Here is a 70,752-nt window from a genome sequence, read left to right as displayed (position 1 = left end):
AAGGTGAGTTAGGCTACCCATACATTCCTTCTTTCTCTAGAGCTCAGTGAACTGGTAGCCACACAAACTCAGCACTGAGAGCTTCCCTCAATCTTTCTAAAGTGCTGTGTGCAGAGCTAGAGAGATTTAAAATCAAAACCTCATACCAGGGTATGGAAGAAGAAATGGAGAAACTATAGTTGGAGCTACAAGAGCCAGAGTAAACCCAAAGTCTCAGCAAATATTCATATTTGTTTCTTCCTACTATGCTGAACAGCCCAAGGCAGACTCATCACTCTTTCATGGCCTTGCTGCATCCTTTGTACAAATAAAGGCAAGACATAACATTAGGGCTGGAGAGATAGCACAGCAGTAGAGCATTTGCCTTGCATGCGGTCAACCCAGGAGGGACCCGGTTCTATTCCTGGCATCCCATATGGTCCCCCAGCCTGCCAAGGGGTAATTTCTGAGTGTAAAGCCAGGAGTGACCCCTCAGCGCCACTGGGTATGGCACAAAAAACAATGAATTAATCAATCAATAAATAAAGTTTAAAAGAGACATAACATTCATTCATCAACAATATTTGGGGGGGAGGTTGGGGTCACATCCGGCAGCACTCAGGGATTACTCCTGGCTCTGTGCTCAGAAATCGCTCTTGGCATGCTCAGAGGACCATATGGGAAGCCGGAATTCAAACCACTATCTTTCTGCTACAAGGCAAACGCCCTACCTCCATGCTATCTCTCTGGCCCCTTCAACAATAACATTTTGAGCGCTTAATTCAGTGACAGTATATAGGTGCTTGGTCTATATAAACAAAATAGATAGAAATTTTAGCCACCACTCCTAGGAGGAAAACATACACAGTAAGAGCATTAAATTACAAAGTGTGTTATAACTAAGAACACAGCACATAATGAAGTAACTGGCAAAGGCTGGGACAGGAGAGGATTACTTTGAACATCTCACAGATTAAAGGTTTGAGATCTCTGTAAATTTTAACCCTTTATTTTTCAGAGCTACAAGATAAAAACTACTTGGTGGCTGATCTAAAAGATGCTGGTAAGTCCCAAGTTGATACTTTTGTTTGCTTAGTGATGATAAAAAAAAAAAAAAAACATGGTCTAAGTCAATAAGTTCTCCATCTGAGACACAAATATTGCCTAGACCAATGGTCGGCAATCTGTGGCTCGTGCGGTTTTGGCGAGATTTGGCTCAGTTGACAAAAAAAGGTTGCCGACCACTGGCCCTAGACAATATTAGACCCAAATCCTTCCTGCAACACTAGTTGTTAAGATATGGTGTCCATTTGAAATATTGTTTTTGCTTGATTTGATTTGCTTGTGTTCTGTTGCGTAATTTGGATCATACTTGGAAGGTGATCGTGAGCTATTCATAGCACTTTGCTGCAGGGTTATTCCTGGCAGTGCTAAGAGGTTCTGGTTCTGGACTTCAATCCTGAACTTCCTGCTTTACCAGGAAGTCTTCGCATATGTTCAGCTCGTTTAGCTATCTCTCTACTCCTCGATTCCACTTTATGCTGGTAGTCAGTCATAGAAGATAGGAATGGGACAATGATTTCTTGTAGGGAAAGACTTTCAACACACCATGAGAAGAGAATGCTGTGACACTCATCTGCTCCAGACCTCCCAATGCACACCCCCAGCCCAAACCCATGAGCATGGCAGAATACTGCTTTGTCAGTTACCTCTGTCTGTTTAATCTCAAGTAGCTTTCTCCCCTGTCCCCCAGTTTACCATGGAGAAGCCAGAGAAGGTCAAATTTATCAATACCCAGAAAGCCAATAGTTATTTGATACTCACCTATCACCAAATAATTGGACAGGCCTGTACATGGTTAATATGGGTTTTTTACTTTGAAATACAAGATGAATCATTTTATTTTTTTTAATTTTTATTGTGACCAAGATGAATTACAAATCTTTCACAGTAATATTTAAGATACATAGTGACAATAAATCAGGGTCATTCCCACCACCAATGTTGTCCTCCCTCTACCCCCCATTCCTAGCATGTGTCCCATATCTTCCTTACTTGCTCCCCAGATTACTAGTATAACTGCTGCCCTCTGTGTATAGTTTGTTGTAGATTGGGTATTGATTCTGTTGTCATTGATTTGGGGTTTGGTGTTTGAGTCTGATCATTTTTTATTTCCACTCAATATTCATATGACTGTTTGGTCCTGTACCCTCCATTTTTCCCCCTAATTAATGAGGCAGAACAAGATGATTCCAGTTATGTGGTTTTGTTGGAGGATTCCTTCTAGAGGTTATAAATATCAATTTAAAAGAAGAAAAAAATTTAAAAATAAAAATAAATAAAATAAAAATAAAAGAAGAAAAACATGGGGCCAGCGAGGTGGCGCTAGAGGTAAGGTGTCTGCCTTGCAAGCGCTAGCCAAGGAAGGACCGTGGTTCGATCCCCCAGTGTCCCATATGGTCCCCCAAAGCCAGGAGCAATTTCTGAGCACTTAGCCAGGAGCATGAAACAGGTGTGTCCTGAAAAACCAAAAGAAAAAAAATAATAAAAAAAAATAAAAGAAGAAAAACAAAATATGTTTTAAATCGGAAAGTAAATTTGCAGGAAATATAATTTTTTTGTCAACAGTAGTATAAACTAGAAATGTAGAGGCCAGAGAGATAGCTCAAATGTTGGGGCACATGCTTTGTACAGAGGAAACCCAGTTCAGTCCCCAGGTCCATCTGGTTCCCCTAACCACCAACAAGAACAACTCCAAAAGCACCAAGTAGGGAATGACCCTGGCCCCTGAGTACACCTTGTGTGTGTATCTCTCTTTCTTTCTCTGTATCTCTCTCACTCTCTCACTCTCTCACACGCACACACTCTCTCAGACACACACACACACACACACACACAAACACACAAACACACCAGAAAACGAAAAATAGACACATAAGAAATATGGCTTAAAATTCAGTTCAGTAGCCAGATTGTAGACATGAATCTGGGAGTTTGATCTTCCCCACACCTCCCCATATCCCAGATGTGATTGCCTCTCTGTAATTCCCATCACCCTGAACAAAGTGTGGTCATCACAACCAAAAATAAAGGGAAGGGGAGAAGTGCACTTTTAGGTGCACTTAAATCTGGACCCAGAATGAAGTGGGAGAAATAATACAGTAGGCAGCATGCTTGCCTTGCATACAGCTGACCCCAGTTTGACATCCTCCCAGTATCCCATATTGTCCTACAGGTCCTGCCAGGAGTGATCTCTGAGCAATGAGCCAAAAACACAGTAAGGTATGGCCCATAAACCAAAATAAAGTAATATTTGAACTCTAATTTTAAATTAATGTGGCAACGATTTCCACTATGATCACCTCCACCTGTTAATGAAAAGGACTGGCTAGCTGCTTTTCATAAGCTCTTTCTTTGTTCTTAGTGCTACCTGCTGAATTTGCCAGCAACAACCACCCTGAAGAAAACCCTGAAAACAACCTAGTCCACACTGAGAAACTTTTGGCAGAGTTTTTCAACTCTGTATCCAGTGAAGATGCTGAGATCGAATCTGTCAACAAAGCAAAAAATGCCGAGGCCAACCAGCTTCAAGTTAGCCAGCCTTTAAGCAAAATTGACCAGTCAGAAGAGAAAAACAAATACATTCCTGCAGCTGGTAAGGACCTGGAGAGTGGTGAGGGAGGCATTAAATAGAAAGGGGCAGTTAAACGTTTTAAATATATATATAGTTAAATTGTATTAAAGAAAAAAAAGTAAGTTCAATGAGATCCAAGCAATGCATTGTTTTCCTATCCTAGTACTGAACTGGATATAATGGAGAGGATAGAGACGGATGAGGATGGATCCTCACTGGAGAGGATGATGTCATTAACTTTACTCTGATGTTTCCCTCTTAATATTTCCCAGCAAACAACGTAAAGAAAAATCTGCTTGATTTAATCCAGAATATCAAGAAGGATTTGGAGGAAGTATTTGAAAAATTCACTAATATCATGAACAACATTGTCACTTCTGTCCCTAAAGTCATAAAACCTTGAAGAGGAGTGTGACTGCACCTCAGCTTGGGACACGAGAGGCACCTACAGAAACCATTCTCTGTTTACCCAACCACCCTCTCTTGAACCCACAAAATTCCTTATTAAAGTACTTCACCCCAAGCCAGGCTCTTTGTGAATTTGTTGGACTAGGATGGAAGATAGGAGGCCCCACTCCACTAGATTCTTCTCTAGTTACCCCGATCTTTTGGTTTTAAATCTTTCCACTTAGCTCTCCACTTAGATGCCCATTCAAGTCTCCACATCCAAAAGAGACATTATGAAGTATTGGTCCTATTCATGCCATCTTTCTGACCTTCTCCAACAGGTGTCCCTACTCTCCAGTGTTCCCCACCCCTCCAGGCTTTCTCATATGACAAGCCAACTGTTCTCCCCCATCCTGCTGCAACTCCTCTCCCTAAAAAACTCTGACTACCAAGTTCTGTGGCTCTTACTTATATCCAACTCTTCACCCTTCCTATGGAATTGTCCACAAGTCCCCTTTCTAGAAACTTAATCCTCAGTCTCATATGTTGGTGTGCTCTGATCCTCTAAGTTCCATGATCTAATTCCTGTTGTCTTTGGTGACCCCTTCCTCTAATCCATTGTCCTTTCTAACCCTTCTTGTATGCCTTCATCTACCAAGACTTTAGCTTTGCCACAGAATGCACTATTCCCATTCCCTATCAATAGGCATACACTGAAGGTTTACTGTGTGCAAGGCTTTCCTGCCTTTGTAACTTGCTAAGTTTATATATATATATATATGCCAAGTTTATCAGTCATTTCTCAGAAAGTCAGTTGCTGGAAAGAGTCTTAAAACAGAGCAAAGTAAAAAAAAAAAAAAAAAAAAAAGAGCAAAGTTATATTTTGGAAGCTAACAACAACAACAAAAAAAAAATAAGCCCTCCTCTCTCTCCATCTCTCTCCATCTCTCCCTCTTTCCTTCCCTCTCCTGTCCCCTCCCCCTCTGCCCATCTCTCTCCTCTCTCTCCCCTCTCCATCTCCATCTCCATCTCTCTCTCTCTCTCTCTCTCCATCTCTCCCCCTCCCCTCTCTCTCTCTCTCTCCCTCCATCCCCTCTCTCCCCTCTCTTCTCTCTCCATCTCTTCTCGGCCTCCCCTCCTCCCCTCTCCCCAGCCTCCTCTCTCTCTCTCCCTCCTCTCCCTCTCTCTCTCTCTCTCTTCCCCATCTCTCTCCCCCTCCCCTCCTCCTCCCCACTCCTTCCTGCCCATTTCGGGGGAGCTGCCCGAGGCTCCCCGCCTGCCTGCCCCCCCCCAAAAGAAGAAAAAAAAAAGAAGAAAGAAAGAAAGAAAAAAAAAGAAAAAAAAAGAAAACAACAGAAAAGCCTATAGATGTGTTTTGTTTTGTTTTGTTTTAAAAAAAGAAAAGAAAGGAAACTTCTTGGACTGGAGAGAGAGTTTGAAAGATTTGTGTACATACTTTATATGCACAAGAATCTGAGTTCAATCCCCTACATCACTGCCTGGTGTGCCATGACTCTACTACCCTCAGTGTAGTTGAGCCCCCAAACCCGCTCCCTTGTGGTTCTGGAAGTTTGCAACAGCACTGGGTTTAAGGGGCCTGAAGATTCCACAGTAAAATCCATGTATGGCTCTAAAAACTTCTTTTATAGTCAGTTGATTGCTAGACCCATTCTGACTTACTTAGCTCATCTGAGTACAGTAAGATCCATGCTGTTAACAGCTTTCAATTCTAGAGTACATGTCAGACCATTTGGGTCACTAAATTGATACAGCAAGGGTTTGTATTCAGCATACTCCAAATCAGCCTAGGAGAAATGAGGGAATCAACCTTCCCCACATTAGAGCAAGGGGCAAAAAATGGGTACCTAACCCCCCAGCACTACCTTTTAAGATTTTCTCAATACCTGGGGGCTAGAGAGATAGTACAGAGGATAAGGTGCTTGCTTTGCATGTGCCTGACCCAGCTTTGATTCCTGGCACTGCTAATGTTCTCCTGAGCCCACCAAGAGTGATCCTCGAGCTCAGCAGGTGTGGCCCAGAACCAGCCCCACCTTCCAAAAAAAGGAAAGAAAAAGGTTGAAGCTAGAGTTTTCTGTGTTGTAGCAAATAACATGAGGATCACTAATGGAATCAAATAAAAGTATCATCTTATGAATGGCTGGACAATTGTGTTTTAAACCCCAATCCAGGGCTCTTTGTTAAAACTGGATAGGAGAATTTAGGGCAAAAAAAGGCCTCTCTGTTCACTCTCCATCTTCACTGTGTCTGACTCACTGACATTTACCAAGACATTTGTTTAAAAAAAAATAAAAAGAAAAAGATGACGGGGCTGGAGAGAGAGCACAGCAGTAGGGCATTTGCCTTGCAAGCAGCAGACCCAGGACCTAGGGTGGTTCGAATCCCGGCATCCCATATGGTCTTCTGTGCCTGCCAGGAGCAATTTCTAAGTGCAGAACCAGGAGTAACTCTTGATGTGACTCAAAAATCAAAACAAAACAAAAAAAGATGAATAATATATTTTTTATTATTTTGTATGAATTTATAGATAAGTATAAATATGAAAATGTAACACAACACGTTCATATGCTAACATAAATATAAAAATCAAAATTTATATGACAATATATTTAAAATCATGGAATAATAAAATAGCTTGCTATTACATTTGAATTATAATATGTAGCTTTAGTAAATCGAAGTAAATTGCTTATGACATATTTGTGATACTTACACTTCAGTAATATTCCAAAATATGATGATTTTATACTTATAATAACATTTTTGTTTAATAATATCTTTATTTAAGCATCATGATTACAAATGTTTGTAGTTGGGTTTCAGTTATAAAAAAAATAATACCCCTTCACCATGGCAACCTTCCCACCACCAATGCCCCCATTTCCTTCATCCCCCACCCCCTGCCTGTATTCCAGACAGGCATTTTATTTCTCTCACTCACTACCATTGTCATGATAGTTGTTAGTGTAGTTATTTCTTTAACTGCACTTACCACTCTGTGGTAAGCTTTATATTGTGACCAGTCCTTCCAGCCCTCATCTGTATTGTCTCTGGGCATTATTTAAAGATAATAATGTCTTTTATTTTTCTTAAATCCCATAGATGACTGAGACTATTCTGTGTCTATTTCTCTCCCTCTGACTCATTTCACTCAGCATCCACGTATAGGAAATTTTCATGACTTCATTTTCCTGATGGATGCATAGTATTCCATTGTGTATATATACCACAGTTTCTTTAGCCACTCATCTGTTGCTTGGTACCTGGTTTGTTTCCAGATTCTAGCTATTATAAAGAATGCTGCAACGAATATAGGTGTGCAGAAGCCAGTTTGTATTGTGTGGTCCTAAGATATATTTGCCTAGGAGTGGTATAGCTGGATCATATGGGAGCTCAATTTCCAGTTTTTGAGGACTCTCCATACTGTTTTCCATAAAGGCTGGACTAGACGGCATTCCTACTGGCAGTGAATAAGATTTCCTTTCTCCCCAAGTCCCTGCCAGCACTGATTATTCTTTTTCTTTGTGATGTGTGATGTGTGCCAGTTTCTGTGGTGTGAGATGGTACCTCATTGTTGTTTTGATTTGTATCTCCCTGATAATTAGTGATGTGGAGCATTTTTCCATGTGCCTTCTGGCCATTTTATTTCTTCTTTGAGGAAGTGTCTGTTCATTTCTTCTCCCCATTTTTTTGATGGAGTTAGATGTCTTTTTCTGGTTAAGTTCTGTAAGTACCTTGTATGTCTTGGATATTAACCCCTTATCTGATGGGTATGGGGTGAATAATTTCTTTCATTCTGTGGGTGGCCTTTGTATTCTAGACACTATTTCCTTTGAGGGTGTACCGAGATATCCTGAAGATGTCTTTGCCAGGCAAGATGGTCTACTTTTCCCAGAGTGAATACAGAAGGCAGGAATAGAAAAGTAGTCCCTCTAACCTTGGCCTCCTGTGGGGTGGGGACATCTAAACTGGAAAGCCATCAACCCAATATCACTTTCTCTGCTGAACCCTTTGATCTTAGTAGGTGGGTCTTTGATCTGCCATCATGTCCAGGTGTTACTGGGTGGGAAGGGGGGCGGTAAGGAAAGGCCTAGCAAGGCATCTGCACCATCTAACATTTTGCAAGTCTATTGGTGATTCACAAAAGTGACATAATGATAGGACCCCTGGCCTGAGAAGAAAAAACAGAATCAATATTTTACCCATTCATTTAATTCTCACAAAAGATACAAGTGCTTCTTTTCTGGTAATTATTTTCTGCTATTGCAGCTTTGTATTCTCACCTCTATTATTTGTATGTTTTCATGAATTGAGTATGGGGTGGTTTATTGTTGACCCCAAGACAAGGCACCCTCAGATGGATCCAAACAGGCCTTGAATTCACTCTCATGCTGCACCTTTCTCCAATCTACTCAATGATGAGGTTCAGCCTGCAGATTACCAAGTCAGCATTCATTTGGCTGCACAAAGTGTCAAATAACACAGTATCCACTGGCAACAAGAAAAGTGCCCCCAATTGAACTTAAGCCACTCCTAATTTCAAAAATAACAAAGAACAAACATTAAGTACACTGTAAAATCACCCCATGTGCTGTATCTTCAAGCCCAGGTGAACAAGTCTGAATCAGGTCACGCATAAAATAATCCAGGCCAGGCTGAGAATGAAATACAGATAGTCTGGCCGTCTTCTACCTAGAATGGAGCGCCTGCTGCCTGCTAGAACTACTATTTTTATTGAATATAGAGACCACCACAAGGTGGGGCAGCTATCCTGAGCCTTTCCCAACCAGGTTTACATACAAGACAATCTTTGTTTTGGGTGAAACCAAGTTGTAAACAAAAAGAGACAAAGAAACCAGGAATAAATTTTGTTTTAGGTAAAATAAGGTGTGTAACCCAACAGAACACTTTTTTTTCAGTTACAAGAACTGAAAGTCCAAATTGCTTCCTTTCCTAGTTTTTTATTCTTTTAATTCATAGTTAAAGGAATCTAGCTTTAAAGGGGGGAGATATCAGATGCATGCTGGAAACAGGGGTGGAGGGAGGACAACACTGGTGGTGGGAATAGCCTTGATTCACTGACACTATGTGCCTTAAATATAATGTGAAAGACTTGTAATTCACATTGGTCACAATAAAAAAGTATTTAAAAAAAAAAAAGGAATCTAGCTTTGTCAAGATACCTACGGCATCCCCTTCTGAATCTTCTCCCAGGGTCAGTTCTCTATTACCACTAATTAGCTGCCCAGGAACAAGCTGGGTCTCTGCACCTGTAAAAAACTTTGTGAGGTCTTAGCCAGACCTTGGAGCAAGTTCTTTCTATTTATCCAGCTGTTGCAGTGACTATTGCTGTGAAGGCACACACCTCCCTTTTAAGTTCTCCCATGTGCAGGGAAGACAGGTCAACATACCTGTTCTCCTTCCTCACCCTGAATTGGGGAAATCTCTTCTACCTCTATAACTCTAGTGAAGATTGAGAGTGGAAAAAGGGGGAGCTCCCTGAACAAGAATGGTCTGAGGCAGAAGTGAGGGAAGTAGTTATGCCTGGAGTGAAGAAATGCTTCACACAACACACACACACACACACACACACACACACACACACACCACAACACCATCCCTGAGAAAATGTGACTATGTAAAAATCCCAGAGCATGGGATAGCAGTTAAGGCATTTGCCTCCATTGTGGCTGACTCAGTTTCAATCCTCAGCACCAGCTACTACACCATATAGTCATCCATCAAGAGGGACCTCAAGGACTGGAGAGAAAGCATGGAGGTAAGGTGTTTGCCTTTCATGCAGAAGGTCATCGGTTCGAATCCTGGCATCCCATATGGTCCCCTGTGGTTAGCCAGGAGCAATTTCTGAGCATGGAGCCAGGAGTAACCCCTGAGCACTGCCGGGTGTGACCCAAAACCCCCACACACAAAAAAAAAGAACAAGAGGGACCTCAAAATGCAGAGCCAAGAGTAAGCTCTGAGCACTGGCAAGAGAGGATCAAAAACAAATAAAACGGAATGTGACATTCCTCCAATACCTCCAAAGTTGATTTGATTCATTCAAGTGAAATTATGGTCCCTGGGTTTTTAAAGTCAAAATTAATGGGATATTACAGTACAGCTCCACAGCAATTCCAGGAACAGTCCTCAAAAGAAGGATTGCAATTATCCTTGTGTCAATAAATTGATATCTACTTGGTGCCCCAGAGAATATGCTTAGAAACATAAGGTGATTTTGCATCCAGAAACCTAGTAGCTGCTTTTGAATTGGGAGTGGAGGTGGAGGAGTGGGAGAGTAGGGTGAAGGAATCCCTGTGGCAGTCAACTTTAGGAAGTCATTGAAATCAAGAAATGTTTGGTTGAGACCAGGAAAGAATCTGAGCAAAAGTTATCCTGCCTGTCACTTCAAAATATAAATTGAAGAACCATCACTAGAGACAATTGACACACAGAAAATAAGGATCTGAGAAAACTCCAAGAATGGAAGTGAGTGCGATTGTTCAATGGGTAAGGCACTTGCCTTGCACCTCAGCCCACCCTGGTTTCCTGTGCCTACTTGGCATGACCCCTAAGCACAGTGGTTGGAATAAGCCGAGCACACCCAAAAAAAAAAAAGAGAACAAGAATGGAGGATCTTTTCCTACATTACTGTATTTGCCCCAGCAGCAGACTGGCACCAGCCTTAAAAGGAGGTATGCCCTAAATCAACTATTGATGAAGGAAGGCTATAAAACCCATCCACTGCCCACCCCACACCCAAACCCACACCCCCCACACCCCAGGCTCAGGATGGGAGAGTCCATGTGGAAAGTCTGTGACAGTTTGAAAAAGGCAGGTTGGAACAACAATCTGACCAAACTTTCTATTCCTGGCTACAGCCTTTTCCTCCCTGATTCTGACAGACCCTTTTGGTTTTTTCTTTTTGGACTGTTTATCCTTTACCTTGTTTACCCTGTTTCTTTTACCTGGCCCTCAACCTGACCTTATCCTGGTTCCAAACCAGCTCTCTCTCCTGCTTTCTCCCTCATCCTGGCCTAATAGTTTGTCTCAAGCCCCTGGATTCTCTATTTTAAAAAAAAGCTTAAAGTGGGCCAGAGCGGTGGCACAAGTGGTTAGGGTGTCCTACCTTGCATGCGCTAACCTAGGACGGACCGCGGTTTGATCCCCTGGCGTCCCATTTGGTCCCCAAGCTAGGAGTGATTTCTGAGCTCATAGCCAGGGGTAACTCCTGAGCGTCACCAGGTGTGGTCCAAAAAAAAATGGGGGGGGTCTTGAAGTATCTTGTCAGCAGTCTCACCCTGCTTGGCCCCCCAACAAAACTGAAGGCTCCTGCAGACTCTGGCAGAGAGACCCCAGCATTCAAAGACCTTTTCTTCACTAATGCCCCTTAAAACAACTCTGTTCTGTACCAGAGAATCCAAGCAAAAACAGATTGGAAAAGATGCAAACTCCCCTGCATCTAGGGCTCTCCGTTCACAGAGGTGATTGAGTGTGGCCTAGCGTCATCTCCTTTACAATGCTCGGCCTCCTAAAGAAGCCTGAGCCTTCTTGAGTAAGAATGATCCTGCAATAAACTTTTAAGCTTCATTGTCTTTTCCTGAAAATCTGAGACAAAAGAGAAAGGACCTGGACTCCACCACGCAGAAATTGATGCTCACTCCTTTTTTCTATGAAAAGTTTAACTTTGCCTTAACCTAAGAACTCTCAGCTTCCCCCAAAATCCAGGTGGTAGGGAAAGTTTCCAACCCATGCAGATGTAAAGGGCCTCAGGTGCAAGCTTGGTGCCCACACTGTGCCTAAGGGCATCACATAGATTTTTGGTGGTACTGGCCCCCACCCTGGCATCAACCAGCAACATTAAACACCAGGAGTAAGGTCACTCTTAAATGCAGCTCTTTTCTCTTGCTCTATGGACTCCCCATTTCACACTCCCTGAACATTCAACTGATAGTAGATTTCTAATGAGGTTTTTGAGAGTTGGGGCAAAGAAATGTTTATAGGATTCAAGATACAAGAGAAAACTGTGGCAGGCTGGTTCTCAGCCACATGCCTTGAGTGTACCGTGGCATGTGGGGGAACTATGAGCAGTGTGGCTGGTGAGAATAGTCTTTTCTCATTTGCACTTACCCTAACCATCTTGTCTCTCTGCACAAGAAGCCCAGAATGTGTGTAGCTTCGCCACTGCAGAATATGGCCAGAAGAGAAGTACTGGCAAGTCATCATACTAGCAGGCTCCTCCTGACATCATGGGGCCCTGGACAGCCAGAATCCAAGTTCTTAATGTCAGCAACACACTTAGAGGTCTCCCAAGGAAAGACAGCAAGAAAACCTTATCTCACCTCAGCAGAATGATCCTCTGTCTATGCCAGCTCTTCAGAGTTCCCAACATGAATTTAAAACACATTTGAGGGAGCCTCCCCAGGAGAATAAAAAAAAGTTTGAGGCACTAAGTTTTACCATTTGAGGTTATTGTCATACCTACTATTTGTTGAAGGTGATTTTGTCCCCTTGTTGGATATTGGAGTTTTGAAAACAATCCTCCAGCATTCTCTGTTTAACTCAGTATGTGACAGGATCTGGTTCTTCTTCCTCGAATGAGTTCCCTTGAAAGTCTGTTTTCATCAGAAATACATGCGAGGCGTCTGACTCCACACACATGTGAGTTTATCCCAGTAAGGCAGGGACAACTCTCCCCTGAGTCCTACCCTAACTACCCACCCACTCTCAGAACTTGTCCCAAACCTACTGGGAATTCTTCCCATAAAACTTAATTTTTTCCCATAAATAGAAAAACAACTTTGTACTTTCTAGTAGTATCTAGCTTCCAGGCTCCCTCTAGTGGTTTATTAGGCTTTGAACCATTATTAAATCTAAACTCCAATGTACTCCGTGATATAGAAAACCAGCAGGTTTTGGGAGCTGTTTGGAGCTGGGACTTAAATTCAGGACCTTATGTGTGTTTTCTACACTTCAGCTATATATAGGTGCAATAAAGAGTCTGTGTTTTCTAGTTCTTTCCTTTAAGACATTTAAATGTGGAAAACGTTTTCTTTAATAAATCTCAAGGTTTTCTTCTTAAGGACACAAGATTTTCTCCAAGAAAATCTATTTTTTCCGTAATTCGGTCAACCAGAATTTACTTTCCTTTTTTACTGTTTCTTTATGACTTTTCTCACTGCAAAACCAAGACATATCTCAAATGAATGCCTTTGTCTCTCTAATTCTCTGAAGTTCGATTTCTAGAAACAGTCCTTCCAGGTATAAGACTTAGTCATTTCTCCTCTGATGCTTTGGCTTTGTAATAATAACCATTGATTTTTTTTTCTCCACCTTCACTCATATTCAAATCCTTTCTATATCAGGGACACTGGAAAGCTGTGTGAAATCCACCCCAACTCTGCAGTTAATCCCCACAGTGGGCCTCTTGCAATCACAACCCTAGCCAGAGTTTAATAAATGTGCAGCTTTGAGCCAACATGAGGCCATGTGCTAGGAAATAATTCTGGGAATCTGTGGAACAAGTCATAAATAAAATACCTTCATGACTCCCTTTGTGACCCTAAGTGTAATTCCAAAACAAAGCAATCAATTAAGATCTGACAAGACTTACTAAAGATGAACTCAAATAATCTGAAGTCAAAAATTCACTCCTGGAGACACTAAAAAGAAAAAAGAAAAAAGAAATTCACTCCTGTACTCTGTCCCATATGGAACTGAGGGTTAAGTCCATTCTGACCTTGGTTACACGAGAAAGCTGTTTGTCAGAATTATACTCAGGCCTTTGCATGTTGAAATTCGGGCATCAGTTCCCCAAGGCTAGTCCTTTGACTTTACCATCAGACTTTGGGAGGCCCACCAGCTCATCATTTTCTCCTGTCCATTTGAATCCAACCTTTGGAAAAAGGTGCAGAGAACAAAGGACTATAAGAAAACCTAAGTGTCCATTTTATTAATGGTCAGACAAGTGCCTGCCCAACCACAGTACTGTGACCTCTTTAGAAAAGCTGAGAAAAAGAATGCAATTGAGATAGAAACCCCCAGGAATCCCTCTCCCTTTCTTCTCTGCCTGAACCTCTGAAAAAATGGGAGTGACTAAGCATCCCTTCAGGGAAGTGTGGAGAGTATCTGCCATCAGAAAAGGCAGCAGAGAGGCAAAGCAATTCACTGTTCTAGATATTCTTGTTTATGCCTTCAATCCATGCTTAGTGAGACATGTTCTGCTTGCCAGCTGCCACAGCATCCCCCCCTGCAGGAAGGAGCAGGCACCCGGAAGGGGCGATCCTTTCATCTTGTATCAGTTTTCTAATTGTAATTGCAAATTATAAATTATACAAACACCTACTAACTTAAAACAACACAAATGGTTATCTCCGAGTCCGGAAGGTCAGAAGTCCGCTGTTTCTCTCACTGAGGGGGTCTCACTGAGCTAAAAATAAGGTGTCAGCAGGGCTGCTTCACTCTCTGGAGGAGCTGGAGGAGAATCGTTTTCTGTCCTTCCCAGATTCAGGGGCCACACACATACCTCTGTTTGTGGGCCTGTTCTCCCATTTCCAAAGTCCTTCGCCCTCCAACCACATTCTTCCACTGGACCATCAATCTAGTTTCTATTCTGATTCCCTCCTCCACATGTAATGAGAATGTGATTACATTAATCCTGCCTTGATAATATAAAGATAACCTCCCCTCTTTGGGGTTGATTTTGATTTTTCTTTTTTCAGTTTTGAGGTCACACTCAGCAGTGCTATGTCTTACTCCTGGCTGCATTCAGGGGATGAATATATAGTGCCAGAGATCAAAACCCAGGTCAACTGTGTGCAAGGCAAGTAATCTCCCTATCCACTGTACTATTGCTCTGGCTTCTTCCCCTTTTTCAGTGAAGGGGATCACACCCCAGCAGTGCTTAGGGGGTTACTCCTGGCTCTGCACTCAGAAATCACTCCTGGCAGGCTCAGGAACCATAGAGGATAGCCAGACATCAAACCCTGGTCAACCACATGCAAAGCAAACATCCTACCTGCTATACTATTGCTTCAATCCAACCTCTTCCTTTTAAACTAGATGACAAGTAGTTTTAGTTTTCCTTTGTTATGTAAGCTAACATAGGCACAGGCACTGAGATTAGAACCAGACATTTTTGAGTGTCACTATTTTACCTGCTTCTAAGGATCAGCTGCCACCCACAATCTTGGCACCACAAGAATCAGGTGATTCTAATTCTAATTTAACCAGTCAATTAATACTGAAGGATATACTCAGTCCTGGCTGCTCTTAGAGGAAGTTCCTCTGGTCACAACTGTTCAAAGCCTCTAGGTCTTCTTTATCCAAACTCACCATGCCATTTAACTATGTCTTCCCCTAATCCAAACCAATCCTCAAAAACCTTCAACTTTGAGAGTTGCTTCTATTCACAACGTTCAGGGGATCATATACAAGCCAGGGATGAAACCCAGGCTGCCCACATGCAAGACAAGCATCTTAACCCCTATACTATCTCTCCAGCCCTTGTAGTGCCTAATCTTAAATTTGGGATTTCCTAAGAATCCCATCTTCTCTAGAAACCTCCCACATAAAAGCTCTACCATCAACTATCTTAGGGCTGGAAGGTGGGAGGAAAGGGAATCTTCCTTGTTTCCTGTTGTTGCTGTTATAACAAATCAGGGTTCTCTGGCACTCATGAAAATAGATATTAATTAGACAATAAAACTCTTTATCCCAGACAAAGTTTTCTTGTGAAAGGGAAGGGAAGGGAAGACAGTTTTGTTTTTTTTTATGTTCATCTCCCTGAAAGGAGCCTAGTCAGGGGAGTTTATAAGCTCCTCAAATAGGGTTCAAAAGCATCTGTAAGTCAAAAGCTTCTAGATGGTGGGACAGCTTTTCTGTCCTGTTGTCAGAAATGTTACACTCAGCTCCCAAGAACTGTACATGAACCACCAGGCCCACACTGGCTAAGGCAACACTCCTGCATATGGTTCTGAAAAGTGACACACAGGACTTCAGGGTATGTGTGCCCAGAGAGCAGAGATACATGACCCAAATGGCAGAGCAGCTCAAGAAGATCAGAATTTTCCAAGTGCCAGTGCTAGGACTAAACCCCCTTAGTGAGCAGACAGAAATTTACCCTGGAAAAGCCTGATAACTTGCCCTGAAGAATTTGTAGTCCTGGGGATTTTCTCTTCCTTGCGGCAAGTTCTCAGAGATTAATTTTTGCAATTTCTCAGAGGTTTGGTTTATTGCAATGACTGGGGAATCACACAGACCTGGGTAGCAATGCTAGACTCAGGCTCAAGAGGCAGGGGTCACACACTGAGGTGCAGCATGCCCCAACAATCACACAACTCTGTGGTGCTACCAATGGATGCATATGGACCAGTGTTGAAATGGAAACACATGGCCTCATATTTGTAAAGCAGATATTTGGCCAATGAGCTATTCTGGAGCTGAGATTGGACCTTCTTGATAAGCAGCCAAATTCAGAAACCTATTCTTTTCATTGATCCTAAACTACTGCTTCTCCTTCCATTCTTAGAGGTCCAGGGCACTAGGCCTATACCTACCCCACTCCAGCTCCCCTGCCCATCTCAGTCCATTCTCCAGCTCAGTACAGTGTGACCATACTAGCTTTCTTCAGGACTCCTTGTCCTAGTCTTAATGGTGAAAATGGTTGCCCAAGTCTCAGTTCAAATTTTTTATCTTTTCAAAAAGAGTTTCTGAGAAACCCCTGACTTCCCCCATTTAATGCCCACTACCATTTGTCACTTCCCTTTCTCAATTGTTAACATATATCTACTCTCTAGCACCTTCAAGAGTAATTACTATGCAAATAGATGACATATAATAAATTAATCTGGAATGAATCCCTGAATGAAATTAAATAGATGAATAAATTTTACCAGTTTCATTGGTAAAAATCTATCTTTCTTTCCTGAAAGGAACAAGTGAAGAAACCTCAAAATTTGTTGAACATTCTGCCTGTATGAGGAGGGGAGCAGAGCCCTTTCCTGTCATGGAGTGTGAGGGCAGGTGAGGTATATCCCTGTGTCCCAAGTGATTGGCATGGAATGATGCTGGAAAGTGCTAAGTTTTGTACCTAAAGACCCAGCTATCCCCTTCCAAGCTCTACAAGATTTTTGTAGGAGAGGAAAAAGAAGACTGTTCTCTGGTACAATCCCAGGACACCTAACACTGCCCTGAGAAGTCTAACACTCGAATCTCAGAAGAGTTTCTCAACATACCCTAAACCCCAGAAGAGGGATCTTACATTCACTGAGAGTAGGAAATGGTCTTCTGTTTGTTTTGTGTATTGTTTGACACCTGGCAATGCTCCTGGCTCTGCACTCAGAAATCACTTCTGGTGGTGTGTTCAGGGTACCAATGGATGTCGAGAATCAAACTCAGGTCAGCCACATACAAAGCAAGCACCTCAACCAGTAGTACTATCTCTACAGCCCATGAAATAATCTTCAGAAAGAATATTCCTGGGGCCAGAGCATTCAGCACGGCTATCATATAAGGCTATTTGCCTTGCACGCAACCAATCCAGGACAGACCTTGGTTCGATCCCCGGCATTCCCATATGGCCCCCCAAGCCAGGATCAATTTCCTGTGTGCACAGCCAGAGTAACCTCTGAGTGTCACATGGGTGTTGACCCAAAAAGAAAAAAAAATATTCCTACTTCCTACACGGACTTCAGCTAGGTAAGCTGGGCAGCGGTCATAGAAGCCAGAGCTCTTCCAGACCCCTCCCCTCAGATAAAGCCACCTACACCAGAGAGACCCTTTGAAAGGGATACTTCCTTCACTTGGTTCTATTACCATGGGAACAGGGCACCTTCTTCAGAGAAACCAAAGAGTCTTTTGAATTCAGTTTAAGAACATCCCAGGATCGGGGGCCAGGAGATGATATCATGAAGGTAAGGCGGTTGCCGTCCCATATGTGTCCCCCGTGCTGCCCAGGAGCAATTTCTGAGCCTGGAGCCAGGAATAACCCCTGAGCACTGCCGGGTGTGACCCAAAAACCACAAAAAAAAAAAAAGGAACATCCCAGGATCACTAAGAATCAAGTAAGAGAGAACCTTCATGGGCACAACTTTGTCTACCAGGAAAGATACCCACTTCAGCCTCTGCTGGATACCTGGAACAACAGAGGACCTTGATTATATTGCAGCCGCTCCCAGGCTTGGGTACCCTGAGCAACCAACTCTAATCTATCTCCCCTCTCATTTGCATAACTGGTGGAACAGTACAAATAATTGTGTTTCCATGTGACTTTTTGAAACATTTGAAGGTAATTATCCTTTTAAATATTAAATGCTACTATTGAGCAAACTCTTAGCAGGCACTCTGATAAGCAGTTTATGTATATTATCCAACTCAATATTTAAAATATCCCTTACATATAGGAATTATTACTCCCACCTGTAGATTAAAAAATAATCTCAGAGGGACCGAACTATAGTACAATGGGTAAAGTGTTTACTTTGCACATGGCTGACCCAGGTTCAATCCTAAGCACCCAGCTCACCAGGAATGATCCCTGAGAGCAGAGGCAGGTGTAAGCTCTGAATATAATCAGGTGTGGCCCCAAATCACCCCCACACACAACAAACTAGGACACACAGCCACACACACACACACACAACACACACACACAAGAAGTACAAAGAAAAAAAGGTCGAGAAGAATAACAGTCAATCCGGATTATTCATGTGCTGGAAGAATGAGGAATTTACCCTGAACCTTCTGACTGTCCAGCAGCCCTTGCCCCTGAGCTTCCCAGTAATGATCTTTTCAAATTTTATATATAGGATCTAATATATCCTATATACATGTATATATCTTTTTTCAATTCTATTATAACTGCGAAGTCTATCCCTCAAAGCTTTGAAGGTGGAAAAGTAAGTTCTGCTTTCCAAGTGGAATCTTTCCAAAGTTTTCCACACTCAAACCCTTATCCTCAAACAGTACTAACAGCCCCATGATGAAAGTTTCTCATCCCCAATATTTGTATATCTACCTCCCTCTTGTTCTGTCCCCAAGATTTCTTAATAACTCTTTCCTTTAACTTCAGCTTCTTCTTCCCCCCCAATTTCTATTCCTAAAAAAAAATCTAATCTGTACCCAATACCCTTTTCTAGGAAGACTTACCCAGTTTCCTGCTTCCTTTCTCAATGTTCCCAAAGCCATTGTTTCTTTTTTCAAGCAATAGAAAGGAGATACCTGATGTATAATACTATATACATTCAAAGCTCACAAAATATAATATGCATATCTATCACAAAATGATAGTCCCAGTGGGTTTCGTTAACATCTCACACAGTTACAATTGTGATTAACCAAAACTTTTAAGATTAACTCTCAGCAACTTTCAAGTCTACAATACACTATTGTTAATAATCATCCATGCAAATAAGTTAACCTGGAAGTTTGTATCTTTGATCACTTTCGTCCATTTCCCCCTATCCTAGCCACTAATCTAAGCATCAATCTAGTATCATTTCTATTATTTCAATATGAAGCCCTTCTCTTCTGCCTCTACAATGAAGCTTCCTATTTATAAGGCAGTTTATCAAACCTCTTTCATCCCTGACCAGACTATTCCTGTCAGAGAATGGGTTTTTTAATCTCCAAGCTTGTTATCATGAAGGTGTTTGTTTAATACTGCAACTGCATTCTGCAGACTAACATGGATACTTCAGTTAGGAGAATGGGAATTAAACTCTGGGGATTCAGAAAAAAGGGGACAGCATTGGGGAACAAACTGAAATATTACAAGTTCACCCGTATCAGACAGAAATTGAGTGAAACATCAAAAAGGAAACGTGGTTTAAAGCAGAATCTGCTGTCCTCTAGTGGCCACTGACCTCCAGCTCCTTTATTCAATGTCCAAGTGTTTCTAGATTTACAAGAGTTGTCAGAGAGATCCTTATGACTTTCTCTCTGGTCATAACCCCAATGTCCCACTGGAGCTTTCACAATAGAACATAAATTCATCATTTTCAAGTGGACAATCAAGACACAAGAAATGAAATATCAATGAAGTGCCAAATTGTCTTATGAAGAACTTCAAAAAGAGGGCCCAGAGAGATAGTACAGTTGGTAGAATTCATTTCACTTGCACATAGCCAACCACTGTTGAATCTTTGGCGACCATATATGGTTCCCCCAAGCCTACTAGGAGTGATCCCTAGGCGCAGGGCCAGGAGAAAGCCCTAACACCATCACCAGGTATGGGCCACAAAAAAGAATAAAGGGAAAAAGAATTGCAAAAGGAGATATTTTAGGAACTTTCAAGAACTAGTTACTGATCCCCAGCTAAAGGATATCAAGAGGCATGATAGGGAAACTAAAGCAATAGTACAGCTGGTAGGGCACTGGCTTTGTATGCTATTCGTCCTCCAAACTTGATCCTAGCATTCCATATGGTCCCTAGAAGCCCACCAAGAGTGATTCCTGAACTCAGAGTCAGGAGTAAGTCCTGAATACTGTCAGGTATGGCAAAAGGGAAGGGTGCATCATAGTAAAGGACAAAGGAAGATTTTGCAAGGAGGAAAGTACATGGACAGATCTGGGCCCATTCCCTCTCACATGAGGAAATGGCAAGTTTGTGTACTCCTCCTGGATGTATGTTTGGCACCATGGTGTGTGGCCAAAAGTCCTAGGGCCTGAAGTCTAAATGAAAAACAAAGGTCTGAGGAACTGGCCTTGAGAGGAGGCTAATAGAAACTGGAGCCTTAAGTCAGCCCGGGGCTATCCAGAGGTTTACATAGCAAAAAAAAAAAAAAAAAAAAAAAAGACAGTTGTAGGCCTTGAGAGGGACAAAGATGTCCTGTACACACATTCTAGGGGCCCTGTCCCAACAGAGCCACCTCAACAAGCAAAAATATCACAGTCACTGAGGGAGGACTCTCAAGCTCCTTCCAAAAAGAAAGGCATCTGATGAGGGAGGCTGGAAAACAGGCTCTGAGGATCCAGAAAAGCCAGAACCCATATAAGACTCATCCCTAGAGAACAAGGGATGAGGACAATGGCAGGGGGCATTGCCAGTTACTTCAGGAGACTAAGTCTCTCCTGACAGATTCAGAAGCTTATCAAGCTACCTTCATATCTATACCTCTTATCTCCATCTGAGCCCTGACAGAGCTCTCCAGGAAACAGCACTTGAGAGGTGAGGTGCAGACGTGAGTCTAAGGGAGGGGAAGGGACCAATGGCAGATACACCACAACTAAGTAAAGCTCACCCCTCCTCTGTCTCCAACAGAAATACAACCACACACACACACACACAACCCACACACACACACACACCACACTGTAGTAAGAGAAGCAGATATTTCAGGATTTGCTTCATACATTAGCTTGGACATTCAAAATTCCCTAACTGAACCTGGTTCTCACCTGGACAGTGAGCATAAAGTTCAAAGGATTTTCCTTTAGTTTTTCACCCCAGGAACAAAATAGAAGAAAAAACTATCCACTGGGTCCCCTAAAGTATAAATGATTATTTTCTGAAATCAAACTCACATGACCAAAATGCAACTTTGTTTACTATAGATAAGTTGTGGCCTGTAATATAACAGACCATGGGTGATATGATATAATATATATATTGTTATAATTGTAATATAACAGACCATGGGGTGTTAAATTCAAGACTCATAATTTGTAATATATGGTTTGTCGAGGGATACAGTGACCCCTCCCAACACGGACTCTCCCCATGAGCCACAATAATTGAAATTTAGGACCTCTGCATGGTCCCCTCAAACCTTCTTTCCTCCAACTTAGAATATCCCTGCTCTATTCTATCCCCTTTTTCCTCACACATAACCTCCTATTCCAGACCTCTGGAGCTTAGTCCAGCCCCACTCTCAAGTTCCTGAGTATTCTCCTCCACTCCCTGTAAGGAGAAGCAAGATGCCAGCTGCAGATTGATCCCTTCTCCTTGTCCTGCTCTGTACTCTTACCTATCTGCAGTGAGTTGAATAGTTACCACTGTCCATCACTGTTCTTTCAAAAATTTTTAAAATATAACCTTATACGGAAAGCAAATCTTGAAAGATGACGTTAATGAGGGGGGTCTAATCATTCTGAAATATAGGGTATCAATGAGTCCCCTGAAGGATATCCTTAGGAGAGAAGAGGACACAGAGACAGAAGTAAAGAACAGCAGAGATTAGAGTGATGATTCCAACAAATCTAAGGCTGGGGCAAATCCCAGAGAAGGTGCAGGGTCCTACAATGCCATCATTTTCCACTTCCAGAAATAGCAATAAACTAAATTATTATTGTCCTTAAGCCACCCAGTGGGGGCATTTAGTTTCAGCAGCCCAAGAAAATGAACACCCAGGCTCAGCTCACCGCATTCTTTTCTGCTGCCTACAGCAATCAATGGCCTACCCCCTGGCAAGGAGAATGCCAAAGTCTGTGCTGAGACCCAGTACCCTCAGCCAAGCCTATGGCAGAAACGAGTAGGAGAGTAGACCTGTAACTTTCCAGTGACCCCTCTAACCATGCTCCCCTACTGAGCGGACTGTATCCCCACCCCCCTCTGGGGCCACCTGCCCACTAACACGTCCAGAGCCCATAGTGGCGTTGTCCCCTTCCTAATTCTAATAACTTGCCCTCACACTGTCCAGTGGTTGGGGATATTTTCATCCACCCCAAGTCAAAGTCATAGATTTAATCATTAACAAAGCAAGTGTTAATTGGCTGGGAAGGGTGATCATCCGTGTTGATGAGGACACAGCTGGGCATCAAGAAACCGCTGATCAGACAAGGGTAGTGAGGAGCGAATGGGACTGCAAGATGGAATCAAAAGATGGGCTCCTGTGATTACCCCCTCCCCCCAATTCTGGAAGCTGTAAGATGCCCATTTCTTCTTCCTTGCTTTTTTTTTTCCAGAAGAAAACATGGGCCAAGATAAACTCACTACTTATCCCCTTTCTCATGCTGATGAGTACGAACCACAAAACTAGGCACTCTCAGCCAACCTCTCAGCTCCAATGAAGAATTTTTTATCAGCGAGGAAAGTGTGGTTCAGAGGGGTTTAAGCAAGTTGCCCCAATGTTGCAGAGCTACTCCATGGTACAACTGGATTTGGACGCAGGCCAATGGCCCCAACGGACTAGGCGTTTCCTCACTGCATTGAGAGGGGGCCAGTAAGTGTGAAGTGACAAAGTGGGGGTCTGAGTACTGGGAGGTTCATTGCTGACCCTTCATCCCTTCCACTTCTACAATATTCTCCACTTTTAAAGGTCATAGTTCCACTGCCTGCTAGGCTCTAGATGCCAGAGTATGGAGAGGGTCCTGGGATTGTGGGCTGCTGTTTGCCCGTATTTTGCAAAGTACCTGGCCAATATGGTTGGAAGGATAGCTGGGGTGGGTCGTCTTACAAAATATTCGCTAGGAGTTGGATCTTTGGACTGTATTGGGCTTAAAGTGAAGAAGGGGCCCTGCCCCTGCCTCAGGTTCAGCCACCACCCATGTGTAGCCTCAAAAACTGATTTATGAAGAAATTATGGGTGTGGATCCTGATCTTTAGAAGAATAGTTTCCTTTCTTTTGGCCTCTATTTCCCCTCTCCAGCTCAAGAGATTCAGACTAGCCGACCTTTAATGCCTTCCATCTCTAGCTTTGTGTAGTTGGAGAAGTTGCAAAGCATGCTGGAAATGAGCATTGCCTCATTTGGCTCATCGGTCTGGCCCCATTCCCAAGAGTACCAGCTGCAATGGGGTATGCACAGTGAAGTTGGAGGAATGAAGATGATGTGATTTTCACAGACAAACCAGAACTTCGACAGCTGGAGGAGCTCTGGGCCTTCCAAGTCATTCCCTGTGAGGCCACACAGCTACTCTAAACATGTTCCTGGAATTCCAAAAAAACACTCTAGAAGCATCCCCTGGGACAAGTCTACCATGTGGGTTTTGGTGCCCCAGGGAACGTATGACCCCCACTGCAGAGTCTCCACACCTCTGCTTTGGATCGGATCTGCTCTGATTAGGCCGCCTTCCTAACTTCACAAGGTCTAACCCCTTACCCCCTTCATTATGTCTTACAACGAGCAAAGTCATGGTGAAAGACAAAGTTTCACTTTCCTGTGAGGCTTTTCCAGAGTGTAACACCTTAAGCTATGAGACAATTCCAAAAGTCCTCCAGAAATGTTTGAGGAATTGCAGGCAGCAAGTTGATAGGAGAATATGGCTTCCTGGGGGACCACTTGAATGTGGTCGTTTGCTTCCTTTGAGTATAGCCTTCGCATACCTAGAACTATGTGAGTGGAGAAAGCCGTGTGTCTCTAGAAGATCCTAATTTCCAAATGACAGAATAGCAAGACTGGATAGCAACCTGTGCCATCCATCACCTCTTCCACATTTCATTTGGATGTCACCCTCCTCATTTCACAAATGAGAAAATTGGGGGGGAAGGCAATGTATCCTAGAGACTGATTGCCCCAGATTGGTCTATAAAAATTGGTAGTCAAGGGAAGACTAGAACTCTCAACCTCCCAAATACAAACCCACTATCCTCTCTGCAAGACTTTGATATTAAAAAGTAAAAGCAGGGGCGCAGAATGTGGTGTGAGCAGTAGGGCGTTTACCTTGCACATGGCTGGACCTAGGACAGATAGTGGTTCGGTCCCCCAGTGTCCCATATGGTCCCCCAAGCCAGGAGCTATTTCTGAGTGCATAGCCAGGAGTAACCAAGGCCTGAGCCTTCACCGGGTATGGCCCAAGAAAATAAAAAAAAAAGTAAAATCAAGATCAAAATACTCCCTCCTTGTTACTCATTGAGGGTTCATGAATTTATACTAAGAATGTAATCAGAGATGAGGAGAGAGAAATAAACACAGGAAATGCTAAGAACAACATAGGACAGCCCTACTAAAAATCATTCTAGTTCCTTGAACCAGTGCATGTGGGAGCTGTTAGCAAATGCATCACCACATTTCCTCCTGGAACCCTCAATATTTCATGGAGCTGGAAGTGCAAAGCATGCCCTTTGGAGACTGCACTTCCATCACTGCTGCTTTGCACAGGTCCATGCCATTAGGAAAGGGGCAGGGCCTGGGGCAGATTCTTGCTCTTATTTCATTCCACCAAAGGTTTCTCTGGAGCAGTCATCTGGCACCCCCAACTCCCCAGCTCCTGTGTGTGAGCAGTCTAGGTCACCTTCTCCCCACAAGTTATTCACTGAGCCAAATTCAGGCATAATAAAGGGCAAAATATCATCACACTTTAGCAGCAGGCCCCTGGATTCGAGCTCACTAGACCTCAGTACCAAGGTGCAGCCCCTGACCCCTCCATCTCCCTACTCTCTGCCCAGCTCTCTCCTCCACCTCATTCTCCCCTCCCCCTGTGCCACTCCAGCACCAGCTGCTACCCAGAACCTTCCTCTCCCTCCATCTTCTTCCCCCCACCCCACCCCAAGCCATCTCTGCAAAGCAGAGCTCAGAGCTCTAGGTCCTTTCTCAGTTTTCTGGCCTGAGGCTCTGAGCTGAAGAACCTGAGAAGATGGGTGTAAGACAGGGGAGGGATTTCCAGACAGATTGAGCAGACTGAGGCCAAGACCAGACATGAGAGGGGCCTCTGCACTGATGACTGGGGTGCAGAAAGAGGGTCTCTTCTTGGAACCCTGGATGAAACACCCCAAATTTTGCTTTTCTGCCTCAGAGATAACAAGACACAGGAGCAGTTCAGTGACTGTGGCCTTTGCGCCACCAGGCTTCTCACCTCCACTTGCTAACCAGTGAATTCGAGACCACTTTGCCCACTAACAAATGATGAAGTTAAAACAGGAAGGAGCAGGGGCAGTGGCGCTAGAGGTAAGGTGCCTGCCTTGCCTGCGCTAGCCTTGGATGGACCGCAGTGTCGATCCCCCGGTGTCCCATATGGTCCCCCAGGCCAGGAGCGACTTCTGAGTGCATAGCCAGGAGTAACCCCTGAGCATCACCGGGTGTGGCCAAAAAAAAAAAAAAAAAACAAAAACAAAAACAAAAAAAAAAAACAGGAAAGGGGCAGGGGGAAACTGCGGGTCCAGAAACAAGTGTGGGTACTCTGGGTTCATATTGGAAGTTCCTCTAGTGGGTGAGGGAGTGACAAGTCATCTATTTAAAGACTTTGGACCCTGCTCTAAGTTTGTATGCATAGGGGTGGGGTGAGCAGAGACCAGATCAAGTACCTGTCCCATAAAGCCCTAGTGACCTCCACCCACTCTCATTCCTTGATTCTATTGACTCCACATTCCCTCCCTCCACTGTCACTTGAGGAGGAACTTGCTCTTAATTTGGGGGAAAGGAGTGTTAGGGAGCCCAAGGCTGGCCCTACCACCTGAGAAGTGGAACATTGTGTAGGGTCCTTCCTGCTGTCCATGTGACAGCAGAACAGGGGCTAGTTAGATGCAAACAGAGGCAGAGGTCAGGAAAGCAAACAGTGCCTTCAGGGTTCAAGGAACTCCAGCCCATGACTGAAAAAACCCTGAACCAGGCCTTGACATATGTAAAGAGATATAATTGTGTTTGGATGGGGAGACCTTAATTTGGGAATGTGGGCCATATGCAATTCAGGGTAAAGAAAGGCATCTTTTAGGAAGAAGCACTTAAGGGCTCTCCTTAGGGGAGACAATGAGACAGGGAATTTGCAGTGAATTGTATTTTTTTTTGTTTTTGTTTTTGTTTTTTTGGTTTTTAGGCCACACCTGGCAGTGCTCAAGGGTTACTCCTGGCTGTCTGCTCAGAAATAGCTCCTGGCAGGCACGGGGGACCATATGGGACACCGGGATTCGAACCAACCACCTTTGGTCTTGGACTGGCTGCTTGCAAGGCAAACGCTGCTGTGCTATCTCTCCGGGCCCATTTGCAGTGAATTGTATGGAATTTGGGGTCTTGAGAAACGGAACTCCCAGGACCCTCTCCACACTCCAGTCCTGTCTCCCACAAAGATCACCCCATATCAGCCCTACTTCACCCCTGGACCCCAGTCCCTCTAACCAGGGGGTTCAGCCTCTAGCATAGGGCCCAGGAGCTACAGTGAACATCCTGTCCCCCTCCTACCAATACTGGTTGACATCTGAGCCCCGCAGCTTTGACTCTTACCTCCACCCCCTCATGTGCAACAGCACATCCTCCTCATTGTTCAGCCGAGAAAAGGCAACCAAATCCCATCCGTGTAACCCCACCCAAGGAGTTTCCATCTCCATCCCCCACCCTGGCCCCCCGCTTGGAAGCCTGTCATCTGCTGGTCTCTGTAATTCAGCGAGCAGAACCAGAAATCTTTCCCAGCCTCGTTGGCTCCCCGCCCCCCTTTGCTCCTGCTGCCGAACCCCAGATGGCCCTGTCTCCCAAAGCCCTCCAGACTCACTCTCATCAGCACCCTCTGACCTCGGCAGACACCCAGTCTGGGTTCAGCCCCAGACACACACTCATTCGGGGCTACCAGGAGGACGGCGGGGCCTATGCCCAGAGCCCGCACTCCGCCCCAAGTTTTCACCTCTGGCCTAGGACTCGCCCTGGAGCCCCTCTCCGCTGCAGACCTGAATTCCTCCCGCAGTGTACCCGTCGTTTTCCCACCTTCTCCCTCTGCCACCACTCCTACCTGCCAGGACCCTAGAAAAACGAACCTGGGGTGCCCCTCCGCCCCAGCTCCCCCTGCACCCACGCCCCTCCAGCTTGCTTGGAGAAGTTCCAGGGGTTCGCTTCCCACCCCACCCACTCCCTGCCTGCAACTCCTGGATGGATACCTGGGTGCCCGCCCCGGTGGTGGTGGTGATGGTGGTGGACGACCTCTGGGGACCCAGCCACGCCCGGTGGGGCGGTGACCCCTCGCAGCCCGCGGCGCAGCGACGAGGGGGTTAAGGTTCTGGGCTGGGGACAGGAGGGGGCCGGCAGAGGGAGGTGGGGAGCCAATCGGCGGCCGCAGAGTCCCCGGGGCCGCGAGCGGGGAGCGCCCTCCGAGAGCTGGGAGCCGCGGAGCGCGCCGGGCTGGGGCCGGCGCCCGAGCGCAGTGGAGAGGCAGCGCGCGCGCCCCAGCCCGAGTCCCGCCGGGGGCGCCGCCCCGACTATGGAGCCGGACCACAGCCCCCGAAAGATCCAGTTCACCGTCCCGCTGCTGGAGCCGCACCTTGACCCCGAGGCAGCGGAGCAGGTGCGGGGCAGGGCAGGGCAGGGTAGGGCAGGGCAGGGCAGGGCGGGGAGCAAGGGGAGCACCCCCAGAGCCCCGCAGCAGAGAGACGCGGGATCGGAGCACCTGGCGCAGCCCTTCCCTCTCTTGGGGCGCCGGATTCGGGTTGGGGGCTCCCCTCCTTTCTCTTCCCGTCCCTTCCCCCGCCACCGCAGCCTCCGCGCCCTCCTGGGGAACCCCGCGGGAGAGCCAGCATCTCCTCCCGCTCAAGTCCCGCTCTAGGGGACTCGGCCCCTTCCTGTCCAGCGGTCAGCAAGCGTCTCCCCGACTCGCGATCAGCCCCCCGCGGTTCTGGAGGGTGTGCGGAGAAGTCATCCTGGGCACCGCGCTCAGTGGGAGTTGGGAGAGAATTCGCCCTCCCAGGCCCTCTGCTGTCAGTGGGGGGCGCGCCCTGCCCGGTCTGGGGAGCTCTGGCCCCGACCCGACTGAGCAACCCAAGAGAGCTGGAGATGAGGGGTGACAGGGGTGGGTGGGTGGGTGGGTGGTGGGTAAGGCCGCCTTCCTTGCAGGTCGGGCACGTGGGTCTCTGCCCAACTCCTGCCCTTTGAGCGGGGAGCGGGCGTGGGTAGCCCGGGCAGGTTAAGTGAGGGGCGTTGGAGCGGGGACGCTGTGCTCTGGGGGTGACCGTGATTCTGGGGGTGGGTGTCGGGGCCCAGGCCCAGCCTCCTGGCCTGGCCTATTTTTAGCTCCGAGCAGCCTGGCAGAGGCGGTTGTGTGTGAGCTCGAAAGAGTGCGGCATCTCAGCGAGCGTGAGAATGTGCGGGAAGCCGCTCTGCCTACTCCCAAATATTTGCTCCTTAGCGTATTGCTCCATCTTCCTGTTCTCTGTCCACTGGCACAAAGAGCCCCTTCCCTTCAGATGACCTGAATTCCACGAGCTCGAGTCTCTCCCCACCCCTGTCAGCCCCCAGGAAACTTTGTGACCTCTTAAGGGTGGAGAGAGAAGCATGATCTTGCCATTTTCTCAGGTAGAATGGAGCCATCATCATTCACTCACTCACTCATACCTGTCTCTTTTTACCAAGCCTAACCCAGACTGAGAGAGTTGCCCTATAAGAGGGACAAGTGGGTGAGACCCACTCGATGGAGGGTGGTACCTGGGAGACAGGGGAAAGGCTGCTGTGTCTTGGAGGCAGCTACTTCACTCATGTTGGGGAAAAAAATACTCGACAGAGTGTGGGCTTGTGGGTGGGAGGTGGTTAGGGCTGAGGTTCCTAGCAGAAATGGCACCAACAGTCTCACCAGCTGACACCTGCCTCTGTTTGGTGTTAGAGGACATTGGCAGAGATGTGTGTTGGGGACTGGAAAGGGCAGGTGGTGAGGGTCTGGGAGAAGAGGAAACACTTGAAAGTCAGAGGCAGGGAGGGCTAAGACTTACTTCAGCCTGCCTCTCCCCAATCTTTGGAAATCTGTCTCCTCAGGGCCTAAAAAGTTCTTGAAGTGTAGCTGCCACTCTCTTCTATGTTAGGGAAGCTTGTAGGCAGAAATGCTCAGATCTTGACACCATCATGGGGGGTGGAAAGGGTTGGAAGCTAGTTATGGAGCACAGGTGACCCAGGAAGCTAAGCAGGTCCGCAATGACTTACTCCTTGGCTTAACTAGTTTGGGAATAAATCAGCAGCAAAGGTGTCCTTGAGCTCTGGAACCAAGAGTTGCAGAGTTGCGAGAAGGAAAAAAGCCATCTACTCTCTTCCTGGTGATTGCAGTGCCAGAAAGCTGACTGATGGCCCTTACTGAGCACCCCACAGGTCCCAAATGGCACGGTCCTGGAAGTCATGTCTGAGACAGGGAAAGGGAAACTGAGGCCCACCCTCACATCTGTCAGTGCCACTGCTCAGGCTCCCAAAATCCCACTGTACCCACCCCACCTTCTCTCTAACTCTTTCACTGCTGTATCTCCAAGCCAGGAAAGGAACAGGAAATCCACCCCTAGAAAAATAATTCCACTCAACCTCCATTGGGGGGGGCGACACCCAGCAGTTCTCAGAGGTTACTTTGGATTGTGCACAGGATCACTCCTAGCAGGCTCAAAAGAAATGTGGGATGCAGGGATCAAACTTGGGTTGTCTGCATGTGGCAAGCGCCTATCCACTGTGCTATCCTGTTGGCCCACCTTTATGAAGCACATATGCCTGCTCACTGGCCCCTGGCACATTGGTGTAAGAGACTGGTGCAGACCTGCTGTTCCTGTGGCCCATGTGTATATGTGCATGTACATATATGCGCACATATTCACACATGTACAAACATGCATACACATATGCAGATTATTTGTACTGCCAGGGTCCTTGAAATGTCACCAAAGCCAAATGCCACTGGATTCCGTTCTGTTCTTTTTCTTTTCTGAGGAAGTAGGGTAGTCTTTGACACTTACAAACCATATTCAAGACCTATTTCAGGCCCAGTGCTCAGAGGTCATTTCTGGTGGTCATTCTTTGGGAAACCATATGCATGTGGTGCTGGACATGGAACCTGGGCCTCCTGTGTGCAAAGCCTGCACTGCCCTTTGAGCTATCTCACTAGAAAGCAGAGCCCTACCCAAACAGCCCTTCCTGTCGACTCCCATTTCTTCACTGTGCAAAGCCATAGCTAACATTGGTTCTCTGGGTATCTAGCTGGTGTATTTTCTGGGTGTTTAGAAGGGCCTTTGTTTTACCACTTGTGGCTTCCCCCTCTCTCCCACTCCTTCATAATAATGATACTAATAATGGACATTCAAAGATGACAATTAAATTACTCAGTGGCCTCACCCTGCCCCCTCAGTCTTAGATAATTTTAGCTCTGTTCAAAGCTCTATTAGCTTTCCTCCCCACTGCCATCCTGGAGGGACCTGCAGGGAGACCCCGCTGCCTTGGAAAGAGCTGCAAGGACTTGCCCTCAAATCCTCTGGAGAGAAGGGAAACCACGTGTCCCAAGAGTCCTTGGACTGACTTCAACAAAAACCAACTTTATTGGCAGCATGACAAAAGAACAGCAGCAGGAAAGAAATTCTAATGCCTACAGCCAATCAGCAATTAAATGTTACTTATTTTTAATAGGGTCTCAGAACCCAGGACAGTTTTCAGCTTCCTACCCCCCATACCCATCGGATTCTGGCTAGAGTCCTGCCAAGGTCTCTTCCTCATGTTCTAGTGATTGTAACAAGGATGTCCCAAACTAACTCCCAACCGAAGGCAGGAGGGATCTTAGGGAATAAGGGCCACTTACACATCCCCACCTGCCCTCTATGGTCTCTGGGTGGGTACAGAGGGGCAGTATTTGCAAGGGTTGGCCCACAAATGGTTAATGCCCATGGAGGCAGTAGGTTGGGAGACAAGATGGAGGGGAGGCCTGGAGCCCTCTTGGATTATTTCTGACCATTGATCCAGAATAGACGGAAGGCTGTAGACCAGAAATCGATGTAATAGAGCATATATAGCTGCTATGATGGAAAATTGTACCCAGGTCCAGGGAAGAGGGAGAGAAAGAAAGGGGGAAGTGAAGTGAGAGTAAAGGTGGTCTTTTGGGTCATTGGGGAAGAGGGATAGCCAAGGAGAGCTGCCCAGGACAGTGGGTTCTGTAGTTGGCACGTGGCACTAGATTCATGGGGCGGGGGTTGATGCACCCCCATGCACGTGATCTCTTCCAGATTCGGAGGCGCCGGCCCACCCCTGCCACTCTTGTGCTGACGAGTGACCAGTCATCCCCAGGTAACCCCAGACATGGGTGCTGATGGGAGTGGGGACAGCTGGAGCCGTGGAGAGGAGCAGGTGCCCAGAGAAGGGTGGGGAGGGCCCTGGCTCAGGCCCAGAAGCAGGAAACTAACTGGTGGCTAGATGAGCAGAAAAGACTGGCTGGGCAGGTGCTGGCAAGGGCAGAGAGACCACCTGGTTCTAGGCCCCCCCAGGAATTGAGGTGGTCAAGTGAGTGCCGGTTGCTGCGGCAACAGCCTTTCAGGTTTCTCCAGCAACTGCGGCAGCCCCCACCCCAGAGGCAGTGACAGCTGTGAGGGGGAGGGCCGGCCTCCATCAGCCTCCTCATAGTCCCCCGAGGGGAAGGGGGGCTAGAAACAGCTTGGGAGCAGCTAGGATTTGGGTCACCAGCATCACAACAAGGTTTGGGGACAGAACAAGGTCAACAAGCATGTCAGAGGTGGTGGAAAGAGCATGGATGGAGTTGACCAATAAGCCAGATTGGAGTCCAGGGACCAGGGCGGCCAATCTCCTATGTACCCCAAAGGGCTGTGTCAGTGTGCCTGCCCCTTCACCTCCAGGGGTCTACTCCACTCTAGGCTTGCTCTCATGTGGCTGTGATTCCAATCTAGACCAGGAGGGGTAGGATTGGAAGCACTCAGCAGATGGATGCTTCAGAAGAAGGAAAAGAGCAAAAGGACCACATGTGCTGCCTCAGGAACCGGCATCCCCAGAGCAGATGGACCAGTGGGGAGGAGGGGAAAAGGGGCAGAAGCAGAGCAGGAACCTGCAGTAGGAAATAGCCCTACAGTCACCAGGGCCCATCAAGGGCAGATCAGGTGACAGCAAGGAGGTGCTAATAGAACCTCTGCCCCTTGTGAAGTCTGCTTTGAGGGACACCACCTTGCCCTTTGTCCTAACTTTCTTTCTCCCCCCATTGTTCTCTCAGAAATTGATGAAGACAGGATCCCCAATCCACTTCTCAAGGTAAGCTGGCCTCCCTTTTCTACAGAGAACCCCCAGACTCCAGGATTCCCAACCCCCATCTCGAGAACCTTTCTGTCCCTGGTCCCCTTCCTCTTCTTGTTGTTTTGTGGTGGTTGCAACAAAGTAGGTCACACGCCTGCTTAGGGCTTGCACACTCAGCCATGAAGCTCATCGGGGATTGCATCCCCCCTCTTTTTCTATTTTGTTTTCTTCTTAGTTGTTCGATTTAGGGCCACACCTGGGGTTACTCCAGGCTTTGCGCTCAGAAATTATTGCTGGCAGGATCAAATGGGGATCAGACCCCATTTGACTGCTGCATGTAAGACAAGCACCTCATACTATCTTCATCTGGGGTTGCACCCCTTTGCTTGTGATGCACTCTTGGGTCACAGGTCTCTTTAGTTGTGGGGTTCAGGCACACCTGGCTCCTGTGCTAGCTAGCACTTCCTTCTGTTGTAGCCCCAGGGGGACCCCAACAGCAGAACTGCCTGGACTATGCTTAGTGTATATGAAGTCAAACTCTCAGTCAGGCATTTTTACCACTGCGCCCCTACACCCCACCCACGCTCATTAAAGTACATTTAACTTCCTCTTCCTGCATCCCTGCCGATGGGTATGCATGGATATGCACCACATCTCCTCCCTTCCTTTGGGCAGGAGAGGATTAGGGGAGCAGACTTTTCTGCCTGACCATTTGAAACGGGCATCCACCCCCCAATCTCCAGTCCAAAAGCCTGGCCAGGCTAAGGAGGGGGCAAGAAGGTATGATCCCCGCCCTCATCTGGCACTCTGTGTCCTTTACAGTCCACTTTGTCCATGTCTCCACGGCAACGGAAGAAGGTGACGAGGATCACACCCACTATGAAAGGTTTGGAAAATCCTCCCCATCCTTTTCTTCCCCTCCCAGTCTGAGGCTGATTTGGAGTCCTTGACTCACAGGAAGGGATTCAGAGAAGGTCACTCAGTCCACCTTTATCATATGGGGGTCTTTCCTAGAGAAACTCAGACAGATTCCAGCTGGGTGGTGATGAAAACTTACTCAAACAATCTGAGCTTTGTCCTTCACCAGGGCAGTCCAATAGAATAAAAATGTGTCAACTCATCTAGCACAGTACAGAGCCCACCATGGCATCCTGGTATTTTTGTTGTTGTTGTTGTTGTTGTTATGATGGCATTTCTTGAATGAAAACTGAGTCTTTTTTCACCCTCACTCATGGGAGTCTATGTATCCCTGCTAGTTAGAGGTTTTGCTGTTGGAGGAGAGGGGGTTGTTTTTGCAATGCCAGGGATCAAACTCTGGGTCTTGTGCCTACCAGGCAAGGGCTTTGCTACTAAGCACCTCCCTGGCCCTGATCTTTAAGCCTCTGTTCCCAGCACCAGTTTTCTATTCCAGCCCAGAGCCCCTCCCTGTTGCCTAGGAAAAGATTCTCCCTGTTCAGATCTCAGAGGCTGGGAATGTCAAAGTACACGTACCATGTGGCAGGGCCCTTGGGTGGAATTGGAGAGTCCCCAGAGGACTCTGGGCAGTTGTGTCAAATGTTCCTCCTTTCCTCTGTGCCCCCAGAGCTGCAGATGATGGTTGAACATCACCTGGGGCAACAGCAGCAAGGAGAGGAACCAGAGGGTGCCACTGGGAGCACTGAGACCCAAGAGCCCTGCCCAACTGGGATCACAGACGTGGAATCAAAGCTGGGCACCTCTGGGAAAGTGCACGGTATGTTCCACTGGGGAGGTACCAGGCCCAGAAGAACGCATCACCTGACCCGGAGCAGGAAGCTAGTGGCAGGAGCTGGAAACTGGGGAACCGAAGGAGTCCTGAGTGCCTGTGTGTGTGCTCCGATTGCCCCGTATTTGCTTCCTTTTGCCTTTCCTTCCTAAATGATACGTCCTCCCATTTTAGGCTTTAGAGTGCCCCCTTGTGGTTCAATGTGGAATACCCACCAGAACCACTCAGGCTAGAATTCTGGCTGGTAGGTTTTGCCAGTCCTTTGCCAAGCAAGCTCTGAGTAGCACAATCTAAGTCTCTAAGATAATGGCGCTCATTTAATTGGCTTGTCTTCAAAAATTAAATAAGACTTTCTTAACCCAACAGTTGACACATACAGAGCGCGCAGTAAGTGGAAGCTGCGCTAGTCAGGTTACTGCACCAATGTCTGCAGTCTGCAGTGCCCTCTCCCAGCTGCAATGCAGAATTGAGACTTTTCCCAATTTGATAAAGGTGACACCACATATATATTGTATGCATACCTGCGCCCTGAAATCAAACACAATACTTTGCCAAGAAGTTAAATTGTACGTGTATACCTTTGGTTAATTTTGGGGGGGATTTTTGTTTTAAAATTTTGGGTGGCAGAGGAGATATGACTGCATGTAAGGTGCTTACCTTGCATGTAGTCAACCCAGATTCCAATAAGGTTCCCTGAGCCCTGCCAGAAGTGATCCCTCAATGCAGCACCAGATTAAGCCCTGAGTACCAGGTCGGAAAGGAAAAGAAGGAAAGGGAAGGGGAGGGGAGGGAAGGAAGGGGAAAAGAGGGAAAGGAAGGAAGGAAGGAAGGAAGGAAGGAAGGAAGGAAGGAAGGAAGGAAGGAAGGAAGGAAGGAAGGAAGGAAGGAAGGAAGGAAGGAAGGAAGGAAAGAAAGAAAACTGACCAGAGGAAACCCACTGGGTCTTATCCAGTTGCTCCCAGTTTAGTATTGGGCTCCTCTCTGGAATCATCATAGTATTGTGGTTTGAGGTGCACACCCTCTTTCCAGCCCTCATGAATGCCAACCCTCATTTTTTTTTCTCCATAGAGCCTGCTGAATCCATCCCTAAAATTCTGGAGCAGGACAGTGAGGAACAAAGCACAGAGGAACCCTCAGCCCATACCCCACCATTGGGTTCCCAGGGAGCCAAGTAGGTAAGAGCTGGGCTGGGCTCCCTGTCCACAGAAGAGCAGGTGGCGTGGGTAGGACAGATGACTTGATGTCAAAAAAAGGGACCTAACCCAACTTCAGTTGCTGCAAAGTTATTTTCTATGGTTGGAAGAGTCAGTCGATAGATGAATGAGGAGAAATGGGATTAAGTAGCAGCAGGAGGGGTAGGGGGACTCCACTGTGCTAGAGCTTCTGAATTTCCATCTCCCTGAGTAGGCCTGGCAATAGGCAGATTGTCTAATAAATGGCATTTGAAACCCAAAGGAAAACCCTCACCTGTCAGGCCCTGGGGGAGGCTTGACCATGCAAAAGAGGCATTTGTGAAATAAGCTCATGCATGAGCTCTGGTTTTACTCTCCTGTCTTCCTGCTATAGACAGACAAGAGGCAGGGCTGGTATTGAGCATCTGAAGTTGGAGAGGCTTGCCAAGCAGGGGTAGGGTGGGGGGACAGCCCAAGGAGGAGGAGACACTCCCACTCACCCTCCCACTCACCCTCTCTTTCTGCCCCCTTTCACCACAACAGGTTTGAGAGAAAGAGGAAACCTGTAACCAAGACTGCTATTGGGAATGCATGGACATTTTGATCTGTTTCTTATTTCTTCACTTTTGGGGGGAAAAAAATCTCATTTTTAAAAAGTGATAAATTTGGTGTTAGGTATACTTGGCATTGTTCTTCTTTCCCAACTTATCTTGATTCCTCCTTTCTTGCCCAGTTCTCTGCAGCCCCCTACTTCCTCCCTTTCTTCCCTGCACCCCTGGAAAGAAGGAAATAAATCGGGAGGTGGGCAGGAGAGGACTCCTTATCCCCCCCTCCCATAGCCCTGCCCAAACTCACTCCAGGAAGATGTGGGAGTCAAACCGGTGGGAGAACTAATTTCCAAGGTGCAAAGTAAAAAGAGTGGCCGGAGCTCTCTTTTTTCATTCAGAACAAGGTCAGAGACCACCGGCAGGGTTGACCAGGCAGCTACAAAACTTCTTCCCCGAGTTCCCGAGCCTTGTCTAGCAGTGGCTGTGCTGTGGGTGCCGCCTGCTGGACACAAGAGGAACTGCATCCTGGCCCTCTGCCCAAGAGGAGGAAATAGGGAACTCCGGGGTATTCCCAGACTTGCCATCCAAGCCTCAGCCTGCCTTCCTTAACAGTAAGAACGTCACCTCCCCTATTCTGAACCATGAGCTGTAAAAACATGTTGTAAACACAGTGGCTATGAAATGGCCTTGCTAGGAACAGAAAGAGCCATTTTGTCCTAGAGGGGCCCAGGGTAGAAATCCAAGGCTGAGCAGGTGAAGAGGCTTCCCACAACCCCAGAGCAGACAGACCCAATTCTTCTCACTGTTTAGATTTTTCCAGGTTGTAGAGCAGAGAAAGGAAGAGGGAAAGCCAGATTTGTCATCCCACCCACCCCCCACTCCCGCTATTGATAAAGCAAGTGATAGAGACAAAAGAACCTCAGGACAACGTCCTACTATGCTGTCCCACTGTGTGTGCTCTCAGCTCCTGGCCTCAGCATGCCAGAGCCATGCCCCAGAAAAACACTGCAAAAGGTGTTATCAGCAGATGCCCAGCAAACAGCAAACACAGACGGGCCTAGTCTCCCTTCTTTATTGATCTCTGGCTATAGAAGGGTTCTGGGAGACCAAAGTGGGGGGTGGGGGTCATCACATGCGTCTCTACCACCCACTAAGTTGGGTCAGGAGGGAGAAGTTTCAAGGTGGCAGGTCTTAGAGACCATGGATATGGAGTCACACCACCAGGGCCCACTGTACAATGCATGGTTGGTATTTACAAGGATGGAGGCAGTCACCAGATGCCAGCCTCCTCCACCAGGCAGGGCTGGGGACACTCCAGAAAACACAGGGCATCAGCCCTATGGGTCCCCGTGCTGGAAGGGACAGGGGAAGAGAGCCTCCATCAGCCACACAGGTTCTCTCAGTTCACTGCCCCCCATACACCTTGAACCCCACCCAGTGGCTCTCCTGCCTGCCACCAAAGAGGAACCCTCCAGCTGAGAGAACTTCTCCACGCACTTTACAGACATTGGTCGGATGGGACCTCCCTCCCCAGGGGGGAAGAGGAAGGAGGCTAAGGACTTGCACAAAGCAGGTAGACCCCAAGATTCAGACCCCAGTTCTTGGGGACCCCAGGAAAGGTCTACTCAGCTCTGCTCCCACAGCTTCTTGCCTCATCCCCCACCCCAATGCCCTTTCAAAACATGAAAGAAGGAAGGTGGCTGGGGATGGGTGAAGATAGGGCTGAAGTAGTGTGGGGTGAAGAGGTTACCCCTCTATGTTCCTGGACCCTGGCAAGGTCCCCAGTCCTGAAGGCTCCCTCTTCCCTACCACTCGAAGGATTCAAACACTCACACCCCACTTGCGAACCTATTCCAGACCTATTTCCTTCCAGGGAAGGAAAGGGGGGCCCAGACCTGCCAGCTAAGATCTGGGTGGGGGCTGAGGGAACCCCCAAAATGTATTGCTTAGAAACTTGGAGGCAAAAGGGTAGGGAGGGCCTGGGGGCTGGCATCTCTGAGACTTGCCCCGGGCCCTGGGAAGCCTCCAGATGGCCCCCCTCAGCCAGTCCTCTGGCCATGGAGGGGCATCCGGAGGCAGGAATATGGGCACAGTGACCATGGGGAGCCTGGAATGCCCCAGTCTTGCTGCCAGGAGATTGAAGTGCACCCCAATCTCTGGCATTTGGCTGTTGAAGGGTGGTTGGTTCCACGTGCTGTGTGCTCCCTTGGAGCAGATGAGGGAGCCCGTCCCAATGGATGGTGCTGATGACAACGAACATTCTGGACTCGATGAGGACCTGGGGAAAGAGAGAGAGGCCTAAGCATCTAACTCTGTCTACATTCCTAACCAGACTCTTCTCCCCCACTTCACTTCCTGCAACAGTGTCCTGAGAGGGAGAAACCATGTAAGGGGCGGGGGGCTGCACAGGTTAAGCTGCATTAGTAGTCATGCCAGCTGGTGCCCAAGTTGGTACTATTCCCAAATGTTCCACCTCCCAGTCCCCAGGAATTACCCCCCCTTATTTTTGCACAGAAATTGGGCGGGGGCAGCAAGAAGAATTTCCCGCTTCCCACTCACTTTCTGCTCAGCTTTATGCTTTCAACCTACATTTTTCTACCTAGAAACCTTCACTCTACAGGGGTCTCAAACTCAATTTACCTGGGGGCCACAGGAGGCAAAATCGGGGTGATCCTTGAGTGCAAAGTCAGTAGTAAGCCTTGAACATTGGGGGGTGTGACCCAAACAACTAAAACAAAACAAAACAAAAAAAGATTTCTCTAGGGCAGGGCCACAAAATGTTGTACGAAGGGCCACAAATGGCCCGCGGGCCGCAAGTTTGAGACCCCTGCTCTACATATACCCCAGAACTCAGACTAGAAGAGGCCACTCAGCTCTCCCTACACTGTGCAGACCCCAGAGGTCACCTCCACCTCTAGCTCACCTGTGCTGGCCCCCAAGTTAGTCCAGATTTCCATTCTGGTTGTGCTCCTCTTCAGCAGGAGAGGGCAGCGCCTCTTCCTCACATGGGGACAGCTCGTCGATGGACATCTGGTTGGTGATGCCTACAGAACAGCAACAAAGAAGCTGGGGTGGTGCCACGACCTATTTTCCCCAGTACCCAAGAAGTTTGGGAGGGGGAAACAGCAGCAGCCTCAGCTCTCTTCTGCCTTCAACCCACAGCACCTGCTCCCCTATAAACCACCCCCCTCAACTCCCACATAAAGGCAGACACTTCCCCAGTCAGGGTTCCCAGGTTATGCAAAACCCAGAGGACACCGTGTTCAAAGCAGTTGTGGATAGAGGTCCTGGGGCTTGAACTAAGGTTGACCCTATTCTCTCTCCAGCCAGCCCCCCATTCTGGATAGTCCAGGCCAATCTGCTCGTCAGTCTTTCCTATGTCTGACTTGAGTCTAAGCAGCAAAGTTCCCAACTAAAGGTCCAAGAGGGTAGCTTAGGACTTAAGGAACATGGCCATGCTCCTGCTGCATCAGCTACCTCCCATAGAACCTTCCCCATGGCCCCTCACTCCCCACAGGAACTCCCACCTAACTCCCCACAAATCCCCCCTCCATGGGGCCCTTTTCTGCAGCACCCACCACTTGCTGCCCGTTCCTTCCACTTCTGCTTGTTCTCCTGAATGTATTTGGTCCAGGTGGATCGAAACCTAACCATGTCAGGGTTCGGATCTCCCACTTCCACATCCAAAGAAGCTTGGCGCCACTGGAAGCTAGACAGGGAGTCCCAACAATCCCAGAGGTGAGAACCAGCCTGTTCTAGCTCACCTCCACCCCTTCATGGAAGGGATGCAAGGAGCTGTCATACTCTTTCCCTAAGTCAGGTGACCCCAGTCCCTGTCCTTCCCTTTCCACCCCTTCCCCCTAAGTAAAACTAAAAACAAGATTAGCAAGAGACAATTCAGTCAGAGCTAAAAAAGAGACAAAAACCCTGGCAGAGGGGAACATCAGTGCAGATCACAACTGACATACCCTCCTTCCTCCACCAGCCCCCGGGGGGTAACAAGCAGTAAGGGATACCTCAGCTTAGAATAGCCTCATTCCCCACTCCCCTAACATGCTTGTGTCCCCTCATTGTGAGTGGCCCCTCGAGCCATCCAAATCCTCCAACCCCACTCCCAGACACAAAGACAGGTTCCCCTGCACCTCACCTGGGCTGACTTTTAGACTTGGAGTCATCATCCGCCTGGGGCTGGACACTCTTCTCAGCCACATCAGTGAGCACAGAAAATGTGGGCTCCACAATGAAGTCAATAAAACCTACAGGGGGGCAAGGGGTGGGGACAGAATGGATGTGTCTCAGCTGGAGGGCCTGGCTAGCACGGCAGTGTCCCTGGCTGTGGTAAATGGAAGAGAGCTATTGTGGGACTGAAAACTTCCCAGTGGGAGTGGGATTTTAGAGCCCAAAGTACTCTCCTGCTTATCATATCCCCTAGATACCCCAGAACTCCAGGCTCTACCCTCTGCAGGAAGAATGCTTTTGAGGGACTAAACTGGGAGCCATTCCAGCTCCCAGCATCCCCTCCAGGGCCCACATCTCTAGCTCCTGCAGGAACAGGCACTCACCAATCTGGGACTGTGCCACCAGGGTGGAGGAACGATCGCAGAGTGGCGAGAAGGGCAGGCCCAGCTCTGCCTCCTTGTCACCCTAGGGACAAAAGCAAGGGAAAGCTGGAGAAGAGCTCCCAGATCTGGGGTGAAGCTCACAAAGCAGGAATTGCAGGAAGAGAGGAGTCTCTGTGACTTCAGAAATGAGCCACGTACAGCAGAATACCACAGTCGGTGGTTGTTATTAAGCACTGGGGAGAATGATGGATTTTTAGCTTTGGGAACAGGTCAGAGGCTGCAGAGGCTCTGAAGGAAGATCAAGACACTGGGAGAGCACAGGGGTGGGCAGAGAGGCCACACTACCTGACGAAAGAACTCCTCCATGAGGGCCTTGGTCCAGCGGCTGTGGACAGACCATTGCTTTGTAGGGTGGCTGATGTCAGCAGCATGGAGCAGCAGAGAAAGAGCCTTGGACTTGTCAATCCTGCTCGGGGCAGATGACAAAGTAAGGGAGACTGAGCTTTCAGGGAAAGGAAACCCAAACCTTTTCCTGATATCTCGCCCTCAGATCCTTTCAGTAACTTTATACATGAGCAGGTACCCCACCCTGCACACATGTTCATAGGCAAGTGTGTATAGGAGACAGCCAAGATGGCAAGAATCCCCACTAAACCTTTTCATACACTGGCTGTGAGACGGGGAACAGCCAGCTTAGAATTTCCCTCATTTTATTCCCATAGTTCTAAAGAGAAATAACAACAAAATCTGCCACATGGAGTTATTCTGAGAATGAAATGACAGAAATACATAAGTATTTAGAAGTCTTTCTGGCACTTAAATAGTGCTCAATGGATGTTAACCACAACTTGATTATTATAATTATTGTTATGATTATTATTATTCCCCCTATAACAACACGCTGACACCATTCACCCTCCCACACACACACACACTATACATTAACACACACCTTCAGGACACATGCACAAACAGTCCATTCTTTCTCACCCACTTTTATATACTCCCACCCACTTACAAGCAGCATTAGAAGTGATAATGGCATTTGTACTGTGCTTTCAAAAAACTCACATACAACTCTCCCAATTACCATATTAAGAGTGGAAATTGATGCGATCAGTTATGAAAAAGACAGGGGGGTACATCACACTCACATTTTATAGCAAAAAAAAAAATCTAGTCTCGAGGGTGGGATGATTTTCCCAACATTCTAAAGTAAGCCCATCCTGAAGCTTAGCAACATATCTATCTCAGGCTCTTACCCCAAATCACTCACCAGTGAACTAACTGGCTGCCCGGGCTGGGCCATTCCACAGACACATGCATACATGTCAGATACACGCACAGATATACTCCATTCAGAAGATTATCTCCATCGAGGTAAAGGTATGGCACACCCATGACCCATATATCTGCCTATCAATTCATACATGCTTCTAGCTTAGCCCCAGCCACACCCCCAAACACCACCTTTCCAGCTGCTGCAAGGCTGTCTTCATGGTTTTCACTTGCTGGAAATGGCAGGACATGTCAGTGGCCAACACCATCTCAATCACCAGAGCTCGCAGTTCTCTGAGTAACGAGAAACAGAGATGATATAATATCCCTGTCTTAGAGCCCAGGTCAGAGATCTGGGAGACGGGATGGGAGGTAAGGGTCAGGAGGTCCCTTAGGGATGCCCACTCTTTGCTTTTGCTCACACAAATTCATCCTTGGTGAGGTTGATGAAAATGTTCATCTCATCATCCTGCATAATTCGGAAAACAGAGCTGATATGGTGATTCTCCAGCACAGAGCGATCATTGTACAGGATGGCACATTCGGACCTGCAGAGTGGAGCATAGTTGTGTCCAGCTCACTGGGAATGTAAAAGCTGTTCCCTTCTTCCCACCTCACCCGCCTCGCCAGTCACCACCCCACCCCCTCACTTGGTCTGGATGTGGAAGCTGTTGGTAGTGCCCGTGTGCTCATAGTCATGGATGGCTGCAGCAAAGATGATAGCCAGGACCTCAATCTCTGACAGGCAGTGCTTGGAGGAAGAAATACGGGTCAGCCCCAAAGATTCGCATATAACTAGACTACTCAGCCCAGCTAGTTCCTTCTTCAAGTCAACTGATCTAATGCAGCCAAAAAAATGTCCCAATTTCTAGCTGCTCAAGAGACCCTCCTCCAGCCCAATTTGCTGCATTTCCACTGAACCCCAGTTGTCCATGAAGCTAGAGCCCACCAGAGAATTCTCTAGCATGAGTTATCCAACATTGGATTGTAAAGACTTCTGGATGCCAAAAGAGAGGAACTACAGAGAGGAAAGTAGGAATGGGTACAGTCTAGACTCCTTGGTTCATCATCCAGAGAAACCCAACTGGAAAATGGAGGTTCCTGGGCACCTACCACCATTCCTGTGCGAAGCAAGACACAATGCACTGTCTGGGTGACATCGGCTGCATGGATCTGGTTGTGGTAAGGGTTCTTGTACTTCCCATAGCCTGTCTCCAAAGCTTCCAGGAAACTCATCAGAAACACAGTGGGAATCTGCAGGAGAAAGACAGAAGAGGCCCTTGGAAGGTCCCGCAAATGACAGGTGGGCAGCTGAGGTCAGCACAGCCCTCTACCCTAGGGAGATGATAGCTCTGCCAGGGAATCCAAGTCAGCTCCATCCTCTGCTGGCTCTCTGACCTTGGGCAAGTCATGATTCTCCTGCCTCAAATACTTACTACAAATTTAAGAAAATGTCATCTATCTTCGAAATAATGAAATAAGTACAAGGCACTTTGTATGTGCTCTCTAAAGAGCAGGTGTACTTATTATTTTCCTGGACATTAAAAAAAAAATAATAATGCTTCCTGCTTCCTAATGTCCCTACCCTATTAGCAATTCAATTTCATGGAAAGAGTTCAGAAGCAGGGCAAAGAATAAGAGACCTCAAGAGGACCCTTCTGATCTCTCTCTCTTTCTCTCTTTCTCTTTCTCTCTCTCTATCTCTCTATCTCTATCTATCTCTATGTCTCTCCCTCTCTTACTCTCCTTCTCTCTCTTACTCTCACTCTCTCATTCTCACTCTCTCTCGTTCTCCTCTCTCACTCACTCACTCTCATTCTCACTCTCTCTCGTTCTCCTCTCTATTACACACACACACACACACACACACACACACACACACACACACACACACACACACACACAGCTCTGTCCAGCTCCTCTCAATTCATCTCTGTATGCAACCTTGGGGTATGTCTGTCTCTTTCTCTTTGAAGGCTCCTGGCCCCTGAAGGGCAAGACTGCTGTCTTCAACTGCTCCTGGGATGTGAGGAAACCAAAGTTCAGGAGTTGGAAAAGCTTCTGCAAACATGAACTATAACGAGCAGACAGAAGATTAATCAGTCAGACCCTAACATCCTCCACTCCCACCCCTAGAGGGCTGTGCCCCAAATTCAGGGAATTTAAAGGACTGTTTCCATGACAACTACCCTAGCTTTTGTGTTGCCATGGTGTCCCTAAAGGGAAGGAAGGGGAGGAGCAGGGGAGGAACTGGGTGCCCAAGAAAGGAATATGGAGTTTAAGAAGGGTGATTCCAACTGGGGTCTCCACAGGAGGGATTAGGAAAGCATCAGCACTGTTCTCTCCAACTGCCTTAGAGCAAGGCAGATAATCAGTCAAAACCAAACTTAAGCCACTGCTCTTGGGGTCTCTCAAACACTTTTTTTTTTTTTCAGATAAGAAAACAATTTATCTGGAAAACATCTGACAACTGCTTTGGAGAAAGAAACATGGGCTGGGAAAAATCCTTGGGAAAAAGAGAATCAGCTATTCTTATCCTCGAGGGCAGGACTATACGAAACTGCAGCTGCTCACTGAGGAAAATCCCAACTGAGCACATCAGGAAAGTTCTAGAAACCCTCTTGGGAGTTATTGTACAAAAAGTCAAGGGTCAAGGAAAAGATGACACACCGACAATCTCTCCAAGTAGAGTGGAGCCAAAGGCTGAATGCAGGAACTTCCATAGCCTGGGATCAGAGGAGGGGGCCTCCAACTGAACTTTCTTACCCTCAGAGCCCCTCAAAACATGCACATGTCTTGCACTTTACCGTCTATTGCTCACCCCATCTAACAGTTGACCAAACCTCCCCACTGTGGCTCTTCAACCCCACCTCACACTCTACTGTCAAAAGCAGTTTAACAGTGGAAGATTTTATCCAGACATTGGTCCCAATAGACATCTCTACTGGTTCAGGATCTAGAGAGGATTCTTATTATGATTGTTATTGTTGTTGTTGTTGTTGTTTTGTTGTTTTGTTTTGTTTGGGAGTAGACAAGGGGCACACCCAGGGCTTATTTCTGGCTCTGCACTCAGGGATTACCCCAGCCAGAGCCTGGTAACCATATGGGGAACCAGGATGGAACCCAGATCAGTCACACGCAAAGCAAGTCCCTACCTGCTGTTCTAACCCCCAGAGAGGATTCTAATCCTGATTCCTCTTGCACACTGAAGAGTCTATGCAGAGAATACATGGAATCTCCCTCCCTTCATAAAGCTCTGCCTAGCTTGGTCAAGAGCTGGTCCCCTCAAGAAAATAGTGGAGGGAGGCCAAGCCTGAAGAATCCCCAGCCCCCACTGCTCCAGGAAGCAAATGGTGACTCTAGGCCAGGGGTCTTCAAACTACGGCCCGCGGGCCACATGCGGCCTGCAGAGGAGTCTGATCCAGGCCAGCAGTGAGCGCTGTTTGGTTGCCAAGATACCTGCCAGCATATACACTCAGTGTATATCCAAATATCAGGAACCATGCACTCAAAATGGTAACCATCTTTGGTAGCATTTATGCCTGTGAACAGACTTTTTCAAGAATGAAACATCTGAAATCTCCAACCGGATCAAGATTAACTGATGCCCACTTGCATCATTTGTTACGGCTGGCAGTGACAATATGGAACCGGACATTGACCATCTCTTTAGCCAAAAGCAGGCCCACAGTTCCCATTGAAATACTGGTGCATGATCTGTTTATTTATAAATGGTTTTCATTTTATTTATATAAGATATGTGCAGTGTGAGTAGGAATTATAGCTCATATAGTCCGGCCCTCCAGCTCTCTAAGGGACCGGAATCCGGCCCCCACTTTAAAAAGTTTGAAGACCCCTGCTCTAGGCCCACAGGGCACCAGTTGAAAATGTCTGACTCCAGGTCTTAGTGGCCATAGGCCACAGACAAGACAACTGATGTGGGGTAGTGAACTGCCAACGAAAGCACAAAATTCAATTAGAATGAAGGCGTAGAATATTCCCTGTAGAATAAGTGGAGCCAGAAGCTGGAACAATAGCAAGGGAAAAAAGAAGCAGTTCTAGGGTGGTCCTGGAAAGAGACTCCTAAAGCAGCCATGAAGAAAGAGGCCTGTAGGACCCCCTGGGTGATCTCTGTAACCAGGAGTGATGAGAGCAGAGAATCTGCCCAACCTTAAAGCGGCTGATGAGGTTGTGTCGAGTCAGCAGCTCAAACACAATGGTTCTCAGCGCGTGGTCCTCAGCAGCCCGGTTCAGGGAGAAGACATCGAAGCACCAGCGGTCCAGGTTCTGTGGACAAAAAGCAAGTAGAGATCACAGCGTTCAGGAGAGCAGAGACTGAGCAAGAGCTTCACAAGGATTACAGAAACTCAAAAGGGAATGAAGTGGGCTGCTTTCTTTCCAGAACCTCCATCTGGGAAAAACAGGAAGGTAACAGATTGCCTCTAGAGCAGGCACAAGCAGGTTGGCATTGGTTGTTTTGTATTGCTGTTATTGTTTTTGTTTTGGGGTGCCTCATTAAACAGTGCTCAGGGCTTGTTCCTGGCTCTGCAATCAGTAGTCACTCAGAGGACCATATGAGATGCCAGGGTTGGTTACATACAAAGCAGGTACCCTACCCATTGTGCTATCACTCTGGCCCCGGCTGTTTTGAGGCACATGGAAATGAAGATTAAAGGGGAAAGTAAGAACCACGGAGGGAGATTAAACCTAGCACATGTGATGCCCTGAGTTTGGCCCCCAACCATTCCAACACTTCCAAATTATATAAAAAGAATAGCAAAGTCACCCAAAAAGCAGGGTGTATAAGTCTCAATCATTCTTCCATCCCCCAACTTTCTCTTCTTCCAAACCCTAGAGATTACCTTGAGACAGCTGAGGACTGCAGCAGAATGAGTGGGGCCCACAGAGGTGTATGTTCTTCGGAACATCCTAGGGGAGAAGAATGAAAAGATCCCAGGTGTGAAGGTCTGCAGAGTGGGGTCAATTCCAGAGTGATCAGACAGCTGATGGGGCCTAGGAGTCCAGAGTGGCTGAGAAAGAGTGACACAGGCAGAGGCAGAGGAAGACTGAGGGTTTGAGTGACTCACCTTTCCACAAAGATCCCAGCCTGCACTGCATGGACAATACTTCGAAATTTGGGTTTCTCCTCTGCTCGCCGGCCTTTGGCTCGGGCCTGCTGAGTGAAGGTAGAAGCCAGCCAGTCCCGCACCTCTGAAGGCACAGCATCTGACCGCAGCTCCTGCAGCTCATCCTCCGTGTCCAAGATTTGCCTAAGATCCCAGAAGGGAAGTCACAGAGGAAAGAGAGCATGTTCTTGGCAACCTTGAGAGTGGGGCCCTGCATGACCTGACTCACAGTTCGAAGCATGAGCCTTTCTCCCTTCTGACCCTCCCTTCCCTGTATCTCTCTATGGCTCCTTGTCTCTGCTTTTCTGTCTTATAACTCCAACAAAAAAACAGATGAGAGAGAGAAGGGAGGTGGTGGGCATTGCACCCTAGACATATGCAAGTAGACACAGGGCAGGAGATCTACAACACCAGCCAGCAGAAATGGGGTGCAAACCATGGGTGAGTCTTGATTTTATTTTGGAGCCACACCCAGCAGTGCTCAGGGAACCGTGTGATTACCAGAGATCAAACCCAGGTCTCTCGCATGCAAAATAGGCACATGGGACCTCTGAGCTACCTCCCCAGTCCTGAGTTTCTTGAGGATGTTTGGTTTGAGGGTTGGTTTGTGTGTTCCTAGGTTCTGGGTCACATCCAATGATCCTCGGGGGTTACTCTTGGCTCTGTGTTCATTAATAACTGCTGGCTTGCTCAGAGAAGCATATGGCATGCCAGAGATTAAACCCAGGTTGGCTAAGTGCAAAGCAAGAGCTCTACCTGCTATACTATCACTCTGATGTACAATCATTTTAAATGTTCTCAAAGCCACGTTAAAAGTCAAAAAAAAAAAAAAAATATATATATATGGTAAAACTCTTCTGTAATGAAACAACTTAGTCGACCTAATAATACAACCAAAATGTATCCTCTCAACATGGAAATAATCTAAAACAAACTCAGAAAATATGTTACACTTCTTTTTCTGTCTGAAATCCACGTGTCTTCCATAAATATCAACATTTCAGCTCGCACTTGCCAAGATAGAGTGCACAGTCCCTGACTCCTCAACTGGGCCTGTGTAGATCTGGAAGATTCTACACCCAGAAGAGTTCATAAGTAATTAAGCCTCTCTCAGTTTAGTTACAGTCTTGTCTCTGTCCACAATCGTGTCTCTGTGCCTCTTGAGCTCTTCTTTCTATCTATTGTTCTTCCCTCCCTCTTGCTGTGCTGGGCCTACCATCTCCATCCACCTCAAGCCCTCTGCCCACTCTATCTGTCCAATCCTTTTCTTCTCTTATTGGAATTCTCCCAGGGCCTAGGCTTCTGCTCACCGTGTTTCATCTATGTAGACAGCCTCCAGCAGGGAAGCTGTGTACTCCAGGTTTTTCTTCAGCTCCTCAATGTTTACCTCCCCATTCTCCAACTGCTTCACCATGTAGCGCAACCTGGGGGGTGAGAGATGAGGAGAGGGGAAACAGATATCCTACTTAAGCACTGCTGCTTGTCATGAAAGCAAGAGGCTGTTTTCCATAAATGACTCCTTATTCTAATGGTAATGATAATAGCAGCTAACAGTTTTCAACCCAGGCTACCGACACTGTACTAAGAGTCACTATCTTCAAAGTTTAATCTCAGGCCAATTTTGATCCCATGGTCCCCACTCACATCTCAACTGACAGCATCCACACCTTTAGTCAGAAAACTCTTGTTCAGGCCCCTCCTGGTCACAGCAGAATTTGGGGTACATGCCCCTTGGAGTGGTGTTTTAGGGGGTGATCTATTGTATAGTTTGAACAACTGAGAGCCTGAAAATGTTTATTTCTCCCATGGGAGAGGGAGCTCTGGGGTCAAGAGCAATCAAAGTGCCCCACCCTACCCCCAAGACCTTGTCACTGTGTCTCTTGGCTATGGTAAGGTGAGTGGGGACATGTCCACAGCCCCTCTGTCCCTGGCAAGGCTGGCAAAGACACAGAACAAAGACCAATCTGAAAGCTTTGCCTGGCTTCCCTCCATCCAGGCAGAGCTAATGGATTATGATTCCAGAATCCATCAACCAGGACAAAGCAGAATTAACCCCTGCCTCCCTGGAGCTGCGCCAGAGAGCCCCAGACTGTATTCACACCTACCTCTGCCTCCAGCAGCCTCCCTCAGAATCAAAATAGGGGGAGTCTTTTTTAATGGATGCTTTGCCTGACAAGAGAATCCCTTGTATTTTGCATTCAAGAATTCTGGGGGTCAGGGATTCACTAGGAAGCTTCTTAGAAGTCAATGCCCAGCAGTCACAGAGCAAACAAAGCTCTGACTTCAGAAGGTGATTTTAAAGCAAGCAATTAAATGCCCCCTCTCTGGCTCCTTCCATCAGATCTGCCTAAAACTAAAGATGGGGCTGAAAGGCAGCCGCCATCACAATCCTCACTGTGAGGGGCTTCAGAAGCCCAAGGTCACCAGTGAGTCAGGAAGGAGCAGAGAATGAGTCAGGGACCAGAAGCTGAAATTAGCAGCAATTCCCAGGGATGCTGGGGGAAGCAGAACAATGGTATTCCTGAACTGAAGCCACTTTGGAATCCTGGGGTCTCAGCAGCTTTGGAACAAGGGTGCCCAAAATAGCCAGCGAGGAAGTGCCACAAGCCAACTCTCATCTCAGGGAAGGGCAAAGCTGACCCCAAACATGTCTAGATGTGGGGTCTCTGGTGAGATAGAAAGAGCCAGATTGGTCAGAAAGTGCAGTTAGGATGCTTTGACAAGCCAGCTCCCTGTCCCTCCTCCAGCCATCCCAGCCACCTCACTGGTCCAGCTCTATGTGGAAACAGCATTGAACCAGAGTCAGTGCACTCAGGCTACATCATGGAGGAGGAAGAGAGGTTGGATAGCATAAAAGGCCATCCCAGACACATAAGCTCAGAGGGGAAGCTCAGCCAGCATCTTCCAGAGTGCAGACCCAAAACAAAGAGGTGTGGTTGGGCGGGGAGGCAACAAGCACAAGTGGGCTCCCCTCTCTGGGTCAGTGTGTAAGGCCAAAGTCCTATGCATGGCCTATGGCCCCATTCACTCCCAACCCTGACCTCCCTTCTTCCTTCCCCACTCCCAGTCCTGCCAAAATCTCCCAAATTTGGTCAGCTCATTTCACAGCCTCAAACTCTGCCCCCCATTGAAGTTCTCCAGGTTTCTCTCAGAACCCACTCCTAAAAAGCTTAGCAGACTCCCCAAGTGAACAACCACACCCACGGGTTCTCATTTACATGTATTTGCATAATGTCGAACAATGCTGCCAGCTCTACATTTTAAAAAGCACTTTCTCCTACATTATCTCATTTTATCCCACAATGGGCCTAGAGGAAGGAGGGAGGTGGTGGAGAATCGTTCCTATTTCAAGTGCACAGACTGGGCTCCCAGCATCTGTTGAGGGAATCCTGGGTTCAAACTGGTCCCTTCTTGAATCTGGTCCCTTGGCAAGTCACTAATTTTATAATTCTGTTTGGGTTTTTGCCTTGATTTGCTTTCTTTCCTGTCACCTTCTTTTGTTGTTGCCTTACCAGAGTCAGATACCTGACTGTGGTTGGGGAGATCTCCAGCAGGGATTCCCAATGGGATTGCACTGGCATAGCACTTTTGTGGAGAGGAGGCAAAATAAGGAATTGTACTCTGAAATACTAAGTTACAGCTCCAAACCACTGGTCACTCATTCTTTTTAGGGGGAAGAGAAGAGGGGTGCACCAAACCTGGCAATGATCTGAATCTCTCCTGAGAGTGCTTAGGCAACCATCTGGAATACTGCAAATTGAATTTTGGTGGGTCATGTGCAAGGCAAGTGCCTTATCAACTGTTCTATCTCTCCAGTACCCCAACTCATTCTTAATCTATCAAAAGGTGGCCTAAGGACTGCTGGCATCAGGATAATGCAGCATACCTAAAATTGTCTAAATTTCACTGTACACCTATTAAATCAGAATTTCTAAAGTATAATCCAGGAATCTGTGTTTTTGCTGTTACTGTTTTTGGAGTTTGTGGCCACACTTGACTCAGGAGCTACTTCCAACTCAGTGCTAAGGGTGTGGAAGGGCAATGTCCTCATTGATAGACAGGAGACCAGGCTGTGAGGCATTGAGGTATGGGGCAAATCCAGGCCTCTTGCATGCAAAGCATGAGCTCAGTCCATAGAACTACATCTCCAGATGTTCTTCATGCACACTAAAGTTTGTGAAACTTGATCTTAGAACTTCAATTCTTTCATCTTTTAAGGGCTGCTAGCATGCTAATTTAATGAAATAATATTTGGAAAGGCTTGGAGCAAACTTTTTAAATTCCCAGTTTTTCTAATATTCTTAGTTCCATAGTTAAGGGCCAGATTACCACCATGATGATAACATCAGAATAATCTCTGAAGATGGGGCTCAGGCTAGAGTACTTAGAAGTCTAGTCAGTTGATTATAATGCATTATCAACATTAAGTTCATTATAATGATTATAATAACTTGAGAACCCATGTTAACAATGGATCCCTATACCATTGATCTGAATCAGAACAAACTGCATCCTGTACAGCTTATACCTCATTTTTCAAATCCAATCAGTCCTGCCTCATCCACCCCAGACCTTGATGAAAAAAATGTATCCAGTGTAGATAAATGGTAAGTAGATGATAAGTGACTGGGATCTCTCTTTTACCATTACAACCTCATCTGAGGTTGGAGTCTAAATGACTTGTCCAAAATTACACAACTTTCTGGGGTCATAGAAATAGTACAGTGGACAGAGTGCTTGCCTTGCATGTGGCCAGCTTAAATTCAATCCCGGGACACTATATGGTCTTCTGAGCCCACCAGGAGAAAAGCCTGAGTGCTAAATGAGAAATAACCTCTGAGCATCACCAGGTGTGGCTCAGGAAAAAATATATGTGTATATATGTATATATGTTATATATATGCTACATATATACATATATATGTATATATCATACAACATGTAAATCTCTGGTTAGCAAACTCACAACTCACTTTTGGGATCCTGACAAAATTTCAAAATGTTAAAGATTTGGGGGCAGAAAAGCCCAGTCCTGCAATAAACTTGGAGAGAGGTTGATTGCTCCATGCCAGGAGTCCAGACTTCATGAAGGGCTGGTGTCTGCTTGCCCATAGTAACTGCACTGCCAGAAGCGTGTTTATCTTGGCAGCTATATTCAGAGTACACAGTACATGCTCAATAAATGTTCATTAAGTAAATAAAATGGGAAGAGGGCAGAAGAATCAGGCACAGGGCTATCTGCCAGAGCTTACTGTGGAGATCTCTGGGCCAGGCTTTCTGGAATTTGATTATTAGAGTCTGGGGAGAAGAGTAAGATGATAGGCTGATATCCAACACACCCCTCCCTCCACGTTCCTTGGGCCTTCACCTATTGATCTGGTCAAGGAGCTCTTTTACAACTCCTGTTGAAGTCAGAACCCTACAAGATCCAGAAGAGAAAGAGGCAGCCAAGAGTAAAGAAAGATTAAGAAGAAAGAGGAGGAGAACAACAATAATAATGGGACTATGGACTAGAGAGCTGGAAGCATCCAGGAGCTGAATTTCACTTTTCCCCAAAGTTACATAATCCCCCTATACATCACCCTTTCTGCCTGGGAGAGCCAGACCTTTAAAAATAGGGTTTGAGGCATAAAGTGATAGTACAGCAGATAGGACACTTGCCTTGTTCTATCCCTGGCATTCCATTTGGTCCCCCATGTACTGCTAGGTGTAATTCCTGAACACAGAGCCAGAAGTAACCCCTGAGCACTGCTAGGTGTGACACCCCCCAAAAAATCAAGATAGGGTCTCCCTAGACAGACCCTAAATCCTCACTTCACCATCCATCTGCAGGAAATAAATCCTTCTTTCCCTCACACATTCTACTGATTCTGCCCTCATAGAATCAGACCATGAGATGGTCCCCTTCCCATTAGAACTGGATGTCTATCTCCAGTCCTCATCAGACCAGAAATCTTGCCATAGCTCCATCTACCTCTGCTCAGCCCTGATCCACCTACACCACTTCTTTCTCCTTTATCTTCAGTCCTGACACCACAAAAAAAGCCTCAGATTCTGGCTGCTGGAAGGCCCATCTCTCCTAATTCTATGCATCCAGCAGGAAGAGAATGTTCCTGGCAGTAAGAACCCCAGAACTCCACAGAAATTCTGTTTATTTCTTTGGAATCGCCCTATGGCTGATAACCTAAGGGTTTCCAAAGCCCTCTGACTGATTTTCAGCCACATGGATGTAAGGAACAGGACAGAATATCCTCAAGCCAAGAGGCTGGAAGTTGGAAGGAGAATCCTATTTCCCTTTTGGGCTCTTAAGTCAAGATGAGATTTCAGAGGAAATGAAACCCTAAGGATAATTGAGTCCCGGAAGAAGAGAATGCAGAGAAACAGCTCTAAGTCACATGTCACCCTAAAGGAAGTTAGGAAGATGAAAAGCAAGACACAAGGGGTTAAAGGCAGAGCCTTTACTGGGGTTTGGGGGGAGATCTATCAGGTCTTGAGCCTCTGTGCCACCAAACTACAAATGGTGGATCTAAGTCATCTTTTCTACCCTCCTATTCCCTCCCTCCTTTCCTCACCCCTGGTGCCTACCTGAGGATGGGACCCTGGAGATGGCTTCTCTGCACAGGAACAGGGTTTGCCATGGGAACTGAGCTTTCTGCTTCAATGTTAAAATTCTGACCCCCCTGGCCCTCGGGGCCCTAGAGGGGAATGACTCCCTCTTGGGCCCCTGACTTCCTCCTCTAGTCCCAGCAGAACTGAGCCAGGGACTGGAGAAAACTTTGGGGAGGGGCAGGGGAGGGGCCTGGCTAGTGGAAGGGAGTTCTGAGGCAGAGACGCAGCCCACAAGCACTGGGTGAGAGGCCGAGGGAAAAGTTTCGCATCTGAATCAGACTAAAAACAAGAATCTGTTCTCAGAAGAATCCCAGAAAGGACAAAAATAGCACAGGCCAGCCCCATGCTCTGAGGAGGTGGGGCTCCTCTTTGCCAAGAGGGGTTAGAGGAAAACTTAAGGATGCAGGAGAGCAGGAATCACAACTCTAGAAGTCTAGCAGGAGGGAAAGGGACCCTACAAGAGCAATCCAGAGAGGCTAAGTATATGCAGTTATTTGAAAGATAGGGATGGGAAAGGGGAATGGCCTGAAGAAGTCATGATGGGACTCCTTCCCTCAAGATCTGCGAGAGAGGGGGGGGGGGGAGAGAGAGAGAGAGAGAGAGAGAGAGAGAGAGAGAGAGAGAGAGAGAGAGAGAGAGAGAGAGAGAGAGAGAAGAGGAGAAAGGAGAGAGAGAAAGGAGAGAGAGAGGAGAGAGGAAAGAGGAGAAAGGAGAGAGGGGGGGGGACATCCTCTGGAAACCAAGAGGTAGGGCAAGTTACTTTAACTCTCCCAACCCACAGCTTTCTTTCTTATCTGCAAAACAGAGAGTGGGAGACAACTGTGAAATAGCTGGAGAACAGCAGTGAGGGATCACCCTAGAGTGGTGGGTTGACGAGGAGAAAATTTGGCCTCTGCGGTGGAAAGTGGACGTGTGTGCATACTGTCCCCTGCCCGCCTCCGGATTGGCTGTGAGATGATGTCACCAATACAAGTGTCTTGGGGCTGTGATTGGTCAGTTTAGGGACTGGGCGGGGCTATGCAGGAATGCTGGGGATGCAGCCCCCCTCCAGAGCAGAGAGTTCCAGGATGAGACCTCTGTCTTGTAGGGTCCAGATCAGGACATTGCGGGAGAGCCGAGAGCAAGACTGGAAAAATGACACAGCGAGAAGTAACGGGCCAAGAGCCAGGATTTTCTGACAGGAAGTCTTTCTTGCCTTGCCCGCTCCCCCTCCCCCCAGAAAGCAGGGAGAAATTAAAATACCTTGTCCCCGTGCCAAAACTTTGAAGGATTATAAACAAAAGAAGTTTAGGAACCTGCTATTTCTCGGCTCCACTGAACACTGAGACATAAAAGTGGGCTTCGACAGCAGTGAAAGGAATGAGGTTGGACAGCCACAAGTTGTTCCTCCAGGAACAGGGTCTGGTAGCTGGAGATTCATAGTCTCTGTCTCTGTCTCTCTCCATGTTTTTCTGTCTGTCTCTCTGTGTGTCTCTGTGTCTCTGTCTCTCTGCCTGTGTCTCTGTGTCTCTCTCTCTCTCTGTCTCTGTCTCTCTCTGTTTCTCTCTGTCTCTCTGTCTCTCTCATGATTAATTAGACCCAGAGACTCAGTCACAAGTGCCACCCCAGGGGGGCAGTAGATGGAAGTAGCTTGCACATACCTGGAACCTCAACAAACAACAAGCCAGCTTCGGGCCCTCATACTTGTCAAGTAGGCACTAATCTCAACCTTCCCATTAAAAGTAGTGACGTCATGGTAGGGAGCTTGCTGCAAAGAGGGAGTTTAGAGTGTGTTTAGTGCAGAGAAGGAATCACTATGACAGTGAGAGCTGTAAATTATCACTCTGAACAAGAACTGAGTGCTGAAAGGAAGTAAAGTGATATGTATCATAATACCCCTTCAGTAATAATATTGTAAGCCAACCTTGCCTAAAAGGGAGAGAGAGACAGAGAGAGAGACAGAGAGACAGAGAGAGACAGAGAGACAGAGAGAGAGACAGAGAGAGAGACAGAGAGACAGAGAGAGACAGAGAGACAGAGAGAGAGACAGAGAGAGAGAGAGAGAGAGACAGAGAGAGAGACAGAGAGACAGAGAGAGACAGAGAGACAGAGAGAGAGAGACAGAGAGAGAGAGACAGAGAGAGAGAGACAGAGAGAGAGAGACAGAGAGAGAGACAGAGAGAGAGAGACAGAGAGACAGAGAGAGAGAGAGACAGAGAGAGAGAGAGACAGAGAGAGAGAGACAGAGAGAGAGAGAGAGAGAGAGAGGAAGGGAAGGAGGGAGGGAGGGAGGGACGGAGGTAGGGAGGGAGATTATTGCCATAGGGGCAGGCTGGAGGGGAGCAGGGGAGTGACTGGGGACAATGGTGGTGAGAAATGTGCACTAATGAAAGTATGGGTGTTGGAACATTATATGACTGAAACTCAATCATGAACTGCTTTGTAACAATAACAACATTTTCATTCTCCCCACCCCACAAAATACACACACTACTTCTGTCTAAATTATGGGAATTATAGCTCCCCACCACGACCACACACCACCACCACCACCCCACCCTCCAGTAGAAGGAATTAAACCATAAGGAGTTCAGCACAGATTTTCCTTTGGCCCTTACACTTAAAAATAAATCAAATTTAAACATAAATAAATGTTAAAATAGTAAGTTTAAAAGTAGAAAGGAAAAGTGCTGGAGCGATAGCACTACACGGACAGGGTATTTCACTTGCTTTGCACTCAGCTGACCCATGTTCTAACCCTGTCATCCCATATGAACTCTTAAGCCATGCTAAAAGTGATCATTGAGTGCAGAGCCAGGAGTAAACACTAAGAGCCAGATGTAGCTTCAAAACAAAACAAAAATGAAAGGAATCTCAATCATAAGAGTTCCCTTGCTCAATCCCATCTTTCTTCAACTGCACTGAAGCATGGAACTTGACATAATGGTGAACAAAGGATAGGACATGCTGACCTTCAGAGAAGAGGGGCAAGGGAGGGTTCAGGTAGGAATGCTGGTCTCAAAATTCCAAGATCTCAATTCCCTGAAGGAATCAGGGAAATAATCTAAATGTCAGGAAGTGGAGATGAATTAAAATCAGTATTGTTGGACTGGAGTGATAGATAGTATTGAACTGGAGAGGCCAAGGTGTCGACTTTGCATGCATCCTACCTGGGTTCGATCCTCATGTGTAGTACATGTTCATAGTTCACTTAGAAATTATTCCTGAGAACAAAATGAGGAGCATGCTCTGAACACCACCAAGTATTTCTCAAAAAACAATGGAAGCAGAGAAGGTTTTTCCTAGACTGTATCACAAAAAAAAAAAAAAAAAAGTTGAATGAGAGCATATGAGAGTTGGTTGGAAACTTGGAAATTATTTAAAATGCAAAAAATTATTGCTTAGTACAATCTTTTTATTTCGAAGGTTCAAAAAATGTTCATTAAAGGCCCTCTATGATTTGATTCCCTAGCAACACATTGGTTCCCTGAGCCCTGTCAGGAGTAAGCCATAAGCACCATGACACAGAACATAAAAAACAAAGAGTCCTCCACTGACAGTGTCCCCTCTGCTGCCCTTGTATCCAGTGCCCCTAATATAGAAATACCCTGGTTTCCTCACTCCACTATTTCAAAAGTCTTGAGCTTGCACCCAGTTCCTTGTTTCACAGGTACAAGCACACAGTGGAAGCAGAAGTTGGGTAGAAGGAAAGCCTGGAGCCCTAAGAAGCTAGCACTACCAAATCTCCACCTTATTGGCTCTGCCACTCCCCTGGCTCCCCAGGGCTGCACAAGCAGCCCCAGTTCTGGCAGCTGGCTAGGCTCAGTGGTGGGGGTAGCTTTAAAGTTAAAAATAGCCCCTGGTGGCAGAACCGGGGTTCCATCCTGGGAAGCAGCAAGCCTCAGGTTGACATGACAGTGGTATCCCAGTTCCTAAGACAGAAAAGAGGAGTAGGGTGAGGGGCATGGGGGAGCTGAGCAGAGGAAGGGTAGGGGGGTTGTAGAGAACCTGAGGGGAGACAAATCAGGAGATGAAAGAAAGGCAGGAAATATTGAGGTGCCAGAGAAAGAAAGGAGGGAGGTTTGAAGGGGGTTCTGGAAAACATGGAGGACAAAAAAAACATCTCTCAGCTCTCTTGGTTCTAGAGGCCATGCCCCCTTTATCCCTAAATCAGAAGCTGCTGTCACAGTTATTCTAGCAACAGACCTACTAAGGTCAGATGAGGATGACTGTCATCTAAACATAAACTATCAAGAACCCAGATAGTCAAGGCCTGAACCCTTTCAAGTGGAAGGAACTGAAAGTGTGGGTAAGGTCAGAAGAAGTACGATTCGAAAGGCAAGTCCAGTCCAAAACTCTCTCTGGCTCACTTGTCCCACTCTTCTCCCTACCTGCACTGTTTAATTCTATTCAGTTACCATCTTCAATGGACCACCCTAAAACCTCTCTAAACCTCATCATAACAGATGCTCCCAGCAGATGTCCATCCTCCAGGGGATCCTGCAGATGTTGAAGGCAGCCTGGGATAGGACAGAGTGGGAAACTTTGCAAAGATCTAACAACATGGGGAATGGGGGGAGGGAGTACTGAATTTTTTTAATTGATAAATATTTTCCACTAAATCACCCTAAGATACACAATTACAAAGCTGCTCATGATTGGGTTTCAGATTGATTCCGTACTAATTCAGCTCTGACTTAAAGCTTAAAGGAAAAGATGGCTTTCTTTATTGAGATAATAAGGTAATTCTAACTCCCATGAACACTTCAGGAAGTTATCTTGCATATCCCTCTTTCATCCATCTTGCTGCAACCAAAACCATCGCAAAATTTTGTGTTGCAAAGGATAGAAAGAAAGAAATAAGAAGGACAAGATCATCTCTGTGGTGATTCTTGGTGTAATTCACTTTATTGTTTTTCTTGCAGATGAGAATTTCTAAGATGATCAGGATTTAGAAAGCTTGGCAACACTTGGTGTATATGTTCATTCAATCCAGGCCCAAGAAATTTGTAAATAAGGTAGGTCTAAAGGAGCTAGCAGGGCCATGGTGGCAGGTTAGATATGCAAGAGCTGATCCACAGGAGAGCAGAGAAATCAAGGAACATGAAAGAAGAAAAAGCATCTTTGGCCACCAATCCTGCCTGCCAGAGAATCACTCATCCCTCCGGAAACCATGCTCCTTTCCCATCATAAAGAATGGTGCCAACACCAGCTGTCAGCCTAATCATCCCACATCAGCCACCAAAATCACTTGCAAATTGAACTCCTCGTTGCAGCTGCAGGATCAGTTGTCCTGGGAACCTCACTGTATCCCCCAGCACTGCCTGAAGCACCCCCTTCCTACCTCTTCTCCCAGCCCCCAGCTTCTTCTCCCCGGTCTCTTCCCTTCAACACTTCCCCAGACCTGCTTCTCTCTCAAAGCCACATCACAGCTTCCCCAGTGGACTCCTGCCAAGTCTGGGCTGCTGAAGTAAAATTCTACCCTAAAATGTTCTTCCCAGAAAGAAATAAGCTGCAGAGATGCTCAGGTGTTTAAGACAGAGGAACAATTGCAGGGGGAGATTAGGGATGGACAAAGGAACAAGAGTCCTGGCATGGGAGACCTCCATAGATTGCAGGATAACAATCTAGTTCTCTCATTTTCCTTTCTTAGGAACCCTTCTTCCCCTTTAGTTCTTATCTTATCCCCCCTCAGTGTTCCCAAAATTCTCCCCACCCCAGGTTTCTGTGGCTACTGAGTCTTCCTCCCTTAGAGAATAATCTCATTATCTAATGACTTTCAGTCTCCCAATTGTCCTACCTTCTGACCTGGCTTTGTTCATTTTTCCCCTACTGCTTCCTGAAGCAAGTTGGAAAATAGATATTCAACTTCTGTACCTGAGAAAACTGCCCCCTGAGATCCAAGGGCAATTACTTGACTTCCTCCCCACAGGACCTAGGGGGATGAGGTCACTGAGATGATAAAATATAGGAGGTGCAAAATTACAGAAGGTTGGATTCCCAGGTGACCCCAAAGTGTGCCTATCGCCAACCTACCCCACACCATCACCACAGCAACACCTGGACAAAGGGGTAGCCCCAAGGATTTTCTGGACCCTAGCCAAGGTGAGGAGGAGAATAGGAGGCAAGAGAGAGAAGTAAAAGTTAAGGATAGAAAAAGAGATAGAAATGGAGCAAGAAAAGAGCCACAGAAAGCCCAATAGATATCAGAAATAGAAATCAGAAAAAGATAGAAATGGAGGCAGGAAAATCAGACAAAAGGGTATGAGGAGAGTCAAAGAAAAAGAAGACAGTGGAAACAGTAGAAAAGTCAGAATTTCAATGATTTTTTTTCAGGAGTCAAAAGCTAAGGAAAGATCTGTTTTAAGTTCCCTGATCATCCCTCCCAATTCTCAAGGAGTGACCAGATCAGGGGAAAGAGATGGAAGACAGCCACTCATGCACTTTATGCCTTTAGAAGCTCCACTGATGAAAAGGACGGATGAAAAGCACAGATGAAAAGGGGTCTAGAGATGTCCAGGCTTCTTTCCTACTGAATCTCTCACCTGGCCATCTAGTCTTTATAATCATCCCCAACCTACATCACCCTCCTCCTAACCAAAGTAGCCTCAAATGTGAGATTGCCCAGTCTTTTCCCACTTGGCTGCTAGAACTCTTGAACAAGGATAGTAGAATTTAGATACTAAAGAGCTTTAGGAATTCACAGGACATGGCATACCTCATCATATTAATCCAGGCCTAGGGATTCAGGATGGATGCCAGAGATCTGCTATGCTCACATAACTCACTGAAGGTTCAATCACTTTGTGTCCCTGAGCTCCACACACCCACCATGTCTTAGAACTGTAATTATTCCTTGCACCTCTAGTTTGACCACTGAGAAAAGTGTTAATAAGGAGTACTCTTTTTTTCCTTTTGACCTCAATGCCCCACGCCTTTTGGTGGCTAGCACTCCTTCAGCCTCACCCAGTCAGTTATTGTCAAACTCAGACACCTGCCTCACCCACTACAGACACCCATTCATCAACAGACTTCCAAATCATGACCCTGACACCTATGCTCAAATCTATAAAGAACATCATACTCTTGCCTCTTGGACCTTCATTTTCTCCCCATTCAAGCCAATAGGGATTTATTCATTCATTCCTTTTTTTTTTTTTTTTTTTTTTGGTTTTTCGGGCCAAACCCATTTGATGCTCAGGGGTTATTCCTGGCTAAGTGCTCAGAAATTGCCCCTGGCTTGGGGGGACCACATGGGACGCTGGGGGATAGAACCTCGATCCTTCCTTGGCTAGCGCTTGCAAGGCAGACACCTTGCTTCTAGCGCCACCTCGCTGGCCCCACATTCATTCATTCCTACGACTTTTCTGCTTCTTTTGCACAGCAAACTCTCCCATACTGAAAGAATTCCAGACCTGGTCACATTAAAATTACTTTCACCTGGATGTTGGCAAATGCAGAATGGAGATTCAGCAAGATTAAAGGTCAATCATGCAAATGTGATTGGCAGAGTGAGAATATGAACTATTCTTAATCTTACCAATGTTCTCTCTGCTCTTCCCCAGCCATCCCCCTTCTCCCTAAAACCTTAACTTTCTCAATCATCCAAAGATTTCTCATTAAGATAAAACGAGTGGAGAAGACAGAGAGATAGAAGACATGGATGAGAGAGGGGTATTGAAGGCCCTGAAGGGGAGACTTCTTTTGCCATGGTTGAAATAAATGAGGGGGAACTGATCCGGGAAGAAGTAACTAAAAATCACCCCTCACCAGAACCTGGAATAAAGGAATAAACTATGCTCTTTTTTTCTCCAGAGGTCCAGGAAGCCCCAGTTTAACCTGTAATCTTCATAGCCATATGTAGAGAAAGGAGGACAGCAGCCGTTTTCAACAACTGGTAAGAGCCACAAAAGATCACTCCATGAGGCGCATATAAAAGGAGAACAAAAGGGGAGATAAATCAGTGATGGCACTCAATTTTGTTCCCCACTCCCATGCTTTCTCCTCCTACCTATTTAATCTCCCTATGATTATAAAATAAAATATGAGTGTGTGGCAAACAGATACACATTATGACACTTACATATTAGCATTACCTCCCCCCAAACACTCACATATACATAGACATCATTTCATTCAAACATAGCACAATTTCAGCTTTCCAGGTAGGTGTAGACCTTCCTTGCATATTTATTGTCATCCATGCCATTTAGAAATACAGACATTGTAATTGAGTCCGGACACAACTGTCCCTGACATGCTCATCAATCACTATGCAAACACATAGGCATGTATGTCTGGCATCTACAATTTCATCCTGATATATCTCGTTCACACATCCAAATAATGTTAATGTGTGATCTCGGAAACCCCTTTGGTTCCGGACTCAGTCCTGAGGTACTCAAAATCCCACACCTTTTCAACAGCACCTCTCAAAAAACAGCATCTTCTTTCTTCTCTCTCTATTTCCTACTCCCCCTCCCTCCCTGCAAGCAGGAGCACACGCACCACAAAATCAGACAGAACTGATCTCCGTGACATATACACTCCTATTCATTAAGTCATTGGTTCATTCCTTTACTTAATGGCATTTACTGAGTGCCTATTATGTTCCAGGTACCATGCTAGGCTCTAACTAAACCAAATGGGCAAAAATTAGTCCCCATCTGGGTCCTTGCTCCACCTCAGTTGTGATGACCTTGAAACACAGTTTTGAATATTGAGCCTAGGTCATGGGAGTTCTGTGCATATAGCATGTGCAAAATGGATAGAAGAAAGGATTTTGTCTGTCTGACACACACACACCCCACAAAAGGAGCTTTGTCTTTAAAGTTCCAGGAAAACCTGGGGTAGAGAGAAGAATGTGGTGGTTATACTATTCCTGGGGGAGCATTCATATCTATGCTTTCTCAGTGTGCAACCACCAAAGAAAAAGATCAGGCAAAACTCAGCACAGTAGAAATTTATCACAGATGTGGATGGGGTGGGGGGGGTAGGGTAACAAAACAGAAACTAGTATCCTCCTCCACTTTCCACTTAACATGCTAGTGCTAGACCAGATCACATACACACCATAGGAGAGAAACTGTCTATTTTGTGCCCCACAGATCCCCAACAAACAGAAACATCCCCTCTGGCCTATGGGAGGCACTCACACCATTGGAATTAATGAATGAGCTAAGGATGACAAACAAACCTCTAATCCTAGTTTTCATTGATTAACCTAAAATCACAGTAAATCCATTTTATCTGTTTTTCTCCCTGTACACCCTCCCCATTTCAGGGACTTCTAGTCTCAGAAAAGTGTGAGTAGTCTGTCAATTCTAATCTTGGGGTTATAGATGCTATAAACCATCCTGGTCAGCTGTCATTTCCAGATTGCTTCTTCTATCCTCTCTCATGCTTCAGCTTAAGAATCTGCCTAGGCAGAAAAATGATCCTGCTAGGTAAAGGTGAACTACTATAGTGAGAGACTCCAGTTCATTTCTCCAGGTTTGGGACTTATATGGGAAACAGAATTTTTGGAAGCCCTTCCCCAGAAGAATGTCCTACACAAATAGGTTAATATGGGCTTTATTTATTTATTTTTCGTTTGGGGGCCACACCCAGTGACACTCAGGGGTTACTCCTGGCTATGCGTTCAGAAATTGTTCTTGGCTTGGGGGACCATATGGGACACCAGGGATGGAACGGAGGTCCATCCTGAGTCAGCTGCGTGCAAGGCAGACACCCTATTGCTGTGCTATTGCTCCAGCCCCTACTATGGGCTTTTTAACAAAAGAAGAAAAACACCAGGCCTGGGTTCCTTGAAAAACTTAGAGTATATATTAAAAGAATAAGAAAAAGGTGAGGGCCTTTTGGATAGGATATATTGAGAAGGGAAATAAAGGCATAAAATATTTTAAAAAATCAGGAGACTGATGGAAAAAAGAATATATGTATATATTCTTTTCTCTTTTCATCAGTCACTTATTTAGTTGCCAGTCCTGAGATAATCATGTCTACCATCCTATTTCCAGACTAAACAACCTCTTTCCACCAAGGCCCATTTGGGGACAGGTGGTAATTAGGGTTGGGGTGGGGTGTTTCTATTTACATTGAAAAGAAGGACTGCCTTCTTTGCTCACCTCTTTAGAAACCACTCAATCCCTGAGTAGTAAAATTTCTCTGCCACATGTAGCCATAATTCTAAATTCTCTTCTTCCCTTCATCAGATATAAAAAAATCTTTCCATTATTCAAATAAAACCAAGTCCAGTAAGCCATCTACTCCAAATCTATTTTAATATCAAGATCTTTCTTTGTTGTGAGAAAAAAAGATTAGGAATCTATTCCTAGTAATTAATAAGGAGGACATGAACTGAGCAAGTTATTACACCTTGCCAGAACTAATAAGGCTCAAAAGGCTGGAGTGAGTGAAGACCAGAACAATCTAATCAACAAGATTAGTGATCCCTGTCTAGCATGATCTTTGTAAGGACACCTCAGCTAACACTTTCTGTGGGAGAGCTGTCTTTACTTCCTTCTTTCCTGAAGTTCTATTGCCTCCAGCGGAAATTCTCTTCTGTCATACTGAGCATTTCTCACACTCAGAGAGAAGATATAGCAGTTTGCATCTAGGAAAGCCTTAGTTAGGAAAACAAGAGAGAAATTGGGATTAAAAACAAAAACTGCCCTTTTGTGTGGTCCATCGCTTAGAATCAGGACCATAGAAGTTTCTGAGGAGCCACTAATGCTGTAATGAAGCCTCCTGGGATTCCTGAATCCTCGTATAGACACAATCCTTTCTTTGCTTTTCAACAACTTCCTCATTCCAACTTAATTACCAATAATAAAATATCATTTACCAGCAAGAATCATCCAGTTTTCCACACAACAAAAATCACTTCAATCTGATTTTCCATTGCTTTGTCCCAGAACTCATTCCAAAGCTACACTTCACAGAGTCTAGCAGTAACACTGGCTAGAGGCAGAAAAGGTGGGGGAATTGAGAAGCACATTTGAATCCCAAGCCCTGTTGGATGCCCTCTATGCACCAGTACTCCCTCGGGCCTTTCTAAGTGACTAGTGTGTAAATCAGACCAACCCACCCAGTATAAAAGGCCCCAGCTTACTGCCACAGGTGAAGTATTTAAAGAACACAAACAGAAGCCTTTCTCCCTCTGCCAGAACCCAGAAATGGAAAGCATTAAGACTCACTAAGAAGAGGCAGGGAAGGCACAGGGCTTAGTGACTCTAGTTACTGTATTTCCTCAGTTAATATCTACAGTTTCTTTCCTGGGGCTCTCTGGAGTCTTGTCAGGGAGAGGGCCACCTTTCCCGGTTCTCTGATTCAGAAACAACATATTACAGAGATTACCTAATGGCCACTGACTGGGAAATAAACATGGCGCATGTTTTGTCTTTGACTCAATCCTCTTTTCCTTCTTTCAAGAACAGGGAGAAGAAAGAGTTTCTTTCCACCCCTCGGGCTCTAGTATGGGATACCTGAGTCCTTTCTTTCCCAATTTATTTCTCCCTGTGTGCCCTCATGCAACAACAATAAGAAGAGAAGCCCCAATGCACTTGCAGAGCCTTGGAAAATCCTAGAGCAACAAAAGGCTTTCACAGTCAACCACTCTTTCTCATCACCAACTCAGGTGAGGACTCCCATGCCTTCTCTACAGACCAGGTGGGCCCCTCATCATTAATATGCCAGTAGAGTTTCAGGCTCCAAAAGAGAGGCAGTTCAGAGAAGGGACATTCCAACACCCAGCCCTGTCGAATGCAAAAGGCAGAGAAACCACCAATCCCAACTGAGAGACACAGGTTGGCACAAGTCTCCACACACTTGATCTGTGTCTGTATACAGCCGCAGGACACGCTCTGTGCCCTGTGACCATGCGTGCACACGATGTGATGTGTGCTCGTCTGCACAGTCCTGCACATGGGCTCCTGTGAGTCAGCCAGGCACCCCCTAAAGATTACCCTCTGCAGCCCTGCCACGCTGTGCTGGCCTCTCTGCGTTGCATGTCACAGGGTGGAGAGAGAGTCACAGACATCGGCACATCATTAGCTTTGCAACTCATATGCGTGCTCCATCTATCCTGGCCCTGCACACCCTGGCACATGTGGCCTGACCCTCCTGTGCCAGGGCAGATCATTTCCTCCCACCTGCCAACATGTGTGCCAAGAGAATCCAGTCCGGCTCAGCTTCCTCCACCACCACCACCACCACCCCTAATTTTTTTTCCCTAGGCTCCTTAAAAATCCAACCCCCATCCCTCGGGGCCAGAAACTCACAGAGACCGAAGCTTAATCCACATCTTCTTGCTGGGGCCCGACTTGAGCTCCAGGGGTGACGGGCAATCCGACTCCTCCACCAGCATCTCCGGAGGGCTGCGGGGGGACAGCTCCATGCTCAGCCTCTAGCTATGGAACGCAGGGAGAAGACAGCACCCAGGCTCAGCCTCAGTCCCACCACCCGGAGACCCTCACCCCTGCCCCGCCAGCCCACCCGCTGCCCACCTGCGGCTGGCGTGGACCAGCCAGGCCGGTGTCGGAAGGCTCGGCCCAAAGCTGGCAGAGCTGCAGTTGCTGCTGCGGCTCCTGTTCTCCCGCTTGCCCGAGCTCTGGGCTCCCAGTCCAGCTCGCCGCCGCCGCCACCGCTGCCGCGAGCTGCCAGAGCCGCCTCCTCGCCTCTCTCCTCCTCCTCCTCCTCCTGAGACCGGGGTCCCCTCCCTTTGCTCCCCTCCCTTCCCTGCCAGCCGGTCTCGAGCTGCGCGCAGCCACTGTGCCCCCTCCCGCCCGAAGGCACGGCTGCGCGCCAGGGGCACACACCGCTGCGAGCGCCAAGGGCGAGCGCACGCACAGGGCGCGGGGCTGAGCCGATGCGTGTGCCCCGCGCAGGGGAATGGATGCCAGGCGTGTTTACCAAGCGCCACGCAGGGCGGCCCGCTGGACTTCGGCGTGGGTGGGTGTGTGGGCTCCCTCGGTGCGTGTCTGGAGTTTTGGTGGATGCGCCTGGGGTTGCTTGGAGCCATGGCTGCCTGGTGACCTGGGCCACCCCTGTATGAGGGGGCGTTGCGGGTCCTCATCTCTCTGCCCAGCTGGGGGCCTGGACTCTCCGGACTGAGTGAAGCCACCCCATCCCCATCAGAAGGCATCCAGCCTGCTGTTGAAGGGAAAGTTCAGGGTCTGCTCTGAGTTGCACTGGTGTATAGCCCCCCACCCTTCCAGTACCTTTAGCTTGGGCTTCAGGATCTAGCTTTCCTGGGAGTTGGAGTGGACAATTCCCCCCCACCAACACCAAGCTTTAATTAAGTTTTCCAGAGAACAGCCATTGGAGTGGCAAGACCGCCTTTTTCTAGACGGTGTCTATGGCTCCTTAAGGGCCTGGAAATCCTTCCTGAAACCTTCCATCCCTCCTGTAACTGTCCCAGTTTCTTTCCTCTTTTTCTGTGAAAAGATCTATAATGTGAAAGAAATATAATGGCTAACAGCTTAGCACAAGACTGCCTAGCTCCTTCAGAGAACTGTAGAAGGAAGGACCTGGAATTTGAACTCAAAATCTTGTAATGCAAAAAAGCCTAGGACTCTTTCATGCCACTGAGTCCTACCTGAGACTTTTGCAGGAAGCACCTCTTAGTGATCGCCTGCTTTTGCAGCAGGGAAAAAAAAAAAACTTTTGTCAATAGAATGGTGAAGACATAAACTCACTGCTAGATCCCAGCCAGATCACTGGTGCAGGAATCTAGAATGTGAGTTTCTGTTTCAAGAACTCTGGAGAATGGAATTTGATCAAGAGCACACTTGAGATTCATCATGGAACAAAAAGAAGTGAAGGGGCAGACGGACTCCCAAACTAAAAGAAATGCCTTCTGACCAAATAGGTTAGGTCAGGCCTTTAGATCTGGCAGGACAGAAGTATCTGCAGAAACAGCTAGTAGGAAGCAGAGACCAGAAGATGGCAGAGGCAGAGATAAAAATAAGCAGAATGAACCTGGGACTCGTCTCTCTCTGTCCATCTGACTTCAGCACCCATCCATCCCTCTTTCCCCTTGGTTTGCCAGAGAGACAGTCCCAGCTCAGAAAGAGATGTACCTGAGCCCAAGACAGACTCCTCCTACACAATTCATTTCTTAGACCTTGAAAGCCATCACCTTCCTTTTATCAATTGAAAAAGAATGGTCTGAAAACTACAAGAGAATTTCTAATGTGGATTAGATCTAAAAGTTTTAATTAGAAAATTAGTATTAATGCTAAGAAGTCTTCCAAATTAGGCAGGCATTTCAATTAGAAAAGGAAAGAGAAGTAGAAGATATAGCTCTAGGGAACTCTCACAGTATTTCTTGCCAGTAGTGGCAGAGCCCACCCCAGTTCTCCCATGTACCCAAATCCAACCTTTTTTAAGAAATGCACAGAGAGAGAGTGTGTGAGAGAGAAAGAGAGAATTATTTGTAAAAGAGATCTTAGAAGCCACCTTGTCTAACCCACTTGATTTAACAACTGAGAAGATGAAGCCCAGAAAAATGATTAGATATCATATGGAGTAAGCCACAGTCAGGGAGGGCTTTTTCTAGTGGCTTTTCCACTCTGTGGCTTGCTTTCTCTTTCTTTTCTCACCACTCCTAGTGTTTAATCTCACCCTCATTTCTCTTATTGCAATCCCTTCCCACTTCTACCTTCATTTATCCCTCTAAACAGTTAAGTCCAGAGTCTACTCATTCATAGGCTCAAGAGATGGTATTCCTCTTCCCTAGCCTCTCCTTGGGTCTCTCACCTTTCCCAAGGCTCCTTCTGTGCAACCCCTTTGCCTTTCTCAACATCTGAACTGACCCTTACCCCCTTGGAAACCCTGCCTCCTCATGCCCCTAACCCCACAGTACTTCCAAAAAGCTTAGAATTTGATAGAGACCAAAAATGACTCTTTGGCAGCGGTGACGGATGGATGTGATCTGCCTCCTACGGGAATGCTATTTAAAGGGGAGGCCTCACAATCCACTCCTTCCAAAGTGACAAGAGAAAAAGCTGCTCCTCAATCTCTCCAGAGCTGCAAACTCAGCTCAAGTTAACTTCTGACTTCCTCAACCTGCAGCTTGGCCTGCTGCTCCTGCTTCAGATTCAGGTGGGAGGGAGAATACTTGACAACTCACTGAGGTGTGGGGGCAGAGGGGGGGATTCATCTTCATCTCCTTTGATGACAGGTACTTAAGAGAAGCCAGAGGCCCTGTGGGGAAGACTAGCAGAATTCTCTTCCCCCAACCGCGTGAGTGCCTTTCAGCCATGTGCCAGCTTCTCAAAGTCAAACTTTGTTGCAAGAGAACTGATCAAAGCAAGAGAATTTAGGAAATATTGTCCCTGAGATTTACTTCCCTCACTCCTAGGCCCGGTACTCCAACCACAGCTGTCCTCTTCCTCACAGGTAAACTGGTTAAGTATTCCATCCTCTATCAGGCCCCAACTCCACTGTGCTTTGAGATGGCCTTTTCATGCCCAGGACACAGAATGCTACTGTGGGGGAAGCTGTGTTTTTCCTGCCCAAAGGAGAGGGAGCTCTTCTGCACGCATCCTGCCCCAGGCCTGGTGGGAGGGATAATTCTATCTCATTGCTGCAAACAAGTTAATGGAGATTCTAATGAAAACATTGCACTAATGAAAATGTTGAGGCTAAAATCTACTCTCTTCTTGCAAGACAAAACAATCAGGGTCAGAATTTCTCCTTGATATTCGTTGCTCACTTCCCTCCAAGCCTACATAACATAAGGAAGAGGGAACCAGAGAGCAGAAAGCAATTCATAGTTGATTGTGTCCCCAGCTAGAAAGAGTCAGAAATCCTGCTAGCCATGGAAGCACCTGCTTAAAATGCTGCTGTTGTCCTATTATCTCAAATGTCCCCTCATCTCTTGACATTCACCTTTATTTCAGATTATAAAATACATCATGTTATCTCCTATTTGCTTGCTCTAGGGTCTCTGGATTCTAATAACTTTCAAGATGAAGAAGGAAAGGAACAAAAGAAAAGAAGCTAGGGGCCTCAGGTACATCAGTAATATGGGGCAATGGTATATTTCTAAATTCACATCACAGAGTCAACAACACTGAAAACATAAAATCCAAACTACAACAACCAAACCAAATGTGCCTGTTCATCTTCAAGGCGGAAACAGCACTCTCTATACAAGTGGAAACAGAGATAAACAGATGGAACTATATTAAGCTATGAAGCTTCTGCACCTCAAAGGAAATAGTGCCTAGGATACAAAATCCCCCACAGAATGGGAGAAACTCTTCACCCAAAACCCATCAGACAAGGGGCTAATATCTAAGATATACAAGTTACTGACAGAACTTAACAAGAAAAAAAATCTAATTTTATCAAAAAATGGGGGAAAGAAATGAACAATTTCTCAAAAAAGAAATACAAATGGCTAAAAGGCACATGAAAAATGTTCCACATAACGAATTATCAGGGAGACGCAAATCAAAAGAATGATGAGGTACCATCTCACGTCACAGAGACTGGCACACATCCCAAAGAACAAGAACAAAAAGTGCTGGTGGGGATGTGGGGAGAAAGGAACTCTCATTCACTGCTGGTGAGAATGCCATCTAGTCCAGCCCTTATGGAAAGCAATATGGAGATTCTTGAAAAAAAAAACAAACTGGAATTTGAACTCCCCATATGATCCAGCTATACCACTTTTAGAGATATGCCCTAGGAACACAAAAATTCAATACAAAAATCCCTTCCTCACACCTATATTCATCGCAGCACTATTTAAAATAGCCATATCTGGAAACAATGAAGATGCCCTTTAACTGATGAGTGGCTAAAATAACTGTGGTGCATATACACAATGGAATATTATGCAGCCATCAAGAGAGATGAAATCATGAAATTTTCCTATACATGGATAGACATGG

At 46.6% G+C, this 70,752-nt stretch overlaps 2 protein-coding genes across 3 annotated transcripts; one reads left to right on the top strand and one right to left on the bottom strand.

Annotated features, from left to right (window-relative positions):
* Positions 1-27,973: 27,973 nt before the first annotated feature.
* Positions 27,974-36,424, top strand: PPP1R1A (protein phosphatase 1 regulatory inhibitor subunit 1A). The gene is made up of 7 exons (XM_049783616.1): positions 27,974-28,154; positions 31,819-31,879; positions 32,811-32,848; positions 33,653-33,716; positions 34,413-34,562; positions 35,643-35,749; positions 36,290-36,424. The coding sequence occupies exons 1-6, from the start codon at positions 28,071-28,073 to the stop codon at positions 35,747-35,749; spliced, it is 504 nt and encodes a 167-aa protein (XP_049639573.1). The 5' UTR covers positions 27,974-28,070; the 3' UTR covers positions 36,290-36,424.
* A 2,011-nt stretch (positions 36,425-38,435) lies between these two features.
* Positions 38,436-66,732, bottom strand: PDE1B (phosphodiesterase 1B). 2 transcript variants are annotated; one of them, XM_049783405.1, is made up of 16 exons: positions 66,355-66,732; positions 66,130-66,258; positions 48,571-48,684; positions 47,222-47,404; positions 46,997-47,063; positions 46,305-46,421; positions 43,248-43,388; positions 42,785-42,885; positions 42,557-42,682; positions 42,327-42,428; positions 41,202-41,322; positions 40,857-40,938; positions 40,442-40,550; positions 39,873-40,003; positions 39,218-39,338; positions 38,436-38,572 (listed from the first exon to the last, which is right to left on the bottom strand). In XM_049783405.1, exons 2-15 carry the CDS (start codon positions 66,243-66,245, stop codon positions 39,235-39,237), a joined length of 1,614 nt encoding a protein of 537 aa, XP_049639362.1. In that variant the 5' UTR covers positions 66,246-66,258; positions 66,355-66,732; the 3' UTR covers positions 38,436-38,572; positions 39,218-39,234. The 2 variants fall into 2 exon arrangements, with proteins under 2 accessions (XP_049639362.1, XP_049639363.1); XM_049783406.1 differs by lacking the exons at positions 66,130-66,258; positions 66,355-66,732 and adding an exon at positions 53,846-54,090.
* Positions 66,733-70,752: the final 4,020 nt, after the last annotated feature.

The sequence above is a fragment of the Suncus etruscus genome, chromosome 11 (genome assembly GCF_024139225.1).
Source record: "Suncus etruscus isolate mSunEtr1 chromosome 11, mSunEtr1.pri.cur, whole genome shotgun sequence".
Classification (NCBI taxonomy): Eukaryota; Metazoa; Chordata; class Mammalia; order Eulipotyphla; family Soricidae; genus Suncus; species Suncus etruscus.
This window is presented reverse-complemented; position numbering and strand designations above follow the sequence as displayed.

Bases quoted from the DNA above. Each gene is read 5' to 3' on its own strand.
- PPP1R1A (XM_049783616.1), top strand. From the start codon at position 28,071: ATGGAGCCGGACCACAGCCCCCGAAAGATCCAGTTCACCGTCCCGCTG. The intron at 28,155-31,818 runs GTGCGGGGCAGG...GATCTCTTCCAG, and splicing joins ACCCCGAGGCAGCGGAGCAG to ATTCGGAGGCGCCGGCCCAC. The intron at 32,849-33,652 runs GTAAGCTGGCCT...TGTCCTTTACAG, and splicing joins TCCCCAATCCACTTCTCAAG to TCCACTTTGTCCATGTCTCC.
- PDE1B (XM_049783405.1), bottom strand. From the start codon at position 66,245: ATGGAGCTGTCCCCCCGCAGCCCTCCGGAGATGCTGGTGGAGGAGTCG. The intron at 42,886-43,247 runs GTAGGTGCCCAG...TCTTCCTCCAAG, and splicing joins TGCTTCGCACAGGAATGGTG to CACTGCCTGTCAGAGATTGA. The intron at 40,939-41,201 runs GTAGTGTGGCCT...TTTTGTCCCTAG, and splicing joins TGGAGGAGTTCTTTCGTCAG to GGTGACAAGGAGGCAGAGCT.